Source organism: Vipera berus (assembly GCF_964194415.1).
Source record: "Vipera berus genome assembly, chromosome: 3".
Taxonomy (NCBI): domain Eukaryota; kingdom Metazoa; phylum Chordata; class Lepidosauria; order Squamata; family Viperidae; genus Vipera; species Vipera berus.
Window position 1 is genome coordinate 19,912,983 of NC_138204.1, and position 60,948 is coordinate 19,973,930.

A 60,948-nucleotide genomic window follows, 5' to 3' on the forward strand; every position below is an offset into this window, starting at 1 on the left:
TTTGGTGGGAAGGTAACAGCACTCCATGACATCATGCTGGCCACATGGCCACAGAAATGTCTTCAGACAGCGCTGGCTCAATTGAAAGTGAGATGAGCACTGCCCCCTAGAGTCACCAACAACTAGGGGAGTAAAATCTGCAAGGACTTCTTTTTTACCCCTATAAATTATTTCCATTTCATACTATGTGTATATCGGTGATCTGCCAGAGTTCCCATAATCCCCCAAAGTATCCATGAACTCCAAATAGAATAATGAAAATAGGTGGAATCTCGTGAATCACAAATCTTCATGACTTTTACATGAGGCTTTGCGAGATTCCAATAAGCAACAATAACAATAACTGGAAGGAGGATGTAGAAATTTCCAATAGTTGGCTGTTTCCATTGTTTAATTTTTATTCTTTGGTTCTTGTGCAAATCCCATGCAAATTATCCTCCTCTTCCCCAATACCCAACATCGTATGAGGTACAGGCATGAACTGATACTTTGTTCTCCCCCTTCATTTTAGAAATTTGTAACTGGAGCCCTAAAGTGATGTGAAGTAAGCCAGTGATCAAGATGACTCTTCTCCCAGGGGAAAATTCAGACTATGACTACAGTGCCCTCAGCTGTGCTTCAGATGCCTCCTTCAACCACCCTTTCTTTGCTGAAAGAGAAACTCTGAAAGGGGTCTTCTACCAAAGAGCCAAGTGCCTCCACCCTGGCAAAGATCTCTATGAAAGTGTTCGCCCAGAAGAAAGGAAACACCATATCATCATTAACGTGGGTGGCTTTAAATACTTGCTCCCCTGGACCACTCTTGATGAGTTCCCCATGACTCGCTTAGGACAGCTAAAATTCTGCAACAATTTTGATGATATCCTCAATATTTGTGACGATTACGATGTGACTTGCAACGAGTTCTTCTTTGATCGCAACCCAGGAGCATTTAGGACCATCTTGACTTTTCTGCGGGCAGGGAAGCTCCGGCTCTTGAGGGAGATGTGTGCCCTCTCCTTCCAGGAAGAGCTGCTTTACTGGGGAATTGAGGAGGACAGCCTAGAGTGGTGCTGCAAGAGAAGATATCTCCAGAGGATGGAGGAATTTGCAGAAATGAACGAACCAGAGGAGGGGTTCATGGACTGCGAAAACCCCTCTGAAGCCGCAGCAGCAGCTGCAGAACCAAAAGCCAGCCAGTGCATGAAAAAGTTACAGGACATGGTGGAGAAGCCTCAGTCAGGGATCCCGGGAAAAGTGTTTGCCTGTTTATCGGTCCTCTTTGTGACAGTCACAGCAGTTAATCTGTCTATCAGCACCATGCCTTGGTTACGAGAAGAAGAGGAACGCGTAAGTTGTCGGGGGGAAGGGGGTTGCCTGAAATTATCTCATTATCTGGAATTATTATCTTTGCGGGGAATAAAAGTGTTGCTTACCCTTTGGATCCTCTTTTTGTGCAAGCAGTGACGTTGGTCATAGTAACTGTGAGAGGGACCTCGGAGTCCTAATGGACAATCAACTAAATATGAGCCAGCAGTGTATGGCAGCAGCCAAAAAAGCCAATGCAATCCTAGGCTGCATTAACAGAGGGATAGAATCAAGATCATGTGAAGTGGTACTACCGCTCTATAAAGCCTTAGTAAGGCCACACCTAGAATATTGCATCCAGTTTTGGTTAGCACAAAATAAAAAAACGTAGACACCTTGGAAAGAGTGCAGAGTAGAGCAACAAAGATGATTAAGGGCCCAGAGGCTAAAACAGTCACTAAACAAACTATTGTTAAGTCGAGGACTACTTCTTATCTATTACGTAGATGAATGTGGATAGATTTACAATAGGTACAAATGTGCATTTTTGTGGTGGGCTGACCTCTTTTCTGCCCCACTTCCCTAGGGAATGTACTTCTTTTGAACTGAGTTTTGGTTTCCACTTTTGCTTCATGGTTCTCACCTTGATTTAGGTGTGTTGATAATAGATGTACAGGTAAAACTCAAAAAATTAGAATATCATGCAAAAGTTCATTTATTTCAGTAATGCAACTTAAAAGGGAAAACTAATATATGAGATAGACTCATTACATGCAAAGCAAGATAGTTCAAGCCGTGATTTGTCATAATTGTGATGATTATGGCTTACAGCTCATGAAAACCCCAAATCCACAATCTCAGTAAATTAGAATATTGTGAAAAGGTACAATATTCTAGGCTTAAAGTGTCCCACTCTAATCAGCTAATTAAGCCATACCACCTGCAAAGGGTTCCTGAGCCTTTAAATGGTATCTCAGTCTGGTTCAATAGGAATCACAATCATGGGGAAGACTGCTGACCTGACAGTTGTGCAGAAAACCATCATTGACACCCTCCATAAGGAGGGAAAGCCTCAAAAGGTAATTGCAAAAGAAGTTGGATGTTCCCAAAGTGCTGTATCAAAGCACATTAATAGAAAGTTATGTGGAAGGGAAAAGTGTGGAAGAAAAAGGTGCACAAGCAGCAGGGATGACCACAGCCTGGAGAGGATTGTCAGGAAAAGGCCATTCAAAGGTGTTGGGGACTTTCACAAGGAGTGGACTGAGGCTGGAGTCAGTGCATCAAGAGTCACCACACAGAGAGGGATCCTGGACATGGGCTTCAAATGTCGTATTCCTCTTGTCAAGCCGCTCCTGAACAACAAACAACGTCAGAAGCATCTTACCTGGGCTAAAGAAAAACAGACCTGGTCTGTTGCTCAGTGGTCCAAAGTCCTGTTTTCTGATGAGAGCAACTTTTGCATCTCATTTGGAAACCAAGGACCCAGAGTCTGGAGGAAGAATGGAGAGGCACACACTGCAAGATGCTTGAAGTCCAGTGTGAAGTTTCCACAGTCTGTGTTGATTTGGGGAGCCATGTCATCTGCTGGTGTTGGTCCACTGTGCTTCATTAAGTCCAGGGTCAATGCAGCTGTCTACCAGGAGATTTTGGAGCACTTCATGCTTCCTTCCGCAGACGAGCTTTATGGGGATGCTGACTTCATTTTCCAGCAGGACCTGGCACCTGCCCACACTGCCAAAGGCACCAAAACCTGGTTCAATGACCATGGGATTACTGTGCTTGATTGGCCAGCAAACTCGCCTGACCTGAACCCCATAGAGAATATATGGGGCATTACCAAGAGAAAGATGAGAGACATGAGACCGAAGAGCTGAAGGCCGCTATTGAAGCATCCTGGTCTTCCATAACACCTCAGCAGTGCCACAGGCTGATAGCTTCCATGCCACGCTGCATTGAGGCAGTAATTGCTGCAAAAGGGGCCCAAACCAAGTACTGAGTACATATGCATGCTTATACTTTTCAGAGGTCCGATATTGTTCTATGTACACTCCTTGTTTTATTGATTGCATGTAATATTCTAATTTACTGAGATTGTGGATTTGGGGTTTTCATGAGCTGTAAGCCATAATCATCACAATTATGACAAATCACGTCTTGAACTATCTTGCTTTGCATGTAATGTGTCTATCTCATATATTAGTTTCCCCTTTTAAGTTGCATTACTGAAATAAATGAACTTTTGCACGATATTCTAATTTTTCGAGTTTCACCTGTACTTAACTGCCATTCAGTGGCATGCTAGAAATCTTCACCTGAAATGCTGTGGCTGTTTTGGAGCATTTAATAGAACAGCAAGGCCAAAGTGAAGCCAACATGCATCCTGAACGAGAGCTCATTCAGAACTGCTTTTTTTAAGGGATGCAGCTCATTTAATAAAGCCTTAAAAACAGAATGAAGTGTTTGCTTCTATCCATCAATATAAATTATGGATTTTAGCATTTTGTCTGATAGGATTTTTCATATTTCACATTCAATATTATATACAAGAGTGTTAGAAACAATAAGGTTAGTAAATATTAACATACCAAGTTGCTTAAAGTATTCTGCATTAATAAATGCTGCTAGAGGAATTCAGGGGATGTAATATCAATATTAATATATATTTTAGCAGTAAAGAGGGTTTGTAAATAACAAAGAATTTTGGATTTTGAGTTTGGGCCAGTCACTTTATCTCAGCCTAATCTGTCCTAAAGTTATTGGGATAGTAAAATGAAGGATGAGTCATTGATGCAGTTTTAAGCTTCTTAGAGAAATGGTACAATAGAAACATAAGTTCTATAACTGAAGTATTGTGCTTTTTTCCTACTGTATTCAGCATGTACTGTTTGCTAATTTTGGTGCTGGATATTTGTTGCTAGACCCAGTTGTTTATTTTGCCTGTTGCACTATACAAGGACAAATGTGACTGGTCTTCAAAGGAATTTTCAATCTAATTTAAATTTTATTTCCAATAGACGGGGATTGGAAGTGGGGGAATGGAGATATGCATAAGAGGAGCTGTGGTGGCACAGTGGTTAGAATGCAGTACTGCAGGCTACTTCTGCTGACTACCGGCTGCCAGCAGTTTGGCAGTTCGATTCTCACCGGCTCAAGGTTGACTCAGCCTTCCATCCTTCCGAGATTGGTAAAATGAGGACCCAGTTTGTTGGGGGGCAATAGGCTGACTCTGTAAACCACTTAGAGTGGTCTGTAAAGCACTGTGAAGGAACGTATAAGTCTAAGTGCTATTACTATTAATTAACACATAGTGTAACTAAATTATAGTAAGGAATAAGGTAGTGTGTAGTAAATTTTCTTGAAAGGATGTAGTGGTCTGAGAAAAAAATAATAAGATCTTGGATTGGAATTATTTTCTGAATGTTAAAAACAGTCTTTCAGGAAAATATAAATGGGGAAAAGACCCAAACAATTCTACTTGTTTGAATTGGATAAAATCAGAGAAAGATGAGGGGATCTGCCATGATTGTTAGGATTCTCCATATCAGAAAGCACTCTGTAGCAAAGATGTCATACAGAATTACTGCATTTACTGGAAAGACTAAATTTTCTATCCCCACTTAATGCTATTTTAGAATGGGAAAATCACTATAGATTCATTTGTTGAGAAAGGAAGTAAATAAGATGGGGTGGTTTTGTTTTGTTGTTTGAATTTTTGTTGCATTCTAAATTGCCTTTTGGCAGGGAGATTGTTTTAAATTCACGATGAACTCTGTTTCTGGAAAATATGATGAAATAAACTACTTATCTTACTACAGAGACAGGAATACAGCCAACCAGACAATCTTGCTGGTATGTAATGTTTGTTGAAGGGAAGTAAAAAAAGAAGAATTCTAGCGACTACTTTGTTTTAAGAGCAAATTGCCTATGTAGAAATAATATTCAAACCCTTTTACACCTCTTCTTGTAATTACTGCTCTATATTATAGGCTGCCTGGCCCCTGTTCTGCTGGAGGGAGGGAAGGAAGTAGTTGTCATCTGTTCATTGTATTTGCAACAGTCAAATTTGCTATCATGTTTTTTTTTTCACAGACCATGTAAGAAATAATTGTCACTCCACTGACCTAAGTATGCCTTGGTTTGCGGCAGTTGGATAATTTGTCTGTTCTTTGTGAACTGTTTCTGTGACATTTGCCAAGTGACATGATGCTCATACGGTGTCACCTTCCCTCCTACTCCAGGGTGAATGTTCTCAAATGTGCTACAACATTTTCATTGTGGAATCGGTCTGCGTCGGATGGTTTTCCTTGGAGTTCCTCTTGAGATTCATCCAGGCACCAAGCAAATTTATGTTTCTGCGGCACCCTCTGACATTAATTGATATAGTTGCCATCCTGCCCTATTATATCACTTTGCTACTAGACAGTGCTTCAGTGAGTAGTAATAAAAAGCCAAGCTCTGGCAACATCTACCTGGATAAGGTAGGCCTGGTGCTCCGTATACTCCGTGCCTTGAGGATTCTCTATGTCATGCGGCTCGCCAGGCATTCACTAGGTCTGCAGACCCTGGGACTCACGGCTCGTAGGTGCACACGTGAATTTGGACTATTACTGCTGTTCCTTTGTGTAGCCATTGCACTTTTTGCTCCCCTCTTGTATGTGATTGAAAATGAGATGGCAGACTCTCAGGAGTTCACCAGTATCCCTGCTTGCTATTGGTGGGCCGTTATCACCATGACAACAGTGGGCTACGGCGATATGGTACCCAGAAGCATCCCAGGCCAGGTGGTTGCTCTGAGCAGCATCTTGAGTGGCATCCTTCTCATGGCCTTTCCTGTCACTTCCATCTTCCACACATTTTCTCGTTCATACCTTGAGCTAAAGCAAGAGCAAGAGAGAATTATGTACAGGAGGGCCCAGTTCTTAATGAAAACCAAATCCCAGTTAAGCAACGCATCACAAGGGAGCGACATATTTCCGAACGTGTCTTCAGAGACCAGAGACAATGTCTGATAACGGAAGTTTCTACGTCTGCCTGTTGCTGGGAAGCAGGAATAGCTTTCCTCTTGGCATTTGCGTCTGGAGGCACTTGGGAAACCTATTGTGCAAACAATGTGCAAAAGGCTTATAGCCATGATGACAGTGAGAACTTAACCATTATGCATATCTACACTATTATTAGGACTTGAAATAAGATTACTGCTTTTGGGCAGACTCCACAAAGGAGGAGTGACTTCTTCATAAGATCACAAAGCCATTTGAAAGGGAAAAGAAAATGAGTATTGTTGGCTAGAAGGAGAAGAGCGTAGAGTTACACACAGGCTGCAAATATTCCATTTGTAATATAACGAAATGAGCCATTTCTCTAGAAAACGACGGTGAATGTAACAGTCTGGTCATTTGGTTAATTGAGTTTTGTTGTTCATTTCTCTCAAGATACATAAACTTTAACCTTTCGGAGAGCCAAATGAATTCTTGGGTGTATAACTCCATTATTTGTAGTGAACAGTTTGTGTTGCACTCACAGGGAAGGTAACTTCTGTTTTTAAAAAGTATATTGTTAGTGTTTGCTCCAGAGTGCAGAGAGATCTCTCCATCTCACTCTTTCGTTTGCTGACATCCTAAGTTTCAAACGCAGAACCCATTAAACAGATACAGATCACGAGAATAAATCACTTTACTGTGTTTCTCTTTTTTTTTCCAGGCATCATTTAAATAACAGCAGAAAGCTGGTTCCTAAGCAGCCACATGATTACTTGCAGCTTGTTTTTTTTTAAATGGGTGACTTTTCTTTTCCTTCAAGAGAGGGATAAACAAAAGTGTTTCATGGAGATTTTGTATAACCAAGTTACAAGTTCCATCCTGTCTACCACTGGAACTTAGTTTTCTATTTGCACAATTTCCTCTTGGATTGGATGGAACTAGGGTCCTTTAAACCTTTCAGTGCCCTTCATGCTCATCAGCCTATTAATGAGTGTACTGTAGAGTTTCTCATTCACTGTCTCTTGGATACTCACTATGCTGGAGTAGCCAGAAATGCTGTTCCCTTTAGTGTTCATAGTAAAGGGAAAGTAGGAATTTGCAAAACAAGCAAGTGTGCATTGAAATATTATACTTTCCCAGCTATCATCTCATGGTTGCTGGGTATTTTTTTTAAAAAAGTGAGTCGAATAAAATATCAAATCTAGCTTTGTTGCCAAAAATGTTAGCTTGCCACTGATGATAATGCCTTTAGAGGAGAAGAAATAATTACTGGAAGCAACCCAGCAGGTTTCCCATTAGTAAGACATAACGGCTTTCTGCTGCCTGCTTTGCCTTTTCGTAGTACAATAAGCTTCAAAATAAAACATATAGAACACTAAAAAGCAGCTAAGGATCTTTCCTACGTAATAAGCTTTTTCATTTGGGTGTAATGCACACCAGCATAAAGCAGCTTGTTTTGCAATAATCTGAAACAGCATCTTTCTTGGCCTGAATTAAACTATGTGCTTGGTGAAACCTGTAGCATGACTTGGCCACAAGCAAAAGACTATCTTCCCTCTCCATCCCCCCAACTCCTCCCCCCACCCGAAAAGCTGGATCTGGTTCCGGTGAGAAAATCCACATGACTTCATCACATGTGCCTTTGCGATGCAGACTCGCATTCAATAAACTATTTCTGCTCAGATAGCCTAGCTGATGCCCTAGGGCTGGTTTTATGCATGATACATAAAGTAATAATATTGTGGCTTAATGTGATCTATGAAGCCAATCATTTTGGTCTATGAACCATAATTTATGCTTTGGTATTCTATGTGAATGCATCCATCATTACTTACTGAGCAAATTGGTATTGAAACGAACCATGGTACAAAAGGTCTTGTGCAATTTTGTCAAACTACGCAGATAACAATTACTACCCAGACTGACAACAGTCTAAATTTTTGCCATTTTTTTAATCAGCAACTTTAGTATTGAAGATGTTGCACTATAATGGATGGATGATAAACTGTATTTTGGCAAAGATGGGAAGTTTACTAGAGAATCTGCAATGATAAGAACAATAAGGTCAGATGGGCCTGAATCCTGAAATAAAATTGGTCTTCTGTGATGGATCACTTACAATGTACAATTCCAAGTAAGTTACTGTTTCTTACCAACTTTGCAAATTCAAAGAATACTAATAACAACCCTAATAACAGCTTATTAACCATCCATTCAATTTTTCTATTTCTCATTTCTTCTTAAAACTGTTCTATAATTCACATTTATTTTTGTATACAGCTTTCCCTAAACGTTATGTATTTTATATGTCTTTCTAAAATACATATTTGGAGGTAAGCATATCTGTTTTTGAATGTGCTAACAACCACAACACTGTATGTGGAAGAAAGTACAAGAAAGTAGGAAAATTGTATATATTAATTGAGAAAATATACATTATGTTTGCTAAAAATGTAGTCCAGACAAAACTATCCATATTTGCCAAATGACCTTGATTTCTTTTGTGGAAGGAAAGTGCTGGTTTATGTTGTGGTTTATATTTTCTGTCAGTTAGCTGGGACAAATAGGGGAACTCTTTATAGTTGTTTTAGCTCCATGGTATTTACATGGAAGATCAAGTGCTCAAATGGAAATGCATGCAAATCTGAAAGACAAGAAACCAGATACCACCATGACGCATATGAAATATGATGCATATGAATAGATAATGCTAATTTACAATGCAGTTTATTTACAACAGCGAGAATTTGACATATTCTGTGATATTTCAGATGTGCATCCTGCAGGCTAGACATCTCCCTGGTTTTTTTTCCAAAATTAAGTCTTTGGGGCTTTTTTCCTAGCAGGCACACATAAGAATTGCAAGTTTAATTAGCCAGTCCAGGATGAATAAGGCACATTTTGCACAATGCTAGATACCATTGTCATTTGCCAAAGAACCAGACTTCTTTTTAGGTCAGGAATCTGGCACAAAACTATGGAAGTTGGTATAAAATGAGGCAAGAACTACAGCAGAAGGAAGGTACCAGCACCTTGGTAGCTGGGGCATTCTAATGAATTCATCATTTATCTTGGATGATGCTGTTTAGCAGGAGGTAACCGTCTTCCCTCTGCTATCTCAACAGATGGAGCACCAGTAGCAGTAGCTACTAATAAGGCTGCAGTCTTGCTCATTTTACCTTTGCTATGAAGTATTTTGAATGGCATACAAATGAGTAAACCTGCAAGGGACTGGACCTTCTAAAACATTATTTAGCTTGTTTTGGCCTTGTACCTTGCAATTAAATTACTTGCCATTTTAAAAGATAACCATTCAACAATCTGTAAGAAATTACTTTTTTTTAACTTTCAGAGCATCAAAGTTGGCATGCTAAATTAATGCTAAATTAAAACTGCATATCTTGACTCAGAAATCATAACATTAGAACTGAAGCCCCATAATATCACCACTTCCAACTGTAGAGATTTAACATTATTAACTCTAACCAGAATTTAAACTTACTTGATTTTGAAAGTCTATTATACTGTATTAAGATTATTAAAAAGAATGAATTTCTCTAGCTTGATGGGCCCAAATTTTTTTAAAGAAATAAAAAAAGCACTTCGGGGTTTTTTAAAAAAAATATCTTTGGAGCCAAGATATCATCTATGAAAAAGCAATGTTATTTTAGAAGTTAACGACAGCGTGCCTGGAATTGTCACCTGGTATACTGTAAACTGTGGTAAGTATGAAATGGAAACATGAAATATATGACATCACATAAAAATCAGTTTTTATCAGTGGCAATTAAATGCTGCTATTTTGTTTCATTACCTTGTATGCATTTGTGTCTTGCCATAGTGTGGATATTTTCAACTCAAGCTGTAGTTGATTTAATAAAAAGGATATTTGATTTTCATTTTTATTCATTGTCTTGTACTATGCTCCATTTTACCTTTGGATTGCTTAGAATCATTGTTCACCCTTCTACTTCTGTGACATTATGGACTAACATAGCAAAGGTTGGTGAAAAGGCAAGTAAATTGGAAGTTGGAAGGTATTAGTGACCCAGATTGTTTTTATATAAAGAAATTTAGATTAATTGGGCATTATTATAGAGCGAGCCAGTTCTGTATAGTGGCTATACACCAAGCTAGAAAGTAGGAGAATGTGAGTTCTAGTCCCACCTTACGCACAAAGAGTAGTCACTTTTTCTCAGCTGTAGGAAGGAAGCAATGGCAAACATCTTCTGAAATTTTGCCAAGAAAACTGCAGGGCTTGTTCAGGCAGTTACCAGGAGTTGATACTGACTGGGAGGCGCGTGCGCACACACACACACACACACACACACAGAGAGAGAGAGAGAGAGAGAGAGAGAATTAGGTAGAGTAGGTAAGTGTTGACTTTTTAAACTATTCAACCATTGGCAAAGAATTAGCAAAGAAAGAGAGCAAGACTGGGTGATTGCAACTAAAAGCCAGGCAAGTCCCTGAAGTTGGGAGCAGTCAGCAGGCTGACCTGTGCCATACAATCATCTGGGTGGGTTTTAGGATCACTACATAATGTTCTTGCCCAAAGGTGCTTTTTCAGGAGGCAACTGGACTTTCTTGTTTTTCTTTGAAGACGTTTTGCTTCTCATCCAAGAAGCGAGACATCTTCGAAGGAAAACAAGAGAGTCCAGTTGCCTCCAGAAAAAGCACTTTTGGGACAACCATGGCCTGAATGACTGAGAATCTCCATAGACATAATGTCCATGCCTCTTTGCCAATTACTGTTTCAAGATTCAGCTACTATCTTTCTATTTGGGGAGTGAGTTTTGGAGAATGCTAAAAAAGGCTGTTCTTCCTTTTTTTTTGTCCAACATAACAGAATTTTGGAAAGCAAGTATGTGAAGGGGCAACGGGGATTATCTCTTTGTCAGCAGAACAAAAAGTTGGTGTTCAAACATGGGCTGTGGAGAAAAAGAAATTCAGGGAAAAAGTTCCCCACTGCAAAAGACTCAGGATGCTGTCAGTTCATCTGTTCTGGGCTCAGCCTACTTCCTGGTCACGTGGGGCAATTATTAAGGGATGAAAAGAATCATGGAATATTTCCTACAATATTTCCCCTCCTCATTTCTGAAAATGATTATTTTTGCATCTGCTGCATCCCTATTTATTTATTTATTTAAGGAATATGTATATGGCCAACCAATTACTTCCCTCTAGTGGTCACCTTACTCTGGATCACTGTCATGAACAGTGCAGGTAGTCCTCGACTTACAAGAGTTCATTTAGTGACCGTTCAAAGTTATAGTGGCACTGGAAAAAGTGACTTACGACTGTTTTTCACACAACCATTGCAGCATCCCCATCGTCACATGTTCAAAATTCAGATGCTTGGCAATTGGTTCATATTAATGATGGTGTTATGGCCCAGGGCTGGGCATGGAGGCGACACAGCCGAAGTGAGGGGTTAACTCCCTTTTATTGCTCCAACTTTCTCCCAAAATTCCCACTGTTCACTGCAAGTCCAAGAGCAAGCTCTAAACACGCATACCCACCTCCAATAGTTCCTGGCTGCTAGAAGTCCAGGGGAGCAGCAAAATTCAGGAAGCTTGGTCACTGGATATCCTTGTCACATGGAGGATTCACTGGAACTGCAGCATAACCTGGAGCAGAGCTATGCTGCTGCAAAGTTCCACAAGGCAAGGCAAGGCAATAAGATGTCGGTAACATCAAGTGGAGCTAGAAAAATGCAAGGCTTGTTCCCGACAAAAGCACCTCCCCATTGTGTCTCCTAAATTCCTATTCCTCAGGTAACCCTCCCCCCAAGTAGTCTGGTTGCCCTGCGCTGACTCCACCTCCTCTCCATTCTCCGCACTCGGGGATCGGAGGCAGTTGCTCGTCTCCAGAGCTCAATCGCTCCTCTGCTCTGCTGCCTGCCCTGTCCCTCTCCTCCCCCTTGCTCAGTCATCCTGCATCCTCTCTTCCTTCGGTCATTCCTCCTGGGCCAAAGATGCAGTGCCATCTCCCTCTGTCAACCTCAGTTCCATCTCCTCCTCCTCAGACCGAGACTCCAACGGGGCCATGACAGATGGTTGCAGTGTCCCGGGGTCATGAGATCACTTTGGGGGACCTTCTGACAAGCAAAGTCAATGGGGAAGCCAGATTCACTTAACAACCATGTTAACAACAAATGCAATGATTCACTTAACAACTGTGGGGCAAACTGAACAAATGTTTCACTTAGCAACATAAATTTTGGGCTCAATTGTGGTCATAATTCGAGGAATACCTGTAGATGTTTTTTTAATAAGGTTTCTACAATAGATGGATTACACAAGTAGACCCTAGAATAACATACAGATTTAGAGTATATTAAGTTGCAGTTGCTGGAGAGCAACTATTGAATATAGACATTGTCTTCAGGATAAGTTGGGTGATCTTGCTAAAAACATTTGATGGCCACAGTGGGACAATAGGCACTAAACTAATAGTGCACTGGCAACTTTCTCCAATCTGAATACCTTTTAGTTCAAATCCCTTGCTTTTCCAAGTAGCATGGCCATGCATCATCCTTTTTGCCATTTCTGGGATTTGAAATATATTTGTAAATGTCCCAAAGGTGCTTTCTTTCAAAAGGCAACTGGACTTTCTTTTTTTTTTTTGCTTGAAAAGATTTCGCTTCTCATCCAAGAAGTGAAACATCCTCTGGCAAAACAAAGTCCAGTGGCCTTTTGAAAGAAAGCACCTTTGGGACAGCCATGACCTGGATGACTGTGAATCTCTATTTGTTGTTGTTAGCTGCGAAGTCGTGTCCGACCCATCGCGACCCTGTGGACAACGTTCCTCCAGGCCTTCCTGTCCTCTACCATCTTCTGGAGTCCATTTAAGCTCACGCCTACTGCTTCAGTGACTGTGAATCTCTATAGACATTGGATAATGTCCAGATGCAGTTTAATAAACTCTGCCTTTAGATAATTTCTAATCTGCTTTGAGTTGAAGAACTTGCAGAGGGCATGTTCAGCCAACAATATTGCCATTATTCAGACTTTGAAGTAGGAATATATTAAAATGGGGCTTTATTTAATTCTCTGTTCTTCTGAACATGCTAATTGGATCACCTGCCTAAACTGCCATAGCTTGGCATTGTGGAAAAGCTAATATTAGGGTGAAATATAGTTTGCTCAATGCAGTTCAGAGAACATTCGGACAAGAATTTGGTTCTCTTTAAGTGGCCTCTGATTGTGATGTCTTTTATTTATATTTATTCGTTCAATTGCTATAACCACCCATCTCAATCAAGATATAATCTTTTATCTGCCCAAATACATAGCATTTGTGTGTGGTTGAGTCATAACTGCATGCCTCACTCAGTGCATATGACAGTGAAAGAAAGCTGGCAGAAATTGTGGCATGAATTCTGGATGTGGAATCTTGTGTGGGCAGATTTAGTTGATGTGTAAACCAAGCAATACTGAGGAGAACAATGCCTCTGTACAACTTGTACATCCTGCTTTTAAAAAGGGCTTTTTATAAAAATCATTCTATGGGGTTTCTCCATAAATGTCCATTATAGAATCCATGCTGTATTAAAAGCTACACCATGTTATTCTTCATTTTTCTGTCACAAAACAGACAGATGAATGCTAGGCTTGTTTATTCTTAGTCGAGCAACCAACCTTTACAGAAAATCCATCACATAAAATTTCAACTATTACAGTACAGGTACATATTTCTTCAATGTTACAGTAATTGTCACTTAGATTCTAGGCTTTGGGTAGTCTCTCATAGATATTTCTTTCTCTGTGCAAAATGGTGTGGGATATGAGAAGTGATAAGCCTAGATAGATACCTTGGTTATGGTAGTGGTTAATTGTTAAATTATTTTCTACACACACACACATATACAAACACACAAACATATATTATGTTCCAGCATCAAATTTCCATGCATTTGGCAATCTCACAATATTTCTACTATTATCTTTCTGTTGTTTGTAGGTATACAGAGAGAGCTTATGCACCGGAGACAAATTCCTTGTGTGTCCAATCACACTTGGCCAATAGAAAATTATTGTATTATATTTGTTTGGGCACCCAGTTCTCAAAGCAGTTGCCAATTCCAAATATAAAAGAAATGCTGCAGCTATAATAAAGCTTCTGTCAACTGGGATAGCTCATGTTCTAAGTATGAAAAAACTTCTACATACCTTCAGTGAAACAATTTTAAGCAAATAGGTATCCAAATAGAAATAATTTATTAAAGGGGAAGAATCTTTAATTTAGTTTTCAAGGGCTTTCAAAACCCTGTTAGTGGACCAATTTAGAAAGAGTGACCAACATACATGCAATTATTAAGTTCACATCAATTTCAACAGAACAAATTGCTCACAAAGAAGGGAGGGAGGCTGAAAGGGAAAGTCAAGAGGGTCAGTTATTATATTTATATATTTATCAGCTGCTCCATGCAGAGTGACTCTTGGCAATGTGCAGTTCCCCAGATTCATAATTCTACTTCTCTCCAGAATTTCCAAAGAGACTTAGGCATGCTCTTTTGGAAGTTTCTATTTCATCCAATGCGTAGGGGTTGTACTACTAGGGATAGTAACTACTAGGGATAGTAATTTACAAAATTGGGCTAGATGCAAATATTGCAAGTAGCCAAAGATGCAAATCTGGTGCTCTCCAAGAATGTACCATCAGTGTCAATCTGTCATCCAGAACCTGGCTTTCTTTTTCCTCCCCTGATCTTAACTTCCTTTAACCCAAAGATGCCTTTTTCAGCTCTGAAGAAGATTCTTGGATGAGAAGTGAAACATCTTCAAAGAAAAACAAGAAAGTCCAGTTGCCTCATGAAAAAGCATCTTTGGGATAACTATGACCTGGATAACTGAGAATCTCCATAGACATTTAACTTCATTTATCTTCCTAAGTTACTGCTTTGGCCACTGGCTGATAGTCCTCTGAATCAGATTCATGGGAAGCATCTGGCTCTGTCACAATAACAGAACACTGACTAAAATACCTAATAATGTATTTGTTTCTTAGATCTTTATTCACTCCTTCTAAAGGAACATTCCTGCACTATGTAACAGACCTTTGAATAGTTGCAGCTGTAAATCTTGGCAGGACTTTTCTTCTCAACTCTGCTATAGCACTCTAGGTGACACCTGCCATTTTTTCCCCTATTGGTTTTATCTGATATGCACCATGCGACAGTATTGCAGCATTCAAATTTAATTGCTCCTTTCCCTTTCTATTTATTCTGAGTTCCTTCTCTTACCATCAAATGATTGCTGTTAGCATATATCAAATCTGCTTTATGTAGTGGCTACAAAAAGTTAGAAGTGGTTTCTGGCTGTGTTCCTCGTGGACGACACCTTAAGCGACATCATTTTTCACTAATTCTTCTTAATTGTACAAATTGCAGATTTGTTTATCCCAAATAATCAACAGTATTGTTATTTAGTCTTTCATGCAACTTTATTTTTTTTCTTCCAGAGTCATCATAGACTAAGAACACATAACAATACATCATTCTTCGCTTGAAAGCATATGATTGGGGACTGTTCTAATGAATAAATTAATATTTAATTAATGATTGTCACTTAATACATATTTATAAAATCATTTATAACTTTCAAGGCCCAATCAATGTGTACAGAAAATTAGACATAAGCACAACAGCAGATATAGCAGTTCATAATAAAAACTAAGAAAAATAAAATCATATAAGATGGTTTGATTTCACAAGAACTTTTGTGAAAACAGGTGCATGTTTGCATCATCTCTTGTTGTTTCTTCATAGATGCTTACATCTTGGTGATCATGTGAGTCAAACTGATATGCGAAAAAATTATAATGGATATTCAAATGGTAAACAAAGATACGATGAGGAGATACTGTACCTACAAAATCATATTTGCTTTCTTGCCCTCATGTTTAAGCTTGTCTTGCTTATTAACAGAATAATAGAGTTGGAGGGGATCTTGGAAGTCTTCTAGTTCAATTCCTTGCTTAAGCAGGAAATTCAGACAAATGCTTGTCCAATCTCTTCTTAAAACCTTCCAGTATTGGAGCACTCACAATTTCTGAAGGCAAGTCATTCCGCCAATTAATTATTCTCACTGTCAGGAAATTTCTCCTAGTTCTAGGTTAGTTTTCTCCTTGATTAGTTTCCATCTATTGCTTCTCATCCTGCCTTCTGGAGCTTTGGAGAATAGATTGACCTCCTCTTCATTGTAGCAGCCCCTCAGATATTGGAACACTGCTATCATATTACCCCTAGTCCTAATTCCTCATGCTCTGAGCAAAGTATACAGACAATAATTATATAACTTCATTTATACTTTATTATAAAAAGTATTATAGAACTTGAGGAGCTAATATTCAATGTTTCACTGAGTATTGTTAATGAGCCCAACTGCTGCAATCCTCCTGCTTCTTTTAGAGCATTCCTTTTCATTCGCCCAGGTTAGTTAAGCACAAATTCTTACTTAAAGCTTGCACCCAGCAAAATATGCCTGCCAATGTCTTTCTGCCAAGCGTCCTTGACATTGCTTCCATCTTGTCTCCAACTCAAGATTGAGGTAAGTTTAAATTGTTCATAATGAAAGATTGTCCCCTCATTCTGACATTGACCAGGTGTAGCCTCACTGTATATAAAATCCATTAAACTTTACCACTCATTACCTTGGAAGGAAGTTGGTTGACTACAATGACTTAAAACAGAAGCAATCAAGGAAGGGCAGGGATTGGCAATGAAGGCAGCAATTTTGGGTCCACTGTAGTTTTCTGCTGACCCAAATATGGATGAATATCCCTTCAGTTCAGCTGTGGAGAAAGACTCCCTTGAAACCCTACCACCAACACTACCATCACCAAATTCCATTGGCAAATTCTTGTCAACGCTCTTTCTCTATTGATTCATTCCACAAAGATGAAATCAAACATCTACAAGCAGCTAATAGCTTTGCTTAGCATTTTAAAACTACAAGTGGCTTACTGAGCAAAAGTAAACCTCCTATTATAGATCCCAGCAGACCACATTACCTTGTCACAGAGAAATAAATCTACTCTTTTGTGACAAACCTTAAGTGCTGTGGTGGATTTCAGCCAGCTTTGGTCATTTTGAAGACATGGAAGAAAATCACTTCCATCCCTTATTTTGTTTTGCTTATTATGTAAAAGAACCCAGAGCTGAATTACCTCACATTGATCAGACTGTGGCCTCCAGTGACCTTTGATTAAATTAAACATAGACTATTTTTAAAATGGGAAAGTCTTGGGATCACCCTTCATTCTTCCACATCAAAACTGTTGCATCTTCCAATGGCTGTCTCACAAATTTAACTAATAATTTTATATTCATCCCCCCTCCCTGTCCTATGGACTATTTTCTCTACTAAGGTAACTTAGAGTCTGGATTATAGGCTTCACTGTTGCAAGAAAACCATAATTACAAAACAAATCTTAAAATCTATCACCTAATAATAATCAACTAGATTATTTCTCAAGGATGCTTTTTTCAAGAGGCAACTGGACTTTTTTGCTTTTTCTTTGAAGACATTTGCTTCTCATCCATGAAGCTTCTTCAGCTCTGACTGGTGGTAGGGAATGGAAGGATTTATATTCCTTGCAGACGGCTGGTCATTTGCATTCTTTTAGAGACACATTGAGGCCACTTGTAGGTTTATCTGTGTCCTCAGGGTCACCTGAGTAGTGCAAATGGGTGTGGAGCATTCTTGAAACTGCTGAAAGGACTGTCTTGTAGACTGGAGATAGATGATGTCGTATCACTCCCCCTCTGTTGTGAGAGGGCTGTTCAATTTTGACACAGATGGCCTCTTTGACCCCTCTTTCAAATAAGTGGTCCTCTCTGTCCAAAACGTGGACTTTGCTGTCTTCAAAAGAGTGCCCTTTGTCTTTTAAATGCAAATGGACTGCTGAAGCTTGTGCTGATGGGTTTGTTCTCCTATGTTGTGCCATGCGTTTATGGAGTGGCTGTTTTGTTTCCCCAATGTACAGATCTGCATTGTTTCACTGCATTGTACTGCATATACCACTGGGTGTTTTATCCTTGGGGTGGGCAAGCTTCTGCCTTACTGTATTCTTGGATTTAAAGTGTGCACCTATGTTGTGATGGCTGAAGATCCTCCTGAGCTTTTCAGATATTTCTGCAACATATGGAATGACAACATTGCTTCATTTATTGTTTTCTACTTTGTCTGTTACGGAGGAGCTCCTAATGGGTCTTTTTGGGGATTTGATGAAGGCCACACATTTTGAGGGCTTCCTTGATGTGTTTTTTTGTTCTTTTTAAAATAATGCAAATGACCAGCTGTCTGCAAGGTATAAAAATCCTTCCATTCCCTATCATCCAGTCAGAGCTGAAGAAGCTTCTTGGATGAGAAGTGAAATATCTTCAAAGAATAAATAAGTAACTCCAGTTGCCTCTTGAAGAAAAAAAAAAGCATCTTTGGGAAACAATCATGACCTGGATGACTGAGAATCTCCATAGACAATCAACTAAATGTCAAATGGCCATTTAAAATGAAGGGTTTTCAGCATCTTCCTGAACACCAAGAGTATGTGAATCTCTTCCGTTTCAAAGCCAAAGAGCCAGCGCTTGTCCGAGGACGTCTCTGTGGTCATGACTAGATGCCAAAGGCGCACGGAACGCTGTTACCTTCTCACCGTAGTGATCCCTATTTTTCTACTTGCATTTTTACGTGCTTTCGAACTGCTAGGTTGGCAGAAGCTGGGACGAGTAACAGGCGCTCACTCTGTTACGCGGCACTCGGGATTCGACCCGCCATTGGAGGTATCAGGGCAACGTTTCGACGAAATCTCATCCGTCATCCTCAGGCTGGTGACTTCAATTCTACGTGCGAATGACATATACCGTATATACTTGAGTATAAGCCGAATTTTTCAGCTCACTTTTTGGGCTGAAAAATTCCACTTCGGCTTATACTCCAGTCAACAAAAAAACTTACCGAGGACTTGTGCGCGGCCGAGGCTTTGGAGCTTCCGGGATCACGCTCACCTCTCCCAAGCCACCGCCGTCCGGAGACCTGCCGAAGTTTGGGGAGGTTTGGGGAGGTGCGCGCGCACCTTCCCAAACCTCCCCAAACGAAGCCGGGTCTCCGTTCCTCTGCGCCCTGCCTGCCTGCTTCTTTCCACAGCAGAAAGAAGCAGGCAGGCAGGGGGCGGAGGAACGGAGACCCGGCGACGTTTGGGGAGGTTTGGGCGCCTCTCCAAATATCCCCAAACGTCGCCGGGTCTCCGTTCCTCTGTGCCCTGCCTGCCTGCTTCTTTCCACAGCGGAAAGAAGCAGGCAGGCAGGGGGCGGAGGAACGGAGACCCGGCGACGTTTGGGGAGGTTTGGGCGCCTCTCCAAATATCCCCAAACGTCGCCGGGTCTCCGTTCCTCTGTGCCCTGCCTGCCTGCTTCTTTCCACAGCGGAAAGAAGCAGGCAGGCAGGGGGCGGAGGAACGGAGACCCGGCGACGTTTGGGGAGGTTTGGGCGCCTCTCCAAATATCCCCAAACGTCGCCGGGTCTCCGTTCCTCTGTGCCCTGCCTGCCTGCTTCTTTCCACAGCGGAAAGAAGCAGGCAGGCAGGGGGCGGAGGAACGGAGACCCGGCGACGTTTGGGGAGGTTTGGGCGCCTCTCCAAATATCCCCAAACGTCGCCGGGTCTCCGTTCCTCTGTGCCCTGCCTGCCTGCTTCTTTCCACAGCGGAAAGAAGCAGGCAGGCAGGGGGCGGAGGAACGGAGACCCGGCGACGTTTGGGGAGGTTTGGGCGCCTCTCCAAACATCCCCAAACGTCGCCGGGTCTCCGTTCCTCTGTGCCCTGCCTGCCTGCTTCTTTCCACAGCGGAAAGAAGCAGGCAGGCAGGGGGCGGAGGAACGGAGACCCGGCGACGTTTGGGGAGGTTTGGGCGCCTCTCCAAACCTCCCCAAACGTCGCCGGGTCTCCGTTCCTCCGCCCCCTGCCTGCCTGCTTCTTTCCGCTGTGGAAAGAAGCAGGCAGGCAGGGCACAGAGGAACGGAGACCCGGCGACGTTTGGGGATATTTGGAGAGGCGCCCAAACCTCCCCAAACGTCGCCGGGTCTCCGTTCCTCCGCCCCCTGCCTGCCTGCTTCTTTCCGCTGTGGAAAGAAGCAGGCAGGCAGGGCACAGAGGAACGGAGACCCGGCGACGTTTGGGGATATTTGGAGAGGCGCCCAAACCTCCCCAAACGTCGCCGGGTCTCCGTTCCTCCGCCCCCTGCCTGCCTGCTTCTTTCCGCTGTGGAAAGAAGCAGGCAGGCAGGGCACAGAGGAACGGAGACCCGGCGACGTTTGGGGATATTTGGAGAGGCGCCCAAACCTCCCCAAACGTCGCCGGGTCTCCGTTCCTCCGCCCCCTGCCTGCCTGCTTCTTTCCGCTGTGGAAAGAAGCAGGCAGGCAGGGCACAGAGGAACGGAGACCCGGCAACGTTTGGGGATATTTGGAGAGGCGCCCAAACCTCCCCAAACGTCGCCGGGTCTCCGTTCCTCCGCCCCCTGCCTGCCTGCTTCTTTCCGCTGTGGAAAGAAGCAGGCAGGCAGGGCACAGAGGAACGGAGACCCGGTGACGTTTGGGGATATTTGGAGAGGCGCCCAAACCTCCCCAAACGTCGCCGGGTCTCCGTTCCTCCGCCCCCTGCCTGCCTGCTTCTTTCCGCTGTGGAAAGAAGCAGGCAGGCAGGGCACAGAGGAACGGAGACCCGGTGACGTTTGGGGATATTTGGAGAGGCGCCCAAACCTCCCCAAACGTCGCCGGGTCTCCGTTCCTCCGCCCCCTGCCTGCCTGCTTCTTTCCGCTGTGGAACGAAGCAGCCTGAACGAAGCAGGCTGCTTCTTTCCACTGCGGAACGAAGCAGCCTGCCTGCTTCTTTCCGCTGCGGAACGAAGCAGCCGGCGGCGGAGGCTTGCAGAACGGCGGATCGGCTTATACTCAAGTCACCAACTTTTTCCAGTTTTGGGGGGTGAAATTGGGGGTCTCGGCTTATACTCGAGTCGGCTTATACTCAAGTATATGCGGTATATATATATATATTCTCCAGGTGATCCTTCCTCAGATTAAAAAAGATTTAAATGTTATTAGTGAGCTTAAGATCTGCCTCCTTCTCTGGTGTTCCATTTACTTCAATTATCTTTCATCATTCAGCATAAGGTAGAACTGCACAGTTTTCACTATCAGGGCCAAAGTTGGAGGCATCCTGAAGTGCAGACCAGAAAGAGAAACTTGAGAGACCAAATTTATGTTAGAGTAAGAGCAGCATAGCCACAGCAACTGAGTTTTTCTCTTTAATAAAAAAGCTAAATAGAAATAAACAGCTCAGCTTTGTCTTCTCCATTACACTTATGTCATTTGCTTTTGTGAGTCAAGCTCAGAACTACATGCAGGCTTCCAAGCAAAGCTTTCTTTTGTTATCCATCATTTCTCTGTATTTATGTAAACACCAACATGACTGTAAATAATCATCTGAAAAGAAATTACACCCAAGAGGCCACAGGATCATCCACTATGCATAGTAATGAAGCTGTTCTGTGTTGTGAAATCTTTAACAGTGGGATGAAAACAATATCGCTTATCCAGCTTTGATTTATAGATAGCACATGTCAGTAATGTTTGAATATGCTCACAATTAGTTCTCCATATTCTGGAGGTATTCATAAAATTAGAATAGCCTCCTGAACAAAGAAGGATCAAATGACTTTTAGTTGTTAAGTTTAAATGAATTCAAATAAATAATGTGAACTAATCTTCCTCCTGTCTCTTTTCTGTCATCCTAGTAAACAGATAATAAGCAACTGAATTTCCCTTTGATCTACATTGGGGGTGTCAAACTCACAACGTCACATGACATGTCGCAACGTAATGTGACTTTTTTGCCATTGCCGGCAATGGGGTGGGCGCAGTTTTGCTATGATGCATCCAGCCCACGGGCCAGCAGTTTGACACCCCTGATCTACATGATAGTCTGGTTGGTAGGTATCTGCTAATTTAGTAGAAGAAACAAAACGTATTTCTGAGTAACTTTCAGTGACAGGGACATTCACAATAGTGAGAGGTGCATTAGAAAGGGGCAGGGTTTTGAGCATTCACTTATGGCTGCCATCTTGACTTTTTCACACACACACACACACACACACACACACACACACACACACACACACACACACACAGACCATGTAGATCATCATGGAGGAATGTTTATTTTCAAATTTTTAACCTAAACCTTTTGTGGAAATTGTGTAATGTAGTGCAAATTAGAAATGGATTAGTACGTGAAAAGTTCTAATACTGCAAACAAGTTGCTCAAGTTCAGAGTCTATATAGAAATACTCTATTTAACTTATAAGAAGTACGTCTTTTCAACCTGTCTCTGCCTGCTGGATCTTCAGTTCTCATGAAAAACAAAATAGATCAGACAAACTCAAAATCATTCTATTCTATGCTAGTCAATAGTTACATGACAGGCAACCCAAATCTTATTGTAAATACCTGGAGGTTTGTTTTACAAACTGTCTATACTAAGCTATAGTTTGCTTAACCACAGCTGGTTTAATTGACTGAGCTCACACATGTTGTAAATCATGGTTTGCTAACCTTAATGGTTATGTTATATCAAAAAGTGTCAGATTCCAAAAGAAACACTGACTTACTTCAAGGCAGTTTCCTTTATTGTTCCTCACCTTTAAAATAAGCAACTGTTTGCATCATTAAAGATACACTCTGGGAACTTCTAGGGAGGAGTTATCTTAGCCCACTTCCTTCCAACCAAATTATCTAAATGTTGCTGACTCTTGGTACTCTTGAATGCAATTCCTCTTTTCTGGGAATCCAGATTACATTCCACCACAACACCCAACCTATATAGTAAAATACAGTGTAGTGAACTATAACAATCCAGTTAGACAGATTTCCAGGTATGGTAAGAACATGTTTGCAGAATTTGGTCAGAAAGCAATGAAAGAGGAGCTATCCATGTAGGATAAATACCCAACAAACTGCTGCTTGATAGAATGAACACAGAGCAGCAGATACCATATTTCACGAGATTGAAATATTTGAAGGTCTTTTACAGATAAACTCTTTCAAATAAATAGCAATACTAAAGAGAGTCGACCCATATCAAACAAAAGGGCAACTTACAAGGAGATATCCAATATTTGGAAGATGGAAAAACATGTTATAAAAAGAAAGTGGAAAAGATGACACTTTTGCTGTGTAAGATTATTCAAATTATTCAAATTTTTGCTTATTTTACATAATCAGGTTTGCTCCTGATAAGGAAGGGCAAATAAAGCCTGGCATTGTTCAATCATTGGACTACCTAATACTACATCTTTCACCCAGTGGAACAGATTGTAATTCAGAGAAAGCGTTGCGTTCCTCCAAATGATCTTCAAGAAGATTGTTTTACTAGCTTTCAGAAAGCCACTAGAGTTTGTTTGGAGGTTCTAGCAGGGGAGCGCAGCTATCGTATACCCTTGACCGAAGATCGGTACACTCCTTCTATCTGGGATGGTCGTCCTCTTCCACCGAGCGCGCAGCTTCGGGAGGGACGCACATGGAGCGGTGAGGGAGGAAGGGGACACCCGCCTAGCCAGCCAGATCAGCCGAATCAACCCTGGCGATCAATGGGGTGACAGATGTCGCAGCCAGATCGCCCTCACATTTCATTTTCAGACGTGATCCAAAAGCTTTGGGGCGTCAAGATTGGTGACTAAATTTTTAATTTAGAATGTCAATGGATTAAATTCATCATAGAGGAGAAAGAAAGTTTTTCAATATTTAAGACTGATGTTATTTGTTTGCAAGAAACGCATATTAGGGTTATGGACCAAAAGGATTTATTGAATTTAAGATGGGGTACGCAAGCTTCTAATCAACAATAAGTTGACTTTTCTTAACTTACTACACATAAAGGTTACCTAATTGGATTATAAATTTTTTAAATTTTTTATTTTATTTTCATTGGAGATTGGAATGGTGTCCTAGACGTACAGATGGATAAAGCTGGTTTTTTTTTTATTAGCGTGTCCTGAGTCATGCTAGATTGCCTAAATCTTTTTTTTATTTGTACTCAAGGATGATCTGGAACTGCGAGACATTTGGCGTGACATATGCTAGAACTATTTTTGATTATAGTTTAGTTTGGTTGGAGATTAATAAGGTTAATAGAGATAGGCGCTCTTGGCGCGTAATTGAGAATTTGTTTAGAAATTAGAGAAATGTGGGAGAATGTAAATAGTTGATGAAAGTTTTTTTTTCTTTTTTGAAATTAATATGAATAAGGATTGGGACTAAGAAATTTCATTTAGCATTTGAGTAAAGCTCCTTTTCTGTTTTCTTCCTTTTTTTATCTGTAATATTAATATTGTTTGTATTCATTTTACATGAGCTAGAGGGTGATAGAATTAATAGTTTATTGTTGATAGCATATGGATGCTTATGTTTTTTTTTTCGTTTTTATACCCTGTATTTAGCTGTGGGAAGGGGGGGAGGGGGGAATGGGGGAGAGGGATAGGGAGGGTTAGATAGGGGTGGGGGAGGGGGGATTGTTAAAGTTAAAATGTACTGTAAAACTTTTTAAATAAAAAAAAAGAAAGCCACTAGAGTTATGCAAATCTACCACATAAGGGACATAAGACTTAAGGGGCACCCTCCTCTCTCTTCACTAATGGGGGGCTGTTGACATTTTTTTGCAAAGAACATGTGCTGGGCAAGTCAATTCCACCCAAAGAAGGCAATGAAACTAAGAGCCAAGCTAGACAACCTGCAAAGCCATAATGTCTTGGTTTACTTTTTGGCATACATAACAGGTTGTGTCAGCGTGTCCAAATGTAGTTTCATCCACAACTTAACTGTTTGCACAGGGAACGGATGGAAAGTTAATGTAAGAAAGAATTGGCCCATATGAAGCAGTTCAGGCAAGAACATGTTTATTGAAAGCAGGAACTGAACTGAGAACCAATAGCTGCAATGCAGCTATTTATACTTTGGCCCCTAGGCGGCGGCCAATAGGTTTAAAGCAACCTATTGCCACCCTAGAGCCAACCAATGGTGATCCTGGAGACTGACTGTCTGAGGAGCTGGCGACTGTTACCAAGCTCCCTGCTTAAGCAATCTCACAGCATGCAAACCATGTGGTACAATTCAAGTTAAACTTAGGCCCAATACATTACAAGGATTACACAATACAATTATAAAGTCATGTAACTATAAGTCTCTGATACAGAAAATGCAAAAGGTTTGAGAGATAAGCAATAGAATATGCTACTTTATCTCCTGCTTTAAGTGGGGTCAAGAGGCTCCCACCTTCTACAGGTATTTGCATAGCATATCACAGAGAAAGTCAAAGCATATAATGTTTCAGTGTTAGGACAGAAAGGGAGAAACAATTTTAAATTTTCAATCTGTCATAAAGCTTTCTCATGAGATGACATGGGAATCTCTAACCCTGTCACAGAATTATTGAGAACCTAAAATGGGACTTAAGGGGGGGGAAGTTAACATCATCCTTAAATATGGATGCAAGTGCAGTAAAATAAATAATTAGACCAGCACTATTGTTTCTAAAGGTAGATTCTTAAAGACTTAAAAGATATTGCATGACATCGCACGAAGCTTGCACAGCTTCCTGAAATTTCAGTCTTGTAGGCGTTTTTCCCTTCTATTATTTTCCAGCTGTCAGAGGAGCTTCAGTAACTTCTTTATTGTGTATCTTACACTGCCATCTGCAGCCCCTTTAAGATTATTTTTCTACTGTCTCAAAATCTTTATTTGCTTCTGCAAAGGTGCAGAAAATCTTGCAAACTGATTGGGTAGTCAGTACCCATAAATCTAATTAAAAGGTTCAGGTTCTGTTTCTATATCTATTCACTCTTGCTTAGGTAGACTGTTCTAGTTACAAGCAAAGCCACTATTTTGCTACCTTTGGGTATGATTTGGCTGGATATTTATCAGCTGATAATTGCTGTATTGTTCAGTTAAGATTGTTGATACGATAAATAAATTTTCATAATGAAATGCTACAGCTTTATGAAGTCCAGAAGCCAAAATTTTATTGATACATTTATTTTGAAATTTAATGTTCCTAAGTTTAATTTAAAATGAATCTTCACCAGCCGTAAGTAAAATGGATTTTATTTTAGCATCCTATGGAAAAACAAAAACAATATGACCTGCACACTGGAAGAAAGTATGCTTGGTTGTCTTTTTTATAATAAATTCCTTCTCTTTTTGAGTTGTGAAGTGATTCAAGAACCACTCAGAGACAGCTGGCTCGGTCTAACAGTTTATTGAGGTACCGGACAATCATATGCTCCACTTCTGCTCTTTTATAGCCGGCCGCCGGCTGGCTGCACCAATCAGCTGCTCATTTCTCTCCCGCCTGAACTGCTGAGCCAATCGGCTGCGGGGTGTGTTTTGACAGCTCCGCGTCCTTGTGGTGGCTTGCGCATGCGTGGTGGTGAGCTGTGCTGACAGCTGAGAGCTGTCAGCTTGCTGCACCTGCGCATTCGCCGGCGGCAGCTTTTGACAGCTGTCAAAAGCTGCCGTGTGTATTCCTGTCCTGGTTATTTACCTCATACAGTGGTTAACATTTCTTTCAACAATACAACTTGTTAACGTTAATATAACACACCCCTTACCTCCCCCTGGACCGGTTCCTTCCCCCCCGTTGTTGAAGATTGCTGCCTGCCCACTCATAGTCTTGTAGGTAGGCTGGGGTTTTCCTTGTTCGCCCGGAGCTGTTCTGTACCAGCCTGCTACCGGCCCTGCAGAAAAGGCAGGGACAACCCCTTTACAAACGGCAAGAGGCTGGAATTAAGCCTGCCAAATTTATTAACATAAAACAGAGCAAAACAAGACACCAACCATGAAACAGGAGCTAGGAAACAGGAACTATTCAAACGGTTGCCTTCAGCAAACCAGCCCTCCCACGCATTCCCCTTTTATACAGTTCAGGGCGTGGCTTCTCTCTGCCTCCTTCCGAGGTGCCCCATTGCCTTCCTCTGTTTACTCCTGATTGACTGCCTCCTGCGTCGGGCGTCCTTGAACAGGGCCAGCTGTGGGTCATCTTCGCTCCTTTCGCCGCGATCTGAAAACATACTTGTTCGAGCAAGCCGGCCTGGCCTGAGGGGGGATTGGTGGGGTTTTTTACTATTTTTATTGGGGGTTTTTTACCATGTATTAACTGTATTTTTAATCGGGCATGTATTTAATTATCTTTTATTTTTTGTAAATTTCTGTGTTTTATTCTTGCCCTGTACACCGCCCTGAATCCTTCGGGAGAAGGGCGGTATAGAAATATTAATAAATTAAATTAAATTAAATCTTCATCCACGCTGTCAGGCTCACACAACTGGGTCTCCGTCGTGACCAGGTGGGAGGGGCCTGGCTGAGGGCTCTCATCAGCAAGCTCTTCAACACCCCCCTCCTCCTCTGAGTCGTCCGACCCAACTGCCAAACCCACAGGCTGACCCTGAATCACAACAGGAGTGACGTATGGTTGTTTCTGCGCCTTGCTCCCCTTCCCCCTGATCTGGTAGATGCTGAGTGGCGGTCTCTGGTAGTGCCTGGTCAGTCAGTTCTTGGTCAAATTCTTGTGGGGTTCCTTCCTCTCCTATGTCAGGGTTTGCAAGTTCTGCTATATTTTGGGGGCTCCGTTTCCTTAGTTGGTCGATGTGTCACCGGAGGTGCCCGTTGCGGCCAGTATCTATCAGATATGACAGGGGTCCGGTTTGGTCTATAACGACCCCCTGCACCCACTTATGTCCCCCAGCGTAGTTCCTTGCCCAAACGGTTTGTCCGTTCCTTAAGGACCTTAGAGGAAGGGGTTGCTCTGCGTCAATGTTTGTCCTGTCTGGGTGCATTCTGTCCAGCCTGGTAATTAGTCTCCTTCCCCACCGTAGTTCAGCTGGTGATTTTCCCGTGGTTGTGCAGGGGGTGGTGTGCTGGGCCAGTAAGAACTGGGCTAGTCGCCGGTGCCAGTTCCCTTTGATGAATTTCTTTAAGGCATCTTTAGTAGATCTCACCATAATTTCAGCCATACCGTTAGACGAGGGATGGAACGGAACTGACGTGACATGCCTAATAGAGTTCTCCCTGGTGAATATCTGAAATTCACAAGAAGTAAATTGGGGCCCATTATCCAAGACCAAGACATCGGGGAGGCCATGAGTGGCAAAAAGCCCCCTAAGCCCCTGAACAGTGGCCGCTGTGGTGATACTGTTGACTAGAATAACCTCCAGCCATTTGGAGAATCTATCCACAGCTATTAGGAAATGTTGTCCCTGCAGGGGCCCTGCAAAGTCCAGGTGTACCCGGGACCATGGGTTCCTGGTTCTCTCCCATTTGTGGACCGGGGCCTGGGGTGGGGCTGGTCTTGCTATTTGGCAGGGGTAGCATCCTGCCACGTGGTCTTCGATGTTTTTGTCTATTCCTGGCCACCAAACATAGCTCCTAGCTAGGGTTTTCATCTTTACCACTCCTGGGTGTCCTTCATGTAGTGTGTGCAATGTCTGTGGTCTGTGTTTCTCTGGAACCACTACTCTGTTACCCCATAGAAGGCAACCAAAATGGGATGTCAGTTTTTGCTTCCTAGTGAAGTATGGTTGGAACTCTGGACCTGGGCACTCTGCTGGCCACCCGGCCGTGACCCACTGCAGTACTCTGCTAATGTATTTTTCTTTGGCTGTGGCCGAGGCAATGTCCTTAGCGGACAAGGGGCATTCTGGCAGTTCTGAAATTGCTAAGATGTGCCCGGCCGGGGCTGGGTCAGGGTCAATGGCCGGCAAGGGAAGCCTGCTGAGTCTGTCTGCGTGGCCCAATTCTTTCCCCGGTTTGTGCACTAATTTATATGTGTAAGCTGATAAGAAGGTCGACCATCTTAAGATTCTGGGTGACAGGATTTGGGGTGTTAGTTTGTCCCATGTGAATATGCCTAAAAGGGGTTTATGGTCGGTGAAAATGGTGAACTGTCTGCCGTAGAGGTAATCGTGAAATTTTTTCACGCCGGCGACAATTGCCAATGCCTCCCTGTCAATTTGGGCATAATTCCTTTCCGCTTTTGACAGGGTTCTTGAATAAAATGCTATTGGCCTTTGTGTCCCTTCTTCTGTTAAATGGCTAAGGACTGCCCCTAATCTGTATGGGGATGCGTTGCAAGCGATGCATAGGGTCAGGTCCTCTTTGAATAGTGTAACAGTGGAGCTGTTACATAGGATGTTTTTTAGATTGTGGAAGCTGGCATCATGTTTTGATGTCCAGATCCATGGGCTCCCCTTATCCAATAGTCTATGTAGGGGTTCGGCTATTGTTGCTTTATGGGGCAAAAATGCATGATAGAAGTTCAACAGCCCTAGGAAGGCTTGTAACTCCTGTTTGTTTTTGGGGGTGGGGGCTGCTTTGATCGCCTTAATCTTGGAGTTGGTCGGATGGATTCCCTGGGCATCAATTCTATACCCAAAGAATTCTGTGGATGGCACACCTATTGAGCATTTCTCTTTTTGCAGTTTCAGACCGGCTGTTCTAAATCGGTTTAGAACAGCTGTCAGCCTGTCAGCTAGGATTGGCTCTGATTCGCCGGCGATGAGGACATCGTCGAAGTAGGGGCAGACCCCGGGGATTCCTTTTAAGGTTTTCTCCATTATTCCTTGGAATATCCCTGGGGCTGCTGATATGCCAAATTGGAGCCGCTTGACTTTAAAAGCCCCGCGGTGAGTGACTATGGTCTGCGCATCCGCGGTTTCCTGGGTTACCGGGAGTTGCAAATACGCCTGCGCCAAGTCTAACTTGGCAAAGATGGCGCCGGAGCGGATGGAAGAGAGGACGTCTTTTACCGCGGGGACTGGGTAAGCGTGTGCGTTTAATGCTCAGTTTAGGGTAGCTTTGTAGTCGGCGCAGAGCCGAATTTGGCCATTAGGCTTAATTGGGGTGACGATTTGGGTTTCCCAACTTCCCCCGTCGGTAGGCTCTAGGACCCCTAATTTAACCAGACGTTCCAGTTCGTCCTCAATTTTCTTTTTGAGGGTGAACGGAACTCTTCTGGCTCTGATTCGTATTGGTTGTATCTCGGGGTTGAGTTTTAAGGAGATGGGGGGGGCGGTGTATTTCCCCAGGGAGCCATTGAAGACGTCTGCAAATTGATTGCAGACGGCTTCGAGGCTTGCGGCCTGTGTTGCGTTAACTCCCGTAATTGCAATGCCTAAGGCCTTGAACCAGTCCAGGCTGATTAGGCTGGTTCGATCTCCCTGTGTGACTAACACATTTAGTGGACCTCGGAATTTTTTGAATTCTACTATCACTCTGGCCCTCCCTTTTAATTGAATTGTGGTTTTCTGGTAATCTGCCAGGTGTATCTGGGGGGGTTCTAATGGAATTTGCCTCTGGTTTTGTCGGCAAATTTCCCTGAATGTCTTAAGGGAAATTAGTGAGACCGAGGATCCTGAATCTACTTCCATGTCACAGGGGACCCCTTGTAATTTTGTTCTGATTTTAACCTTTGGGTTTAGCTGGTGGACTCCTTTTGCTTCCCTGTCCCTGTTTACCGCCTGCACTAGGGACCCCGGGGGCTTTTCGCTAGTGGCCCTTGTGGGTCTCGTACCTGAGGAGGTAGCCTCCAACTCGTGAAGATTCTCGCGGGGTCGGCTCTGGCATACCGTTCTGATGTGCCCGGTTTTCCCGCAGTTATGGCATTTGGCATTTCGGAACCAGCAGGCGGCTTGGGCATGGTTTCCTCCGTAGCTGGCACAGGTGGATCGCTGTTCTTTGGGGTAGCTTCTTGGGAAACTGCAGCTTTTGGATTTTTGCTTTTCCCCGTGGTCATTCCGGCGGGTTTGGAGTCTCTCGAGTCACCGTTGAATGGCGTCCACGTCGGTCAGGTCTTCCAGTTCGTCGTTGTCACTTAGGGCTATCCCTTCTTGATGCACCGATCCATGTTGTTCGATTGCGGGCCGTGCGGGGTCTCCTTGGTGGCTGTCTTCGTACGCCAGAACTTCCCTGGAGACCTCCGCTAAATTTAAAACCAGTTTCGCTATAATTTTCTTCTGGAGGCGCTCATCTTTCAGCCCGATAACTACTTGGTCCCTGATCCGGTCTTCCAAATCCAGAAATCGGCATCTTCAGGCGGTGTGCCGGACTCCTGCGATGAAATCGGTCACCGATTCATCCGGCAGCTGGTGTCGACGTGCAAATTGTACCCTCCAGTACAGCTCAGAGCGCGTAGGCATAAAATGCTTGTTGAGTCTCTCCGTTAGTTCTGCGTAGGGTACCTCAGCTATCGGCTCTGGGCTGAAGAGGCCGACGGCGACGTCGTATACCGCCAGGTCACTTATATACAGGAGAGCTGCCGCTTTGGATTGGTCTTCGGTGATCTTGCTGACCAGTAGGAACCCTTTGACCTGCCCCAGATGCGACTCCAAACGCTCTGGGTGGCGGATGTCGAACTCTCGTACGCGTCCGAAGTTGGCCATACTGTCTCGGTCCGGTTATCTGCTTCGCCGCATCTGTGGAAGTTATAACTTCCCGTTTGTGACTTCAACCGTGACTAGCTCTGGTCGCCGGGAACTCTCTTCCCTGGCGGTGACTTCAGCTTGGCGAAGCAGATCCCACCTTCATCACCAGTGAAGTGATTCAAGAACCACTCAGAGACAGCTGGCTCGGTCTAACAGTTTATTGAGGTACCGGACAATCATATGTTCCGCTTCTGCTCTTTTATAGCCGGCCGCCGCCTGGCTGCACCAATCAGCTGCTCATTTCTCTCCCGCCTGAACTGCTGAGCCAATCGGGTGCAGGGTGTGTTTTGACAGCTCTGCGTCCTTGTGATGGCTTGCGCATGCGTGGTGGTGAGCTGTGCTGACAGCTGAGAGCTGTCAGCTTGCTGCACCTGCGCATTCGCCGGCGGCAGCTTTTGACAGCTGTCAAAAGCTGCCGCGTGTATTCCTGTCCCGGTTATTTACCTCATACAGTGGTTAACATTTCTTTCAACAATACAACTTGTTAACGTTAATATAACACAAGTTGCTTATTCTGCTTTTTCAACTAAGAAAACTGTAACTCGAACAACATCTAAGCCAGAAATGACACATGCCAAGATATTAAGCCAGTGAATGTAACTTTGTGTAACATCACAAAATTTGGGTCTCTTGAACAAGGAAAACAAAGATAAAGTATCTACATTTTTCTATGTATTCATTTAAGGGCAAATAGCAAAATCTGATCTGGCTTGGTAAATCAAAACGTTTTAAAAAATAATAAACACCACATTCTATAATCCGTTTATACAAAAGTCATATTAGTATTTACCTCAGACAAGGATGTTTTTCCTTTCCACTTGAAAGAAAAGGTCGAAGGGAAAATGCTTTTCTACTGCACTAATTTGATAAATAAATAAATTCAGTGTGACTCCTTGAATGATAAGCTACCTCTTAGCTGTATAGTACTTGAGAGCCCAATTAAATTAAAATCAAAACATTTTTTAAAATAAAATACCTGAATATTGTATGATTATTTTAATTTCATGAAAGTTTGCAAGATTGTAAGGTTTGATTCCGAAAAGCCTGAGGATGTAGGCAAATTAACAACATTTCAGGCTGCTTAGACTCAGAAGGTTAGGTTGGGCAATGATACTTGTAAATCAGAAAGGCTGCTGAACTCTGGAAATCATATAACTACCTAATCAAACAGAATTAGGAGGCATGTCGTTATTCAGGACAGGATAAATGCTCCCTTTGAATCTCTGTTTTACCACTTAAGCCTAATCATATGCTGATATTGGCTTGGTATCAGCAATTATGGCTGCCAATAGCTCCATAAAAATCACTGAGAAGTGCAATTGGCCATCTTGTAATGCAATATTAGGCAAAGCTCACTGTTCATTCTTGTATTTTCATTCAACACAGGGATATTTACCAAACCCAGATATAAAGCAAATTTACTATTTTTCAAGAGTTTTCACCAACAAGAATCCTAAAGAAGAAATATATGACATTAGGTTTGCAACAGAAAGTGACAATGGAAGCATCTCTCTCTAAGGGAGAGAATTAAAGGGAACAATAAATTCAGTGGATGACAGTAACCTTCAGAAGAGATTCTGCACTGAAATTCAGAAAGTTTTTAGGGTCTGGCAGAGGCAGTATGCTGTGAGCGAGACACTGCAGAATGGGAGACAAGACAAATGATATGTTGAAGGAAAAGTCTTCATCATGGTTCAGTCCAAGCCAGGAATAAACAACATGGCAACTGCTTTAGGAAGAAGGTTGCAGTTTATTGAAGAGGAGAGCCAGACAGGAAGATGGCTCTAGAAGGAAAAAAAAGAGAAGGGGTGAACACATGTATGGAGTGGGTTTTTATACCTTCTTGAGCCTTTTGTTTGGAGTTGTTTCCTGTTCCTGTTTAAGGCTATTTCCTCTGTCATGTATTCTGACCTGAGTCTGGGTGTGCCCTTTGGCATCTGTGGGTTAATCCTATTATGTCCTTAGACTTTGGGTGGGGTATGTAGATTTTAGGTGTCTTTGTCTTCCTAAGCTTCTAGCTTCAACTTTCCTGAATGGTTTACATCTGGATTTCTATAGAGCTGGTTTCTGCTTGAGGGGCTATTAAGAAAAACTGGGCCTGCTTTTCTGCCCCTTTAAGATCCTTTGAGGAAATATATTTTTCCTTCTCTGGGGTGCTGACTTCCCACAGATACATAAAACACAAAGCCAATGTAAATTATAATCTTTTAAGAAAAAAGAAAAGTGTCATGGTAATTGGAGATTCATTACTATTCAGAACTGAAAGCCTCATAGGCTTGTGAAGTGTGCTTAGTGTTGGGAGCAAAGACCAAGGATATCTCAGAATACTTTCTAAGACTTATCTTAAGAAGCTGCAGTAATTGGAAATTTGTTAAGATTGATTATCTGCCATTGAGCCACTGTTAACTATCATTAATCCCACAGATTTTCTCCATGATGTATCCATAGCCTGGTCTTCCAGGTCTTCTAATGTCAATCTCATTGCTGCTGTGACAATATTTTTTTTAATCCCATTTATATCCTGCCCTTCTCCGAAGACTCAGGGCAGCTTACAATCTAAGAAGCACAAATCAATGTGCTTAGCAATAGCCTTCATTCTATGTATATGCCTGCTTATTATATGCCTTGGTGGAGCAGTGGGCTAATGCCTCCTTAAGTAACACCAGCTGCCTGCAATTAGTGCAGGTTCGCATCCCACCAGGCTCAAGGTTGACTCAGCCTTCCATCCTTCCGAGGTAGGTAAAATGAGGACCCAGATTGTTGGGGGCAATTAAGCTGACTTTGTAATAATGCCGCTTGGGGGTTGTGTGTGAAAGCCCTAATAAGCAGGCATATACATAGAATGAAGGCTACTGCTAAGCTTGTAAGCCGCCCTGAGTCTTCGGAGAAGGGCGGGATATAAATGGAATAAAAAATAAAAAATAAAATAAATTAGGGCTTTCGTCCCCCCCCAAGTGCATTTTTACAAAGTCAGCTTATTGCCCCCAACAATCTGGGTCCTCATTTTACCTACCTTGGAAGGATGGAAGGCTGAGTCAACCTTGAGCCTGGTGGGACTCGAACCTGCACTAATTGCAGGTAGCTGGTGTTACTTAAGGAGGCATTAGCCCACTGCTCCACCAAGGCTATTTCTACCTCACTGCTGGTTTTCCTCTACTTATCTTTGTTTCCACCTTTCCCAGCACTAGACCCCTCTCCAGAGAGCTAGGGCTTTGTATATAAAGTATCTACGGTAGAGTAGGATAGTTTGAACCTGGTCATTTGTGCCTTCTCTGATGATCCATGTTTTCTTAGATATTCTCAGGAATAAGAAATATTGCTGTTTTTTCAAATGTACAAACCACCTTCAAACTCTTTTGCTAGCTCTCTTATATCTCACACTACCTTGAATAATTTCAGCTTTGTTAGTAACTCCCTGGAAAAAAAAGACTTCTTAAAAATGACTATAAAATTAGCCGTTCCAGTCATTCAAACTAAATAGGTGATTTCAGCTTTATTTTGACATTCTGTCTTGCTCAAAATGTACCAGATTTTCCCAGTGCTCCTGATCTTGGTCTTTTTTCAGATCTGACATATGCCTAAAAAATTCCTTCTGCATGGAGACTGTGCATATGCAAATGTTCTATTCCTTACATTCAGAATTTTTGAAAACACAGGTTCTCTTAATCACATAGATGAGTCATACATGACTAATTTGGAAGCACTGTGGCAATTTTTTTTGCAGCATTTATGTAGGTAGCTAGAATGGGACCAACAGCAGAATCCCAATCTCCTTGAGTGCATCTGTTGAACATCTGAATAATGGTCATTCTCTATCAATAGTTCTTCAGTTCTTTAGTTTGCAGTGAAATACCACAACTTTCAGCGTAGTTTTGCATTGACGTCAAATAAAAAGTTAAATCCTTTTCATGCTTTTCAAAGTCATCTAACAGAAAATAAAGCAGCATTATAATAAAAGTTTTACTTTTGCTTTCTAGGATTTAAGGTATTGTTTCAATTCCTGGATTCAACCAGGCTTCAGTTGGTAGGTGGAAATATTAATATTTTAAATTACGAGATCAAGAATTTTATATCTAGAATATAGCCTTCCTGTCCAAAAACAGATATACCGATAGTTACCTAACAGCTACATGCATGAATTCTTGTGAATAAAATTGCAACTACTTTGCAATAGAGAGGGTTAGAAAAGCAGAGAGAATGGGACAAGGCTCTCTGCTATCTTTATTTTCATTTTGTGGTGCATTGTGAATGAGATATGTGACTATTGGTGTCCATTTTGGGAGCAAAGATGAATGTTTAAGGTTAGACTGATCACTGAAGAATAAAAGGAAAGAGTCTCCATGTTGTTTCTGCTTTGGGTTTTGGAAAGCTCGTAAACAAGGCACTAGCAGACACCTTACTCAAAATGAGAAAACGGTGAAGTTCACACTGCTTTTTTAAAAATCACATGCCAGTTTTATCCAACCTTTCTTTCAACAATCTCAGGACAAGTTAATTTTTCCTTTCCCCTCCACAAAGATTATTTTTCACAAAAACCTGACAAGAATAGGGATGGTGAAAGTCACTTATAAAGTGACTCTCATAATTCAGTTGCAGACTTGAACTCAAGTCACTCAATCCTAGTTAAATATTAATTGCTGATTTATAATTGTGTCCTTTTCCCTATATAAAAGGGCACTATAAGGCAGCTATATCTTTAAAATATTTAATATAGTTAAAAGTGCAGAATTTAGTGGCTAACAGAGTGAAGGTTACTTATTTATTCATCAATGAAGCAAATTTAGATGGTTTCGGAAGGGGATTGGTCAAATTCACAGAGGCTATCAATTGCTTTTTGTTTTGATGACAAATTTTGATATCTGAAGCCCCAGCATATCTTAATGAAGAACTGCTAAGGAATAATTGCTGAGATGGTTTGCCAGTCTTCCAACCTTGCTGATGAGTTCTTTCTCATTGGTCAATGCAACGCTTCTTAACCTTGGCAACCTGAAGATGTGTGGACTTCAGCTTCCAAAATACTTCAACCACCTACCTATGTTATGCTGGCTGGGGAATTCTAGGAATTGGAGACCACACTTCTTCAGGCTGCCAAAACTAAGAAATACTGAACCAACGTATGGCACCATAAACTGGATTAGATGGAGCTTTGGCCTCATCCAGCAGGGCTCTTGTTTTGTTTTTAGGTACCAGGGCTCAATGCATTTCTGAGCCTTGGTGTTATCAGTCTGACTCCTGAGGTTATCTATCATGCCTTGAGTCTACAAACTGTCCTCTAATGTGAAGAACAAAACAAGGAACTTAGGACAGATGCAAAGAGGTCAGCACTAGTGGTGAAGTAGAATTGCATCCCATTATTTCTATGGGAAACTGAATCCTGTATTTGCAACTCATAGGAATGCCATGCCATTATATCAATACAGGATTTTTTAAAAAAATATTCAAGGACTATAACCTAATGTGCTAATGAAAGTTATGGTATCATTTTTATAATATAAAGTGACAGTATTAAAAGACACAGAATGTTATAATTGGATTCAACAGGACTTCAAAAAAGGATTAAATTAATTCAGCAGTATTTGGTTCTGGGAATACTGGACAATGCAAATATACCAATATAACTTTTGTATGATTTTATTATAGTACAATATAATTACTGGTCAAGCTACAGGAAGAAAATGAAATGTGAAACAGGGTCATTCCATCAGCCGTCTCCTTACTACATATTGCATTCATTTCATATTTAAGAACTTGAAAAACCAACCCACAACTTTTTCTCTCCCACCCCAAATATTTAAGTTGCTTTGGATGACTTATTTGAAGCAAGAGTTCTAAACTTTTTCAGGCCATAGAATTATTTTTTTAAAAAAAAATGCCCTTAAACTCTTTGCAACAAAATAGCAGCTATGGTGTGTTTTTTGCAGTACAACTCCTGCCTTTTCCTCAATAGATGGCCCTGGCTGTATCAATATCAACCAATTTTTCCCCTTTTAATCTCTTAAATTCTTATGGAACCTAGGACTCTGAGGAATACTGAAAAAAGTACTTCTTTGAAGAATTAAATTGTTTAAAGTGAGATTTCCACAGATATAAAGATATAAACATATTACCTTGTTATAGTAATAAATCCCTTTCCAAAAACCAAGGAAATCAATGAATTTACATTATTACTATTAGAAAACATTAATACTGAGGAAAATCTTGGTCAACCTTGTCAGCCCATGCCATGAGTCCTCCTTTGATATCCTTAACTGAAATTAAGCCTACTTCATCATGAAGCAATTCCTGCAATATTCTCACTGCTTTCTGAGAGTCATTTCCCAATTTACAGACAACATAAACTGGAAATGCGGCAGTGCCATCAGTCCTTTGCTTCTCTTCATGTATCTTCTGGTACAAAGACATCAGACATTCTTCATCTTTTCTTTCTAGTTTATTTAAAGGCACCTGGAGGGATTTTGGCAAGCAACAGATCTCCACTTCGACTTGGGGACGAACATCCACCAGTACATGAGCAACCTGGTTGTCTAGAATCTTTCGGTATTCCTCTACGGAAATCCTCTCTTCACTAGACAATAAGCGCAACGTCCTACACTTATCTGTTGCCGAAGATCCACAGAACGTTTCATAATCCTGCAGGGTCGTCAGGGAGGGCCGGTCCCCACACACGGCGCACTTGGGATCCCTGGGCCTGAGCTTGATGTGGCGAAAGCGTCCTTCAAGGGCATCGAAGAGCAGCATCGACCGACTGAAGGAGGATCCTATCCCCGAAGCAATCTTGAGCACCTCCAGGGCTTGGAGGGAGCCGAGGACGCCGGGCACAACCCCCAAGACCCCGCCGTCGGCGCAGTTGGTGACCGTCTCAGGAGGAGGGGGCTTGGGGAAGAGGCACCGGTAACAGGGCCCCCCTTGGAAGTTGTACACAGCCAACTGACCCTCCAAGCGCAAGGCGCTGGCGGACACCAAGGGCTTGCCAGCTAGCACACAGGCGTCGTTGACCAGATAGCGGGTGGGCACGTTGTCGGAGCAGTCGGCCACGATGTCGTAGGCCCCGACCAGCTCCAGGGCGGTGGCGGGGCTCAGCGCCAGCTCGTAAGCTTCGTACCGCCCGGCGGAATTCAGCTCTTTCAGCGCGGCGGCCGCCGAGTGCGCTTTGGGGTGGCCCAGACGGCTTTCCCGGTGCAACACCTGCCTGTGCAGGTTATTCAGTTCCACCACGTCGTGGTCCACCAGCCCCAGGCGTCCCACGCCCGCAGCGGCCAGGTACTGCGCCAGCGGGCAGCCCAGCCCTCCGCAGCCCACCACCAGCACCGCGCACGAGGAGAGCCGCAGCTGCCCGCGCACGCCCAGCTCCGGCAGCACCAGCTGCCGCGAGTAGCGCTGGATATCCAGCCGGCTCAGTCCCGCCCGGAGACGGGGAGGCTCCGGCATGTCGTCGCCGGCGCCGCTTCGGTCATCCGCCAAGTCCTCCCGGCGGGGTAGCCGAGCGGCCTCCACGGCTTCCATCGCCGCAGCTTTTTCTCCTCTGCCAGGAGGTCAGCGAGCGTGGCCGAGAGACGCCCCGCTCCTTCCGCTTCCGATGCTGCGAGAGACGCCGCCGCCGCCGGGGACACGCCCCCTCTTCCCCGCCCGTTCTCTGGCGGTATCGCGCAGGCGCGGCCGGCGCTTGAGCGCCCGCCTGTCATGGCGACTTCGTCCCGCAAGTACTCGGTGCTGCTGCCCACCTACAACGAGCGCGAGAATCTGCCCCTGGTCGTGTGGCTGCTGGTGAAGAGCTTCGAGGAGAGGTGACTAGCAGCGGGAGAGCGACCGGGGAGGGGAGGCGGGGGAAGAAACCTTTGCTGGCGTTTCGCCTTCTCGATTGATATTTCCTGACCGTGTCCCCACTTGGGCTGGAGTGATTTCTTGCAACTCTCCCTCCGTTTCTCTTGCGGGCTGAACGCGGAAGGCGCACGGCCTCATCCGAACAGCAGCCCCGGTGAGGTCTGCCGGCCTTTGCATCTAACCTTAGGTCTCCCAGGGAGCTGTAGGGGTTGTATGGGGCTTGGAGCTGAGGCCTTGAGCCATTACAGTGTACTGCAGATGTTGGGAACCCCAGAGCTGGACAAAGAGAGCAAAATGCACAATAGTTTACTTGTGCATTTAGCATGGATAGATAGATAGATAGATAGATGATAGATAGATAGATAGATAGATAGATAGATAGATAGATAGATAGATAGATAGATGATAGATAGATAGACAGACAGACAGACACAGACAGACAGACACAGACAGACAGAAAGACAGACAGACAATAAGTTGGAAGGGACCTTGGAGGTCATCTAGTCCAAGCCCCTGCTCAGGCAGGAAACCCTATACCATTTCAGGCAAATGGCTGGCCAGTCTCTTCTTAAAAACATTCCAGTGTTGGAGCATTCACCACTTCTGGAGGCAGGTTGTTCCACTGGTTAATTGTTGTAACTGTCAGGAAGTTTCTCCTTAGTTCTAGGTTGCTTCTCTCCTTGACTAGTTTCCATCCAGATAGATAGATGAATGAGAGAGAGATCTGGAATAGATAGACAGGCAGACAATAAAGGAGAATATTTGTAGCTCAGGGTTGCAATATGGGGTCTTTGGTGCTCTCTGAGCTTGCTTGTTTTCCTGCTAGCATTGAGGATGTTACTTGGTTTGGATAATGAAATGTCTGCAAGAAAACAGCTAAGATCAGAGAACAGCAAGGACCCCTCATACCTCTTACTGAATTTTATATTTCCAGGCATGGATTATCAGTTTAAGATACCTTATTTCAGATTTTTAAACTAGGATTTACAGGAGTCCTCTGAGGGCTTATTTGGAAGTAAGCTATATTAGGAATTATTTTGAATGAAATGTGTGTAATATTGGATCCTTTATTTTCAGCTTCTGGACTTGTACGTTAAATATGATAGTACTGTGCTGAAAGTCTCTGTGTGTGTAGCTTAGAAGGAACAACATACAATATTATTAGCTATAAAATAGGCAATCTGCAATTACAATCAGCAATTTACTGATGAAACCAAAATACCTTGTATATTAAATAACTCAGGCACCTCTACTATTTTCTCCTCATAAATCTAGCAAGCAAATATAATTGTTTTCAGATTTACATTTTGATAAAGATTTATTTGCAAAAATATTTTTAGGATCAAATTATCAGAACACTTGAACTTTTATTAAGGTTTTTCTTTCACTAAATGACATTTTAAAAGAATGCCTTGAGGCAGTGAGGACATAACTGAAGTGTGTATCATGGACCAGTTTCTTAGATTAGTACCATAAAATGTTTGATGAGTTAAATGCTGAATATATAATATGCTAAGTCTTGTACCTAAATTATCACTTATTTTGAATAAGAATTTAATTTAGCAAATGTTTGATGAGTTTGAATGCTGAATATATAATATACTAAGTCTTGTATCTAAATTATCACTTATTTTGAATAAGAATTTAATTTAGCAAACATTACAGAGCATCACAAATTATTTTGTTTAGATTACAAATGACTAGCGTATGCATGTAATCTTTTTCTGGATTGTAAACTTATTGATATATTCAAACTTGTGTAAAATATAATGAAATATTAGTCAATCAAGACAGATCCCAAAGCAATAATGGCTGAGAAATTAATAATTGTACTAGCCAATAGGCAGCAGAGAATTAATCAGATTCTTATTGCTCAGATTTGAGAATGTATAACGTATATTTGAAATTAGAATTTTAAAATAAAGTTCTATTAGATCAAACAAATTAATCAAGGAATTTAAATTGCCAAGAAAAACATGGTATTAGTGAATGTGTTACAGTAAATATGACTTTCCAAATAAGTGTAATAGGATTAATGACTACATTTACTTTTAATGGGAAACCATTGGAGATTCTTCTCACTTCCCACCTTTAGAAATGATGGAGCTTTTGGACCTGGCTTTACAAAATAATTATTTTTTTCAGTGGGAATGAGTTCGAAATTGTAATTATAGATGATGGAAGCCCAGATGGGACACAGGAAGTTGCTGACCAATTAATAAAGATTTATGGATCAGACAAAATTGTAAGTTACTTTTTTCCCCTCTGTCATATTGTTATTACCAACATGTTTCAAATTGTTAGCATAGAGAAATGGAATTCACTTTGAAACGATTTAGCTAATTGAAAATAGCTTGTCATCCCTTGCTTACTTCTAATTTCCGGTAAAAAACACACCAGGTAGACAATGGGTTTGCTTAACTAATATGGTGTTCACTTAATTGACCACTGTGTTCGCTTAACAACTGCCACAAAAAATGTAACATCTGGTCAGTCACATGATGACCTGCTTAATGACTGGCATGACTTAATGATCGTGATTCCAACTCATTTAGGGTCATAAGTTGAAGACGACCTATTGATTCTATGTCATGGTTATTATTTGGACACACTCTTTTGGAGTAGTTTTTCCTGCAGCAACTGGGAGGGAAAGGCAGCTAGTCTAGTTCTACCAAAAGTCCACCTATATTTAAATACAAAGAGATTGTTATTATAAGGTTAAGGTAAAAGTATTTCTTTTATCAGCTTAAATTTAGGGAATCATACAAAATATGTTGGGAAATACCTAGGTTCGGTAAATTACAGCAATGTGGGGAAAATACAGACTAAAATCCATTTATGCAATGTCAGATTTTACCTTATGAGTATAATCATTCTGTTTGAGGGAAGAGCAAAATAGCAATAATGAAATTTTATTGGAAGTTACATGATCATTAGCCTGAGCTTAGTATGGTTCATCTTATTTTCTGGTCTATTTATACTTTACAGCTGTTGAGACCCAGAGCAAAGAAACTTGGATTGGGTAAGTAATCAATAATGAGATGATTAACAATATTGTATCAATTTATTGAGACCATCTGTACATTAACCTTCAGTCAAGTATATTTTTACTTTTCAAAATGAATTTAAAACAGAATCTAATTTTGCAGTTAATTGCATGCATTGTTTTTTGAGAACCAGAAAAATGGACAATATACACACTCATTTTTTTTTATCCCATTTATATCCCGCCCTTCTCCGAAGACTCAGGGCGGCTTACAATCTAAAGCACAAATCAATGTGCTTAGCAATAGCCTTCATTCTATGTATATGCCTGCTTATTAGGGCTTTCAGCCCCCCCCCCCCAGCGGCATTATTACAAAGTCAGCTTATTGCCCCCAACAATCTGGGTCCTCATTTTACCTACCTCGAAAGGATGGAAGGCTGAGTCAACCTTGAGCCTGGTGGGACTTGAACCTGCACTAATTGCAGGCAGCTGGTGTTATTTAAGCAGGCATTAGCCCACTGCTCCACCAAGGCTCTTTAGCAACTTACAAAATTAGTTTTGCTACTATTCAGAATTAATGACTGTGTCATGTAAGAAATTAACAGTCACATAAAAAGTAGAAACACATATACACAGAGAGAGAGAGAGAGAGAGAGAGAGAGAGAGAGAGAGAGAGAGAGAGAGAGAGAGAGAGAGAGAGAGAGAAGACAGGCATAATGGGATTCTTAAATAGTGGAATAGTTTTTTATATTTTTATTGAGTTCATAGCTCCCCCCATCTGTATGAACTGGCTGGCTTACAACAAAAATAAAGATAGAATAATTTTAAAAAGTGTACACAGAAAATTTTCCACAAGAGGTCTATCATTTGTTCTAACTGGACTAGGATGGGAACTGTATAAATATCTGGTGGGAGGATGTTCCAGACGGAAGATGCCCAAGATAGAAAAGGCCCTTACCAATCTCTTTAATCACTGGGACCCAGCTCTGTCAGATTGTATGGGAAAGAAACCATCATATTTGATACGTACAGATGAGATTATTTGACTTAATGTCAGAAATATTTTTATTCATGTACATGATTCTTAGAGGAGAGGGGAGTCATGGTTTTTGTGTTGTTTAAATCAGGAACTGCTTACATTCATGGAATGAAACATGCCACAGGAAACTTCATTATTATTATGGATGCTGATCTCTCGCACCATGTAAGTTTGCTTTCCTTCTCTATTTCTTCTTAAACATTTTTTTTATTTCATTTGCCTTGATTTTCCATTCTAGGTATTTTGAAGTGCTTTAAAGATCTGGCTGTTTGCTGTTTTTTTTTTTTAGTAAAATTAGGGTGTTTGGGTCTGAAAAAATCAGTATTTCCAGATAGCAAGAAAATAGTTCAGGTGCTGTTTTATGGACTCCGATCACAATTAATTTAACAATAGATTTCTTGTTCCATAGATGTTCAACTTCAATCGGCAAGTCCTAGTATTTTCTATTTTTTTTCTGATCGTTTTTCCTCAATCCTAGCATCATCTGATACAGCAACATCAATGAACCAGATTTTCTTCTTTTCAATAACTATTTTAATTAATTATTTAATTAAGTGAATTGATATGCTGCCCATCTCGCTCTGCTAAGTGACTCAGGGTGGCTTACAATTAAAAACTTACATATAAAACTATTAAAAACATTACATACAGAAAGTAACAGGCAAAAGGCAAAATCAGTACAATAGTAGCTTTTTCTCTGTTAATCCACCAGCCTCCTCCAGCAAAGACACCCCCCTGTTCGGACCCCAGAGCCAGTTTTTAATGTCCTTCCAGAAGGCTAAAAGAGGTGGGGACACATCTCACTTCAAGGAGCAAGATGTTTCAAAGAGTGGGGGCCATGGCAGAAAAAGCCCTCCTTCTAAGACCCTGCTGAAACCTTTTGACCAATGGAGTTTGCAGCATGCCCCTTCTGCTGGATCAAGTGGGACAGGCCAGCATCAGACAGGTTATAAACAAGATGCCTGTCTGTTTGGATCTTAACATCCCACAAGATCTTAACCCACTCATTTTCCCACATCTTCTCAACCTGATGGTCTCAGTCATTTTTACTGCGTTCTAAAAAAAAATTTCATTTACAGGTAGTCCTCGACTTAACGACCATATTGGAGCCTAAAGTTTCTGTTGTTAAGTGAGATATTTGTTAAGTGAGTTTTGTCCCATTTTACCACCTTTCTTGCCACAGTTGTTAAGTGAATCCTTGCAGTTGATAAGTTAGTAACCCGATTGTTAAGTGAATCTAGTTTTCTTATTGACTTTGCTCGTCAGAAGGTTGCAAAAGGTGATCATATGACCCTGGGACACAGCAATGGTCATAAGTAAGAATCAGTTGCCAAGCATCTGGATTTTGATCACGTGATCATGGGGATGCTGCAAAGGTCTTTGTAACTTTGGTCATTAAATGAACTGCTGTAAGTTGAGCACTCCCTATATTTTATTATTATTTTTGTTGTTATTGCTTTTCCTCACACCTTTTTTTTTATCCTTGCAGCCGAAATTCATTCCAGAGTTTATCAAGTGAGTAGCAGTTCTAATACTAGGCCTACTAGTTTATTAACCCTTTTGTGGTGTTTATTTTGGTAGGGATAGATAATAAGATTGATCATCAGCGGAAATATGCATTATGCTGCTACAAAACTGCACTATAGAAGATAATGCAAGTGTGCTGCATGCCATGCATTACTTCTCACTGAGAGTTTCAGTAATAAGACATTTGCTTCAAAAATTTTTACAGAAGACTCACAAATGTTTTGGATTAGTTGGTGTACTAGGAATTCTGAAAATATGTTGTTTCTTCTGTTTCTTATTTGTTTGTGCTTATACTTCAATAAAGGGACGCGGTGGCTCAATGGGTTAGGATGCTGAGCTTGTCGATCAGAAGATCGGCAGTTTGGCGGGTTGAATCTCGAGTGCTGCGTAGCAGAGCGAGTGCCTGTTACTCGTCCCAGCTTCTGCCAACCTAGCAGTTCGAAAGCACGTAAAAATGCAAGTAGAAAAATAGGGACCACTACGGTGGGAAGGTAACAGCGTTCCGTGCACCTTTGGTGTCTAGTCATGCCGGCCACATGACCACGGAGACGTCCTCGGACAAACGCTGGCTCTTCGGCTTTGAAACGGAGATGAGCACCGGCCCCTAGAGTTGGAAACGACTAGCACACATGTGCGGGGGAACCTTTACCTTTTATACTTCAGTATGTCCATGTCACTTTATTATAATTGGTGAGGTCCTTGTAATGTATTTCACATGTAATCTACATGAGAACTGCTTGTTCTCTCACTTGCTGCATCCCTTTTTCAAATCCTACATCAATTTAACTATTCCGTACATGTGATGAGATGAACTGCAACTCATGAAAACTTAGGCCATTCAATGAAATGTGTTCATCAGAAAAGGTGCTGCTACTCCTTCTGATTTTTGGCTACCACAGGCCATCACAGTTGATGAAACAATCAGAAGAATAATGTGTGAGTGTGTAATATCTCAGTCTACACACTACTGTAATCTCTTAATTACGAAGTATGAGGTGTCATACCATACCTGGGCTAGTTTGATGAATAGGTCATAATAAAAATAACATTATTTACAAATATATGTTCTGTGTAATTGCTTGTAGATTTTTGCTTATCTGTATACTTTGTGCTTATTTAAATTGCATAGCAAATACCTGTATTGCTCCAAGTATGTCAAGTTTTATTCTCTAGGTCTAAACCAGGGGTAGGCAACCTCGGCTCTTTTATGACTCATGGACTTCAACTCCCAGAATTCCTGAGCCAGCTGGCTCAGGAATTCTGGGAGTTGAAGTCCATGAGTCATAAAAGAGCCGAGGTTGCCTACCCCTGGTCTAAACCATACTTTGAAGGTAAGAAACTATTAATTTTTAGTTTCTTCTTATATTGCATGTTAATAATTTCAGTATTATTGTATTTATCTTTTCTGGATTACTGCTATAGTAAGTATGTGAGTTTGTAATTCAGACAAAAAAAACTTTCTTTTCTCTGTCCAATGGTTATGTTTGTAGAAAACAGAAAGAAGGAAATTTTGATATTGTGTCTGGTACTCGATATAAAGGAAATGGTGGTGTGCATGGATGGGATCTAAAACGAAAATTGATCAGGTCAGTGTTTCATCTATAGCCCTGTATCACTAGTAATGATGGACAGTAATGAAACTGTCCATTTTCTTTCTCTGAATCATTTCTGAGAGGGTTGTCAGATTCTAAAAAGGTTTCTTTAATTCTGAGAAAATTGAAGGAAAATATTCTTATTTCTATCCAGCCCAGCTACACATCTTACATTTCTTTTTATCTAGTTTTATTTCATAAACATATTCTCTGCATGAGATAGTCTGAAACTGAACACGTTCTTAAAACATCCTTGAAAACTCAGCTCAATTTTATATCCCAATTGGAGACATCTTACTTCAAAACACTAATATATTTGTTGCAGGAAATAATGGTAGGAGACATTTATGTCTCTATCCTGTTTGCAGGAAACAAAACATTGAACTAACATTGGGCCTTATTGGGATCCAGCAGAGTTGTGTTTAAAATTATTTTGTAAATTATTACTTGCCTTATATACCTGTTATGTTACTCTGATCGTTTAATGAAATAACATCTTTAAAACATGGTTTGTTTTAAAATTCTGATTGCATATTAAAACTTTGAATCTTACTTTTCAGCCGAGGTGCCAACTTTTTAACTCAAGTTCTATTACGGCCAGGTGCATCAGACTTAACAGGAAGCTTCAGGTAAGCTGGTTTCCAAATGATACGTAGCAACTCATGAGGAGCAAGAATGCTTCAGGATAATGGCCAGTCTGAGATTGATAAAAGAAATCTACTGAACTTATAAAACTGTTAGATAACACTTGGGAGGCACCTGTATATAGGTAATTGCTATTATTTATTCTTTTTTATTACTTGAAAATGTGTGTGCCTGTAACATTTTCATTTTATGTGCACTAAATTTCAGGTTATATAGAAAAGAGGTTCTACAAAAACTGATGGAGAAATGTGTTTCAAAAGGATATGTTTTCCAAATGGAAATGATTGTCCGGGCCAGACAATTGGGTTATTCTATTGGAGAGGTATGCTAAAAATCTAAAGCATAAAGAACATAATTACATTTTTGTACTCAAAGTTTACCTTCTGGCTATTGGAGATTGAACTGATTGACAAGTAAAAACACCGAGGATTCAGATAGTAGGATCATATAGTATGAGTAGCTTACACTAAAATCTTAATGATTTACCTAGTAGTTTAAACACAAATATTATATGGCCATAGCATCACAAATTTAATCAGATGGTGAACCTGTCAATGACACACAAATATTAGCAAATAAGAGGTGCTCTTACAATGTGAATATTTCTTCTATCATTTAAAGATGAAGGGGATGAGAAAGGGATCCACTTAAATTCAAAGAAGCTTAATGCCACCTTTCCAACCATAGATTTTACAATTGGCTGTAATACATCTTCTCTAATATTCCAGCATCAGGGTAGATTTGGTCTGATGACTTCATTACTAGTCATGTAGTGACTAGTAGTGACTGGTATATTAAAAAAAGACAATTTCTCAGGTCCCATTCTTAATTACTGAGGGCCTAGTATTGTGTCCAATAAATCTGTGTCTAATATTTTAACACTTGTTAAATTTCACACGTTTCAGATCACAAAAGAAGCGGGTACTGCTTTTTTATTTATTAAAAAATTCTTATACCATTTTTATTTGTTAAATTCTTAGCAATTAAGAGTACAAAAACAAATCAGTAGAGCTTACTTTTTTAAAACAGGTTTTTTAAACCACTTTTGAAAATGGTAAAAAAATGTTCTGGAAAGGTGTTCTTGGATCTCTGATCTGCCCCATAGCCAGCAGTGAAACACAGTTCCTTATTTACTTCTGCCCAACTGGCTGAAGTCCATCAAGATGTTTTAAGTATCTTGGCACTTCACCTGGATTCCATATTGTAGATTACTTTGCTAGTTAAGGATTATCTTAAATTAGCCATGTCTGGGAATCCTATTTAGTGTAAAAATTCTATGCCTTTCATTCCAATTTGAGCTATGCCGCTGGGATTCTTAAATCCTTTAGTCATTTTGTTCATGAATTTATGCCAACGTCTGCTATGTGTCAACAGAAGATTTACAGAGCAGTCTTCATTGGAATTTCCACTGCCAAAAGGAAATAGGCCTAGAAATACAATATATGTTTGGCAGAACAATTTGGGTGTAGGAACGTTTTCCTCTGTTTCTGTTTGCCAGTTGATTTCTTGCAGAGTATTCTTACTGAAAAATCCTAATTGGATTTTCTGTGAATTCCAAAGGCTGAATTTGGGCTTTGGAGAATTTAACATATAGTCTTGCATGCTGGAATGTTACCATTCTTGTTTTGCTATACTGAAAATAAGTTGTTTAAAGCATTACAAAACAGTGTTGACTATATACAGTATAATGAATGGTTAGTGAATTGAAATCATTGAAACCAAAAGCATTACTTCAGATATTTGCTATAAAAAGAAAGCAATGCAAGTCAGTATCTCTTGACAGTAAGAATGTTTTATAGTTCTGTTTGGCCCTTTGAGACATTAAATAACTGTTCTGCAAAGATCAGAAAAAGAAAGAGTAATTTCCACAAGGTTATATGAATTTACCACTAAATTGGGAAACTATACTTTAGGACAGATTACACTAGCCACCATAACTCTAAAATGATATCTTCGTTCTGTTATACACATGGATATTGTATTCAGCAAGATATATACTGTGTACCTTTGAAAAATGCAAAGTTTTTATTCTGTACTGTAGCAACAATAATGGATTTCATTTCCAGATAAGGAAGATACAGACACTTTAATTTAGTAAATTTAAAAGGAACCTGGGTTTTTTTGTCTACTTTTTAAAAGATTAGAATTATACCACATCGTAAAATAACACTACAAATTATAATAAAATAATCAAAATTAAATGATTTGTAATCATGAGTAAACAAGAGTTTTTGGCAGTGTTTGAAAGATCATAATAATCATAGGGAGACCTCTGGTACATGCCATCTTCATATTCAGGCTCTGGGTAGGCTGTTTTGCAACAATGAGTTTGTAGGAAATGTTTTCTGAGCATATTTAAGTGTGAGAAAGCTATCACTTCATACTCTGCATCAAAACACAATCGAATGCATGTTGGTAGATAAACACTGAATCTTGAGGTAAAGTGTTCCTGTTTATCTTTTAGCTGAAATGATTTTATGATTTTTTTCATTTACTAGGTTCCTATATCATTTGTGGATCGAGTCTATGGAGAATCCAAGCTAGGAGGCAATGAAATAGTTTTCTTTCTGAAAGGATTGCTGACTTTATTTGCCACTACATAATAAAGAGATTCGGATACTGTGCCAGTATTTCTACTGTTGACTGAATAATTTATATTGGACAGTGACAGAAATCCATTATGGCTTTGGAGAACAAAATTTCAACATCTCTTCATTTATTTGGATAGATGTCTTTCAGACATCATGCCAAAAATGCTCAACTTAAAACAATTTGTTAAGCAACCTTTTGAGGTTATGACAGGGCTGAGAAAAGTTACTTAGGTCATCACTTATGATTGTGAGAGCAGTAATGAAAATTTGGATGCTTGGCAACTGGCAAGTACTGGGCTCACATGATCAACTTTTGTGATTTTCCCAACTGGCTTCTGACAAGCAACGTTAATGGAGAAACCAGATTTGTTTAACAACCATTGGAAATTCATTTAAACGGTCTTCATTTAAAGACCATTGGTAAAAGGTTGTAAAATTGATCATAATTCTCTCAACAACTGCCTCTCAATGACAGGAGTTCCATCTCCAACTTTGGTCATAAGTTGAGAGCTACCTATACTTCATATCTGATAATGTAAAAGTTAAAGTTTTAACTTTCTTCACCATTTTAGTTAAAATGTTTGCATTTTAAATGAACTACAGGTAATTATCTGGAAATAATATATTTCTGAAAGGATATATTTACATATTGCAGGTCATGAAGTAATTAACAGGACTAGTATAATGACACCTTTCCGACTAATTTGCATATACTACATTTGTATATTTTAGAAAATGATATTAACACATTCCAACTGCAGTTCGGGGGAAAAAATAAAAATGTACATTCCAATCTCTACTTATAATTACTGCAGGGTATAGTTTTTTGCTTCAGGCATTATTTGCAATTCAAATGAATAATCAAAATATAAATACTATTACCAATATCAGTTTGGGGAAGGGGTTTTCAGTCATTTGTTTTATTTTAATATTCTACTCACTCATTCTGTGAAAATTGACTCAGTGGAGGGAAAACAAGTAAAAGGAATATCTAAATGATAGAATTACATCTTTCATATGTGAAAAAACTAGTGGGATTTTTTATTTTACAAAATGAAAAGGACAATCAAAATCAAATTATGCGTAGTGCAAAGTAGGAAATACCTCTATTTGATACTAGTTGGGATCATCAATGAAATCAGATGACAAGTCATGATAAAATTGCTTGTTAAAACATGTGATTCATGTAATGTGATCTTTAAAAATATTTCAAATGTATACGTACTTACAGATAATTATAAAATTTGTTATATAATTGGAGCCTTCATATATTGAGGCCATATCTTTCTAAATGTTCATTAACTGGGGTCTACAACTGATGCAAATATGTATGTATGGAGTAGCTTTCATACTATTTAAAATGGTCCAGATAGTTACTATGATAAATTGTCTTGTACAGAAAGGTTCAACTTTAAATGGTAATTTTCTCATAGCAAATTATGTTCTTTAAACCTCTGCTATTACTTCAGGTTGAACTGACTCCCTTTTCCACTTATTCCTAATTGTCTTTATGTTTTCAAATTTCCTTGTACTGATGTCCTTACATGCCAGTTTTTCCTTTTTTGTAAAATACAGGTAATTTATTTGATGACATTAATTCTGAATAAATTAATTATGAAAGACATTTTTATCTCTGATTTCTTTGTATGATAAACCATTATGGCTAATATAGGTGTCAAGACAGAATTCATGTCATGCAGCAATAGTATCACCAGATGGCAGCATTTTGCTTCAAGCTAAGCAGGGCCAGGTCTGGTTAGCAGTTGGATGGGAATCCATTATGGAATACTAAAGATGTAAGGATGTAGAAAAATATATTGAAACAAACACTTCTGTATTAGCAGAAAATTATGGTTGTATCTGCAGAATCACAAGGAGTCAAACTCAACTTGAAGTCAGCTTTACATAGTGAAGATAACCAATAGAAATCATTGTCCATCATAAGTCATGAGTAATATAGTGATATTATCTATTTTATCTACAGTTGTAGATGAGTTGGATCCAACTATTTTAGCCATTTCTACTGGGACTTCTATTAAGGAAAGACAGATAGCATCCAGCAACTCAAAATAGGTACATTAGTATCAAGGGTCTTACATATGAATCTCACATACAAGGGTGAGATTCAAGGTGCTGGTAATGACCTATAAAGCCCTAAATGGCTTGGGTCCGGACTATCTAAGGGAATGCCTGCTGCTGGCATCATCTTCCCATCGTCCTGTGCGCCCCCACAGGGAGGGCCTTCTCAGGGTACCGCCGGTTAATGAATGCCGGCGGGTTATTCCCAGGGGAAGGGCGTTCTCTGTGGGTGCGCCTGCCCTATGGAACCAACTACCCACAGAACTTAGGACTGCCCCCGACCTTCGCTCATTTCGCCGGGACCTGAAAACTTGGCTCTTCGATCTGTTTGGTCCAGACTGCGGGGTTGTTAATTTAACTGGGTTTTAGATTTACTCTTGGGGCTTGAATTTAATTTAATTGTTTTATTTGTTTTTAATTTTTTGTATTCATGGTTTTAACTGCCCTGTAAACCGCCCTGAGTCCTACAGGAATAGGGCGGTATACAAATCCAATAAAATAAATAAATAAATATGAACATTACCTGGCCTTTATCAAGCTTATTAAGAGTGATTCTTTTAATAGTTTGTCAGTGTTCTGTACAGGAAGTTGTTTTTTAGTGGCTACCATTGGGACTGGCAACTTGATATGATCTTACTTCAGCTTTCTCTGCTTTACAGACCTGCAAAAATTATAAATGAGAATTAGTTCTAAACTTACTTTTTCATCACTGTCGTAACTGCAAATGGTTGGTGTCTGAGACAGTCACTAAAATGTGGACTATGTGTTATGGAATGCTGACGATAAGCATGCAAGAGGCAATTTTAGTTCAGATGCTTGTATCACTTCACTAGATCTAATACACAAACATTTCAGATTTTTGAGTAATGCATAAATTGTTTTTAATTGTGGGCATCTGATTTGACTGGAAGCTGCATTTTATTTTTTTAACTAAGAAAATCTTTAGAAAAGAGAACTGAAATGATTGGCTCTTCATTTGGCTCTCCACAAAGGCTTTTAAAAAAATATTTTTTAAAAGTCATTCTTTTCGCTATTGGCTATTTTTAAAAATAAAAAATACGCTGCAAAAATAACGTTTACTGGGTAGGGCTTTAAGAGAATGTATGGATGCAGGGGGGTGGGGGGAGGACAGCGCACACCTGCCCGTCACCTTCCCCGGTCTCTTCTACTCTTTCCTAGAATTAAAGCAAGATAATCCATGGATCAGCCTTTTCAAAAATGAATTTGGCATCTTTTTCAGAATTATTTGAATATTAATGGAATGACATGGGATTCAGTCATGGATAAAGCAATGTCAGCTCTAATCGGAATCATGAATTATGCTCTGCAGTAATACTGCTTGTTTGGAATTGACTCTGCGTGCTGTGAGAACTCACCAGCTGCACCTGTTCAAAGTAAACATATGAAAGAACTTCTGAGAATTCTGTGGTTGCTGCTGCTGTTATGCCAGGAGGTTATTGCTTTTATGGTATTGTACAAAAGTAACTGATTGCGCTGATATAATCACAATCTTATTATATAATTGATACTAATTGGTGTGTGTTCCTATTTAAATAATGTAAGAAGTACTGCGGTTTAGTAGTAGATTTGATAGAATCCTGTATTTCCTATAATTCTGGTCCAGCAGAGTGAGATCTGTAATGTAGAAAATATATCCTGCCACTAGTTCTCATTTTGATTTTACATTCTCCCTGACAAAAGTCTAACATGTCAAAATAAGTTAACCATTTGTATTTATAATTTCTTATCTATGAAATGTCTCTTCTGCTGAGAGCCACAAAGATATTTTCAAACCTGAGTTTACAACTATTCATAGTCAATGTGGCATGCCTAAAAAAATTATTTTAAAATCTGCATTAACCTTAGCTTTATTGTACCATAAGCACCTTTGCTATCCAAATCTCAAATCGTGCCCTTCTAACTCCAATAACCTTCTATTTCACATCATCATCCACTCTTTCATCCAAACTAAACAGTTAGCTGCAAAGTATTTCAGATCAGACCCAACCCTCTTTCCTTTGCATCTTGCAATATCTGATATTTAACTCATGCTTTTTCCCCATCACACAAGTTTATATATCTTTCTGCCATTTTTAAATGGTACATCAGTTGTCAATATGGATATTTCCTAAAACAAAAATAGCATTCTAGACAAAAATTCTTCTTAATCACAGAAATTCTCTCCAGTAATGACAATTTCATTTTCTCACATCTTTTAACTTCATTCCATATTTTAAGGTACTTATTTTAAAAAAGCATTTCATATATTTGTTAATACCCAAGTATTTTACCTTCTTGCTTTTAAAACTCATTCATCATTTCTATTTGAACTGGGATCCACATATTTCTTGGTAACATCTTTGTCTTCTGTTTGTTAATTTTAAAATCAGCTAATGCACCATTTTTTTAATTTTCCCATTTAATATTTCAATTCCCTTTAAGGGATCTTCCAAAACGAGCACCAAACTATCTGCAAAAGCTCTCAACCTGGATATATCTTCTAAATTTTTATTCACACTATTCTATCATTTTATACTGTCTATTCAAAACCAAAATAAACAAGAGGAGATAGTGGGTAGTCCTCTCTTGTTCCCTTATGTATCTCACAGTTTATCCATTAGCAATAATTTGTGCCTTCTGTGACATGTAGATCGACTTATATTTTTATAACATTTTCTTAAAAGTTCGTATCTTCTAAAGCTCTAATTAGAAAAGTTCATATCAGATTATCAAAAGCTTTCTCTGCATCTAAAAAAAAGACTGATGCAGCTTGATTTTCATTTCACTTTTCTAAACAAGCTAGAATGTCTACTTCTGACATTCTTTTAACTGGTGAACCACTATGAGTCAGCAATATGCTGCAGCTGTCAAAAAAAAGCCAACACAGTCATGGGTTACATCAAAAGAGGGATAACATCAAAATTAAAGGAAGCGATAGTACCACTGTATACTGCCCTGGTGAGGTCACACCCAGTTCTGGTAATCACTGTACAAAAGTGATGCTGAGGTCCTAGAAAGAGTGCAGAGAAGAATAATTAGGTTGATAAGGGATCTGGAGTCTAAATGCTCTGAAGAATGGCTAAAGGAACTAGGTATGTTAAGCTTTACGAAGAGAAGACTGAAGCATGATAGCAGTCTTCCAATACTTGAAGGGTTTCCACAAGGAAGAAGGTGTTGATTTAATCTCCATAGCACCTGAAGATAAGACGAGCACATGTAGAAGTTCATTAGAGAGAGAGATCCAACCTAGAAATTAGGAATTTTCTGATAGAATTATTAAGCAATGGAAAACTTACTTCCTGCAGATCCTCCATCACTGGAGGTTTTCAAGAAAAGACTGGACAATCATTTGAGATGTTCTGAGGATTCCTGCCTTGGGCAGGTTTTGGACTAGAAGACTCTATGATTCTCTATGGTCTTTTAAATAAAAACCACATTGATCTTCATGAATAAATTCTTACAAGATTATTTTCAGTCTATTGACTCGAATTGTTGTGAACAACTTATTCAGTGACCATATTGATGATAATTTCTCATTAAAGTCAGATCCTGTCTATACACTACTACTATTCCCAAGTCTCTGCAATCTTTCCTTCCAGTAAAATGGAACTTATCATATTTTGCAGAAGTTGTAAAAGTTCATCCTCAAAACATTTGCAATAAGAAACTAATAATCCATCTGGTCCTGGTCCTTTTTCTGATTTGATCTTTTTTATAGCTTCAAAAGGTTCCCTCACTGTTATTAACTCATTCATAATCTTTCTTCGTTTCTCTGTAATCTGGTAAATTTTGCTTTTTGTAAAAGTAATCATCCATTTTCCAAGAAATACAGTGCCCTTTATATGAATAATACTACTAATATAATGTTTTTTGCATAACCACAATATCTGTTAACAGTGCTTCTTCTTGGAAGTTTCAATATAATTTTTATCTTAATTTATGCAATAACCATTTCCCTGGTTTGTTCATGAACTCAATTTTGTTTTCATACAGGAGTTCATTTTTATTTCCTTTTCTTTTACTGTTGATAGCTGTTAACATTGATAGCTGTTGCTGCAAAAGTTTAATTTGTTGAGAAATGCTTGTCTGGTGATTTCTTTAGTTCTTTTCTTTTGATCCGATACAAAATTCACTATTTTTTCTTGGCTCTCCTTTTTAAAGTTCAATATAATGTTGTATGAAATAACTAATAAAACCTTAACCCACACCACTCACCAATCAGTTTATTCAGTTTTCAAAAAAATCTATTAATTTCTTTTTTACCATCCTTCAATATTATTTGCCTCTGTAAACAACATTTCATTGAATATCTAAAAGACAGGGATTTCCATTTATAAACCATGATCAGTCTTTGGTGAGAGTATAGATGAAATCCAAGTATCTATTCTTGAGAAGGATCTATGTCTTTCTGAAGAGTACGTGTATTCTCTAGAATTACCATTTATCTGTCTCTGTTCATCCACTAACAGTAAATAGTCCATCAGAATTTTAAAAAAAACACAACATTTTGATAATTTACCTGAGTAATTTTAATATTTTTCTCTGACAATCAGCCTAGTTCTGGGAGATCATTGCATTCCAATACTGCATCAAACACCAATTTTCATATGAAAGACTTATTAACTTGTATAGAAGTCATTTATAAAATGATACTTTGTCCACACAAATTACTAATACTAAATTCTTAACCTCATGGAATTCGGCTTCCACCCCAATAAATGTATCATGCCCGTGATTCCATATACGTTCTGGTTGTAATTGGTGGTTAATATACAGAACTCGTTTTTAGTGCTTGCTGAAATAAATTTTTCACTCTAATTTTAATAAATCAAATATTCCATATTATTTTTCCTAGTATGAGTCTCTCATAAACATTGTTTTATTTTTTAAAAAATGTTTTTCTTTCTTTTTGGGGGAGCATTGGCTTATTTATATTTCATATTGAACATTTGTAATCCATAGTCAAGTTATAATTTAGAAACGTCCATACCTGTAACACTTAATTCAATATAATCTCTTTAAAATTACTTTGTAATAATGCCGCTTGGGGGGGGGCGAAAGCCCTAATAAGCAGGCATATACATAGAATGAAGGCTATTGCTAAGCACATTGATTTGTGCTTCTTAGATTGTAAGCCGCCCTGAGTCTTCAGAGAAGGGCGGGATATAAATGGGATTAAAATAAATAAAAAAATAAAAAAGTCCATTTACATCTGTTGTGGTTTTTGTAGTCTCTTCTGTGAATGTCATTTGGACCTCTTCTAAGTCTACTTTAATTTTTTTCAAAAAATTATCTCACCTTCTGAACAGAATTCAGTCAAAATTTCAGATGTTTAAAAATAAAACTCAAACCTCCTAATTTAGCCCAGCAATTTTTTTTTTGCTTTAACCTCAGTCTAAAAGAAGTATTTATTTTTCTTTTGTAGACAGCATTTCTTTTAGGATAATTCTATCTATATTATCAATCTTCAATCTTGTACTCAAATGCTGTCACAGAACTTTATTCCTTGTCTTTTTCCTCACAAAGTGCAGCAAGACATCCCTATGAATATTTTATGTTCTTGAAAATGTTGGATTTATTCCCAAAACCTTATCAGATTCTACCTCTGTATCTTCCCAATCCATCTCTCCCTCCCCCACCCGTCAAACTTATATAATTCTTTCTCTAATACGGTACTTTCATCCAAGTTTCCTGAAATAGCTCTAAACTTCATTTTTTTCACTAAACTTCAATAGATTCTCCATCTTGTCATCATTTTATAACTGTATCTCTCTATTGATATTGATACCAATTTTTTAGCGAATTTTCCATCTTATCTAGTCTTTTCATCTTTGGGGGGGAGCTATAAATTTAGTTTCAAGTGAGACAGGCAGTTTCGTGCCAAATTGATCAAACATTTTCTAAAGTACTTTAAATCTAATGAAATTGATTTCTCTGCAGGCTGTTCTAAGGACTGTCTTCTGTCCTCCAGTTGTGCAGCCTTACTTATCATTATGCTAAGTGAAAGGGTTAAGCAACGGGGGGGGGGGGGAGATACCCACCAGTTTTTTCTCTTTTTTCCTGGTGCTTTCAATGTGATTGCTGGTACATGTCACATCTGCATCTCCAGTTACAATTAAGAACCCAGTCTACTCAAGTTCTCTTTTTTTTTAGTTTTGTAAATTCCACCAATTATCTACTGTCTTTAGTAAAAAAACAAAACAAAAACAGGTCTGAGTTGCCTAATTCACTTAACCTTTTCCATGCAGTTTCATAGAAAAATTAATCTTTTTTTTAAAAAAAATATTCCCCTTTATATTGTAAGCTTTCTTGTATTATCCCTTGTTAAGCTTTTTGACAAGTAGTCTTTAAATCTCTTGTGTAATCCAGAAAAAACAAGACCCACCAAGAGGAGTACTTATCTGTTGTAAAAACAAAAATTGCTTTCTGACGGTAGAATAATTATTTCCAAATGTAGCTAAGAAATGAGGCTTGCCAGATCTTGCACTTATAGGTTGCATTGCAGCTATGATTGTGGATAGAATCTTGTATCTCTCAGCTCTCAGCTCCTATGCCAGGGGTAGGCAACCTTGGCTCTTTCAGCTGACTCAGAAATTCTGGGAGTTGAAGTCCACAAGTCATAAAAGAGCCAAGGTTGCCTACCCCTGTCCTATGCTGACCATGAAAAGTTCTGTTCCTGGAATCCAGAGATAGATATCTAAAGTTTTTGGCAACCAGCAGAAGCCCTCCGGGTGCCAATCTCCACTGCAGTACAGTCTCCACTCCTTCAAGATGATTACACCACTATACACAGTATAATTTATAATAGTTACATATTTAAATTATGTAGGACTTCTTTTAACATGCAATGATTTGTCATTATGAATTATAATACTAAAACACATAGAAATTTTGAAGGGGGGTTTACACCAACACACTAAAAATTCCATCAAAAGGCATAGAAAAAAAACCCACTTAGGAAGTGATGGTAATCATGAAATCCACAAGTTGCAAAAGAAAATAATTCTGCGTTCTACAAGGCAGAAGACCAATAGCAGAAATTTGTTTCTACAAAGGACATCCAGAGCGCTAAGTTAAGCCTACAAGAGGAACCAGATTGTAACAGTATGTTCTTCTTTGTTTATATTAGCAATAGACATTAAGAATAGTGATGTTTCTCCTAGTGGAGATAATAATTGGAATGTAATAATAATTAGCAGATTGGATTTCTCCTTAAACTTTCCACCATGGTGCTCAAGTCAGATAATTTAAAGAACAAAAAGAAAAAAAACCCAGTTAAAACTCCAGCTGTATAAAATATTTCAATTCCAATTGCATCAAATCAAAATACCTCAATCTGAATTTAAAAGAGCTTGTTCCAATTGTGAAATGGACATTTCAAAACACCGTTTTTGAAATATTTCCATGATGTTCAGAGCTATTTGAATGGAATCATTTTGCCCCACAACTTGTTAAAAACTCATTAAAACATAAAAGAGTAGCATAATCTAAATATAAAACATATGCAATACCTAATAATAAAAATATTTTAAAAAGATACATTCTGATTTTTGAAAGCAGAGTAACAGGAGACCCACCTAGCAGTTCAATAGCATTCAAATGCGAATAGATAAATGGGTACCACTTTGGTGACAAGGTAACAGTGCACTTCAGCGTATAAATCATGCTGACCACATGTTCACGGAAAGTGTCTTCAGACAATGCTGGCTCTCTAAGCTAAGAAACGGACCCCTCTAGAGTTAGATACAACTGGACAGGGGAAACCTTTATAATGAGTAAACATTGATCAAAGGAAGAAAAATCAGGAATGAAAGAGACATCCACATATACTCAAGGGGGCTTTACCATTTCTGCCAAGGCAAGGCTTGGGTGAAAAGCCAGGTCTAAAAGACCGTTTGAAATACCAGGCTGGGGAGGGGGGCGTTTAAGAAGTATCAAACAAAATACGGGCATACTTTTGAAATGTTGTGGATTCAGTTCCTGAAGACAATGAATCAAATGCTGCAAAAAGTGAGTCACATTTTTTGTTTCCCAGTGCATATAAGTTGTTTATACTATACTGTCAGTGTGCAATAGCATGCCTTCAAAAAAAAAAGAGCTACATACCTTAATTAAAAATATATTATTGCTAAAAAATGCTAAAAATCTTTTGAGCCTTCAGTGAATTAGTTTTTTTCCTGGTGGACAATCTTGTAAACAAACTGCAATTTCTGCAAAGAGCAATAAAGTGAAGCACAATAAAGTAAGGTATGCCTGTATATTAGCATTTGTCTTACCTCCCTCCCCAATGAAAAATCTTCCTTGTGCATAGAGGGATACACTGAGAAAAAAAATCACATGCAAACAGTGATACTTTTATTTTGAACAATAAATTGCATCTGAGAAGTTTGCTTTTTCAAACTTGTACCAGGGAAATTTACATATTAAAGCTGGAAGATTTCCATCAAAGCATCTTCTCAGGCAATTTACATTAATTATATAACTTAGGGGAGATGTTGCAAAAGCCTCTGTACTTTGTAAGACCAAGCAGATGGAAGTAGTTATTTTCATATATATTTTTAATCCATTGAAATATGATTGAGCTGGAAAATGTTTTAACATTTACCCCTCCACCTGTCCACTCAAACCATATTCTGGACCAGATCAGAACACTTATCCTGCAAGAACTGCATTGGCAGGTCAAATTAGATTGCTTTATTCCTTATAAAGTCTGTCGTGACTCAAGTCCTAGTTACATTTGAAACCACTGGCTTATAGAATACACACATCTAGTATGAAATAGCCAAGAGTGTGCAACAGATATCCCTTTCTTGGGTTGTGAGATGCGTGAGGGCCGACAGCTACAACTCCTCAGCCTCTCTCTGCTAACATCAAGAAA

General features: G+C 40.0%; 3 protein-coding genes and 1 long non-coding RNA gene across 6 annotated transcripts; 2 read left to right on the forward strand and 2 right to left on the reverse strand.

Annotated features, from left to right (window-relative positions):
• Window positions 1-561: 561 nt before the first annotated feature.
• Window positions 562-6,296, forward strand: KCNG1 (potassium voltage-gated channel modifier subfamily G member 1; the record flags this gene model as incomplete). The annotated part of the gene is made up of 2 exons (XM_081322430.1): window positions 562-1,329; window positions 5,526-6,296. 2 exons carry the CDS (start codon window positions 562-564, stop codon window positions 6,294-6,296), a joined length of 1,539 nt encoding a protein of 512 aa, XP_081178556.1.
• Window positions 6,297-37,970: 31,674 nt separating this feature from the next.
• Window positions 37,971-39,218, reverse strand: MOCS3 (molybdenum cofactor synthesis 3; the record flags this gene model as incomplete). The annotated part of the gene is made up of 1 exon (XM_081323650.1): window positions 37,971-39,218. One exon carries the CDS (start codon window positions 39,216-39,218, stop codon window positions 37,971-37,973), a length of 1,248 nt encoding a protein of 415 aa, XP_081179776.1.
• DPM1 (dolichyl-phosphate mannosyltransferase subunit 1, catalytic) lies at window positions 38,992-51,615 on the forward strand. Its single transcript, XM_081324287.1, is given in 12 exon segments — window positions 38,992-39,303; window positions 39,305-39,367; window positions 39,370-39,463; window positions 39,466-39,574; window positions 41,757-41,856; window positions 42,600-42,633; window positions 43,725-43,801; window positions 45,126-45,151; window positions 46,654-46,749; window positions 47,316-47,384; window positions 47,608-47,722; window positions 49,899-51,615. Coding segments are annotated over 12 exon segments (975 nt in total). The 5' UTR covers window positions 38,992-39,216; the 3' UTR covers window positions 50,004-51,615.
• On the reverse strand, window positions 47,356-60,496 carry LOC308665919. 3 transcript variants are annotated; one of them, XR_014025993.1, is made up of 4 exons: window positions 60,177-60,496; window positions 55,015-55,080; window positions 52,594-52,731; window positions 47,356-47,452 (listed from the first exon to the last, which is right to left on the reverse strand). It is a non-coding gene; the product is annotated as an uncharacterized lncRNA (long non-coding RNA). The 3 variants fall into 3 exon arrangements; XR_014025994.1 differs by lacking the exon at window positions 60,177-60,496 and having other exon boundaries at window positions 55,012-55,490; XR_014025995.1 differs by lacking the exons at window positions 47,356-47,452; window positions 60,177-60,496 and adding an exon at window positions 48,400-49,033 and having other exon boundaries at window positions 55,012-55,490.
• Between the last annotated feature and the right edge of the window lie 452 nt (window positions 60,497-60,948).